The sequence below is a fragment of the Carya illinoinensis genome, chromosome 1, assembly GCF_018687715.1.
Source record: "Carya illinoinensis cultivar Pawnee chromosome 1, C.illinoinensisPawnee_v1, whole genome shotgun sequence".
Taxonomy (NCBI): Eukaryota; Viridiplantae; Streptophyta; class Magnoliopsida; order Fagales; family Juglandaceae; genus Carya; species Carya illinoinensis.
This window is the reverse complement of record NC_056752.1, coordinates 41,677,999-41,750,087: the sequence shown is the minus strand read 5'-3', so window position 1 is coordinate 41,750,087 and position 72,089 is coordinate 41,677,999. Positions and strand designations below refer to the sequence as shown.

Genomic DNA, 72,089 nt, shown 5'->3' with positions numbered 1-72,089 from the left:
TCTGGGAGGAAGAAAGGCAGAGGAAGAGAAAGGGTGAGAAAGAAACGGAATCACGGGCGAAAAGGAAAAGAGTAGTTGAAAGAAGTGATTTTGTAATAAAATAATGGGATAGATGGTAAACAGTGAGTCTTCAAAGATGAAGGTAAAACTAAATTTACTATAGCTCAAAGCTTGACTTTTAGTGTTTGCAGAATCCAATGCCAGCGTTTTATCCTTCAAACCATTCAAATTCTGAAGTTTCATTCATTTTACCGAGACCAATGCCAGTGCTATTAATGTTGATCGAAAAAGATGAACGGATTTATTTTTTCTTCTCGAGAAGACAATAAAAGATCTACAGTACAGTCTGACTGACCCTAGTTACATTCTATATATATATATATATATGTATGTATATACAGAGTTACAGATATCAACAATGAAAAAGGGGAATGAATGAGCATTCCCGATAAATTTCTTCACCTGGATATCGTGTGACGCCCCCAAATTCCATTTGGGATCGGACAGACGTTTGAAACATCGAGACATGCAACACAAGGTTACCTGCCCCCGTTCATGACATATAAGATGCAATATTTCTAACATGCATATAACATTATGCAATATTCGCAGCGGATAATTTTTTTTAGCAATACTATGCACCAAACTGAAAATATCCCAAATACTTAAAACATACTTCATATATAAAGATCCATTGAATAACTAAGATCACAGCACTAGTCTAAAATAGTTATGATTCAAAAGTACTGGAGATGCAACTTCATCGTACAAGTAGTAATTTAACTACTATATTAACATTAACAACGCACCGTCGTTCAGTCGACTGTGTCTAGTTAGTCAGCTCCTGATCCTGCTTCAGATCCTGTAATAAGATCTACCATTCGGGGGGAATGGTAGTTGGGACTACCACAGTGAGATTTGATTACAAATTTCAGTAAGTTAACAAAAAACTTCTACACAGGCTAATGATGCATGGATGACAGTAAAAGCATAAATGCATAATCAAATTCATAAATAATTAAAGCATAACTTAGCGTACAACATAGCATAATTGACATAACTTAAATTGAAATATGAACTGAACTTGACTTGACATGAACTTGATCTGACACTTGACTTAGCATGAACTTGCTCTGAAACTTGACTTAACATGAAAAATACATACTCCACAGTTGTTGTGGCCCCATGTATTCTACGCAAACTTGACTTAACATGAAAAATACATACTCCACAGTTGTTGTGGCCCCATGTATTCTACGTGTAAATACATACTCCACAATTGTTGTGGCCCCATGTATTCCACACATCACAATACAGTTAAATACATACTCCACAGTTGTTGTGGCCCCATGTATTCTACACAAACTGAATGTACTTAAGATGAAACGTGACTGGAATACGAAAGGACTGAAGCTCTGACGTAACATAACATGATTTGAACATAACTTGAAATACATGACCAACTTGAGATAGAAACATTTCATAACATGGCATAACATATAATAGACAATATATTTAACATGACATACTTGTAATGTACAGTAATACATGACAGAATATATTATGTAACAGATAAAAATTGATGACAGAATAAATTCGGTATAATAGACAATTACGTGATAACTTGACATGGCATGACATATATGATAACATACATACATACACTGTAGTTCCTTTACTTAGCACACATACACAGTAGACTGCTGGTAAGTTAAAAGCTAACTTACCTCGATTTCCGCGTTTCTTATAAAACCTTAAGCGCGATCACGAGAAACTGTAATTAGTGATTCTAAAAGTTAGCATTAAATCACTAATAAATTAAAATATGAAAAATACTAACTTAAAGAGTAAAATTTTCATTTTACTCTCTGCATGTAGGAAAATGACCGTTTTACCCATAACTTAAAGATTTTGCATACTAACTCCAGATTTCACCAAAATTTACATACCTCATGTAAATTTTATCCTCAATTCAAATATCAATTTAGAAAAATTTAAAACTAATCACAACTATTAAAACTCCATAGGGCCGAAATTCTTATATGCTATTTCCATTGATTTTTGTTTTCTAACTTGTTTTGATCAACCTTTTGATCTATGACTTATAAATATTTGATTTTCAAACCAAACCATCACATGGTTTAAAAAGATGTCTTAAAACATATATAAGCTTCTAATTCAAGATCACATGGTTAGAAATTAACCAAAACATAAATTTAGCCAAGAACATCCACACTTTGGCTTATCTGAATATCTCTTTGCATAAAATTTCATATCTTTGAAACTAACATCAAATATTTTTAAAATAATAATCTAACATGTATATAAGATGCTTAAGATCATCCAATAAAATTATAAAAGTCATTAGAATAGGTTTAGACCACCAAAGAGTTAAACTTTCTCAAAACAGAAACTATTTTTCTTCTTCCAGTTTCTAAGTTTCTAAATTTAAGAAAATCTTTCATCAAAACCTTTAATCATGCAAAAATCCTCAACCAATAGTCATATATACATGTTAACAATACTCCATAAAAATTTAGGACCAATATCTATCCATTATCTTGGTCAAAAACTCCAAACTATAACATATTCTCCAGTTTATCTCCCAGAATGACATTTTTATAGTTTATATAATATTTGACTGACCAAATGATCTTCAAATGGGACAAATAAGATATCCATGTAAACTAGACTAAAAAAGGAACAACTTATATGAAGGAAACTTTATGATAAAACACTTACAAAAGCTTTGAAATGGGCGTGCAAAAAAACTTCTAAAAGCTGTCTGAGAGAAAGTGTTTGATATTCTTTTAAAGGAACGTGTAAATGAAGATAAGTTCGTGGGTGATGGCTTGAGATACTTATAGACGAGATAAGGAAGATGATAAGGCTGGAGTTGAGAGTTGAGTGTAGTTTTCTCCTACCCAAAATATCTATAAAAGATTATCTCATAATATTCTATTCAATAATATCTATAAAAATCAGTTTAAGATATTTTTCAAATGTGGAGTAGATTTGGAAGAGCAGGGTGGCTAAAATCTTTCCATGTGTCCAAATAAAACTTCTAACTATCTCTAATAATCAAAAACACACTCCTGATACCACCGTGAGTAATAACATTAACTATACGATTAATAGATTCATAAAAACTTATAAGATCTTCACGAGATTCTTAAAATTAATAAAAATTTCACCGTTAAATTTTTAGCAGACTGTTACATGTCGTCTCAAAATTAGGTCACCGATCTTTTTGGGTCTGATCTCGACTAGTTCATGGAAGTTTGTATTGAATTATTGATGGTAGGAATTAACTGCTATTTCCATATTAATTCGATGGGTGTCGGTTTGCAGATGGTAGGTCTTAGCTAGCTAGGGCTGTAACTGGGTAATTCTGGGTACCCAAACATCACAACACAGAGAAAGTTGGCATGTCAAAAGCTGATCCTGGCCTCTCCGGCCTTCCCGTCCCCCACAATGACAACGATATCATTTGATCATAGGATTCTTTTCACCCTTTTTTTCCCTCTAGGTCACATAGATCACTTGATTTAATTCTCTCTTTCCGACCACACCCTATTTCATTCTCGCATTGAAGATACTCATCAAGTTGTAAGAGCTAGAAAATTAGGGACATGAATAGTAGTGTTATTATTTTTACAATGTTTATATGACTAATGCACGAACAATAATCTATATTTTCTCTCCATGTACGTATTGTTCACGAGTCTTTCACTATTTTTTTTTAATTTGTCAAGGAATATGAACAAAAACCTTTAGTCATATAATATATACACTAATCTATATTACATTCGAGCTTTTATTTGAGTAGTAGTATTCTCTTGTAAATTTTATTAAAACAAAAAGATTTGATAAAAATAAATTTAATAAATTTATATAATACGTTAAATATACTTTATAATAAAAAATTTCTAATCTAATATATTACATTAAATCAATTTATATGTTAACTTTTTATCAAATCTATTTATAAAAAACTGATTTGAAGTAATTAGTATGTTAGATTATAAATTTTTATTTTATTTTATGAAATTCATCTGTAAATAAAATATTCTTCTTTTTGTTATAAAATAACATTTTGTTTTTATTAATTAATGCATTGTTGTAAGAAAAATTAAAGAAAAAGGGTCTTTTATAATACACACCTATATATATATATATATAGTGTTGTGATAAATTACCCTCGACTGATGACAATCTATTTTAATTCACGTTCTTTCATTGTCTCAGATGGTCAAGAGCATGACGAGGAATTTATGGCCAAATCTTTTCAGTTTAAACATAAATATGAATAGTCTAGATCGAACAGTCAAGCAGGGTACATACAGAGAAGATATAAGCATGTAGGTCGTGATTAGAAATATGTTCAGAGTCAAAATAATTAATAATGCCTCATTTGAAAGGAACACTAAGAGGCATAGATAAAGTTATATAAAAAGGGTCTAAGTCTAATTTATTAACAGGGTTGAGCGCAATAACTTTACCTAGTGATGGAACTATAGTCTACGAGAATTAAGTGCAGAGCGACTGACGGACCCTTGTCTGCCATTTAGGTTGCATCCATCCATGCATTGGAGTTTTAACCAAAGAAAACGATGTAACGGACCACGACAGACACGGGTCAAAAAGGTTCTCTGTTGGGTTTGGACGAATAGAATGCTTCCAAAACAAATATATATATATATATATATATATAGTGGCTCTAATTAATTGGTATTTTTCTGTAGGAATGGTTGCTGCAATTAGCTAGCAAGCTAGGGTTCAAACCTCCACCCTCATCTTCCTCATTTCTATTTCCTTCTTCAAAAAGTCTACCTAATAATCTCTTAGCTCACGACGGGTTTGTAAAAGTTAGGCCACCAGTCTTCAACCTACTGCATGCGCGCGCGCGCGCGCTTAGTTCGTATATATCTTATCATGTAAACTGAGTTCCATGAATCCATGCTTACGAATAAAAAACTGCACATCTACATACATATGTGCATGAGAGAGACATGGCCGGAACGTCTCTTTTCTAAGTGAAAAAGTTTTGTTTTCTGTTTTTAATCTTAATCTTTAAGAATAATGATTAGAGAAGTTCTTAAGACCAAAGTAAAGTCATAAAAATAACGTCGTTTAATAAATATAATAATATATTAAATCTATTTTATTATATTGAATAAGATTTTAAGGAAAGGAATAAAATTCAAAAAAGAAAGCAAACAGAGAGGGAAATGCCAAAAAAAACAGAAAAAGGAAACCAACCAAGCCCACCCAAAGGAGGAAGAGAGCGTGTGAGCCTCTGGCTGGTCTGTTCAGTTTTAGGCAGTGGTGAACATGGCACCGGCCCCATTTCATTTTTACTAGTGCAATAGAGTCCCTTGGTTCCGGCGCTTTGAACGTAGAAATTCCTCGCTTTGACTTTTTTCAATTCCTCGTTTTTTTCTAATTCTTTTTACTTGTCAGTGATAATAAAAATGAAATAAAAAAAAAAAAGAAAAAGAAAAAAAGTAGCCTCCGTGTATGTGTACCACTTCAGTCACCAATTTATAATTTTATACCGCGCCTGCAATCAATCTATTGCACAAATCAAGCTAGCTAGCTACGTACGCACCCACTCTATCCTATTGCCATTTTGCTGCTATATATATTATACACAGATATTCTTTCCTTCTTTGCACCTTCACTCTGCCTGCCATATATTCCGGCCTACATATACTAGCAAATTGGTCAATTACAATGACATCTAGCCTTAAATCATGATTTTGATGCATACCAAATAAGGGACCCCAAAAGGGAAAAAAGGATCATAATTAGGACCCAACAACAACGTCTTGCTTGCTTCCAGATGGATTCCGTTTTTGTCCCAAAATATTTTTACTTTTTAATGGTGTAGTGGTTAAGTTATGGGACTTGATCTTATCCAAAATGTGCAATCCCATATCTTCTCAACCTTAAAAAAATAAAAATGATTAGTGCTTGATCTATATATCCAAACTAAAGGTCGTCTTTGGATAACTATCAATAAAGATGTATATATGAAGAGTGAGGCACATGAATGGAGCACCGCATGTATTTATGCTTTTCCATTAATATATGATAATTGCAAACAAAGAACAACCAAAGCTATCCAATCCAACAGCTAGCTAGCAAATATTATCGTGTGGATCGGACTGGTCCTTGTTTGACCACTTTGAAGCTAGCATGCATAACAGGGTACGTACGTGTATCGTGTATAAATAATATGTAAGTCTTCAACCCTGCCCGCTACATTATAATTCTTAGTCGACCTCCACCTTGTCGGCTTCCTACCCACCTCTCTCTCTCTCTCTCTCTCTCTCTACTAGTTTTCAGAATTACCTGGTGAGATCGATACTCCATCTTGAGAAAATCTAACTTTGCATTAAAAGATGGACGACCATCCTGTTTTGAGTTTCATAGGGAGGACAAGGTAGTTTCAAATGCAATAATTATAACGAAAAATAAAATACGAGACTAGCTAGACTGCAATTATTACGAAAATAACATTAAGACAGGGCATGGATCGTACGTAAGAATCCAGATAAAAAAAATAAAAACAACTGCCAGTCTTTGTTGCTTTATAATCCGTCAAATTTAATAAATATAGTACGGCCTATATACACAACAAGGTTCTTTTACTCGAGCAGCGACAAAATCAAGAAAAATAAACAAACCAAAAACCACTAGAAAAGGAAAAAGTAGATCACATGAGGGATGATAATTGATACCATTCTTGTTCAAGAGAGTTAATTGGCTTCTTTTATCAAAGTACAAAGAGAAATATTTTTTACAGTAGAGAGATGCACTCGGCGTGCAGTCGGTTGTAAAAAAAATTAATATGAGATTTATATGGAAAAAAAATTATTTTTATAACTTTTTATAATTTATGTAGGTCTCTTTAAATATAAAAATAAAAATTTATTTTTATTTATTTTATACAGCCGACTGCATGCTAACTACATATGGCGACTTTACGTAGCAAAGCTGAAGTAGAAATGATGATCTGTTTACATGGGCCGTATCTCTCTCAATATCCCAAAGCCACGTGAATAAACATACACTTCAGTAAAAGTCAAGATATGAACAGCTTATACTCGTCAGCTTTTCTATGATTTGTTTTCCCTCGACATTTATGAAAGTTTAAGTCAAGTACGTACTAATCGATCTGTAGGCAATGATCCTGCGGCGTACACAGCTCCGATCTGCCTTTCCAGTTGCAATATTTTAGTTCAATCTGATCAACTTTTAATTGTGTCAAACCTCTACATAATTCTTCAGTTTTATGACAGTTATATTCTACGTTAAGATCCATGTATTTTAAACAAGCAACTTGGGCTAGCTGCATCTCCATGTGTCGCATATTCATACAAGAATGGACAAAGTGGAACCACCCGTAAAGAAAAATTAGATCACTCCAACGCAAGTGGTAAGAGAGTCGAGAAAGTATTCATTTATTATTAATCAAGTAGATTTGTTGATAACACCAATAATTGTCGAGCATTCGTAAAACTCTAAAAAAAGGCAAGCGTCTGACAAATGGGGTTGGAATGATCTATACACATGTTGTGCAGTTCATGATCAGGGTGATCGAAGAAGTCTCGTCCAATGTCCTACCATTTTCAAACACCTATCGATTAGGGCTCAGCACCCACTCCGGCCCCCTCCTGAATCTAGAAAAGGAACGAAGACGATGTGCACTAAATGTCAAGCTAGTCTTGAAAAACCCATTGCTTTTGAGTCAAAATATTGCTATGAAATACCAATGATCCTGAAAACAGGACAAGTTGATCATATTAAAAAACTAAAAGAAAACCCAAGCACGTACAAGTTAAAGATATAGTGATCGATCCTATATATTAATATTCCATGCGAATTATAATAAAAAGAAATGTACCTGTGTGGTCGTTACAACTTACAGATGCAAGATTTTGTTTAAGACTATGTGACTAACTTGATAAGTTTAGATAAAATTATATGAATAAAATGATAACGTTTATCCTATTATTAAATCTGTAATTTTGAATGAATATAAATTATTTATTGACGTCATTTATAACAATATTAAATTTATCTAAAAATTATTATAGATTATTTTAGATAAATCTTAGTTGAGTCTCAAGGATTTTGCACTTATTCAGAAAAGAGGTTAAGCTGAAATTTGTTACCATAGAAAAGATTGAGCGCAGGTGTCAGCATTCCATCAGGAGACCTCTTCACGACAGACTTGCTCCTCCAGCAAAGTCCTATTGAAACTAAAACTGCATTCAAATTATTTATTCAAGGGTCTTACTTGTTAGGATTGATAGAGATTCAAATCTATTTTCTATAATATTTTTCATTGCATATTTTGGTGAGAAAAGTTTTTGGAGAATTTTCATTTTTTTCTTATCTATCTTTTAGTGTGATTGTTGCTCCATGTTGGAGAATTGTTTAGTCAAGTTTGAGCCACTGGAGTTTCAGGATAAAAGCCAATATTTGAATATCGTCAAATATTCTGACTGCTACTACAATAGAGACAAACAGATCGTTTGTCTAGTTAAATAAGAGAGTCAATTGACAAAAATTTTATAATTGAGAATTTACTATAATTTGATTTTAAAATAATAAAATAAACTTTTATGAGTTTGACTGCCCTAAAAGATTTTACCTTTAAAGAGTTTACATTCGTCACTAATTGTTGTGTCATGTAATTTATTTATTTATCTTATATATTAATTTGATTAAATAATTATAAGATTGAGATCTAATCAATTTATTCAGATGAATTGATAGATATTTACGTAAATACACAAAGATATTTGGATAATTTTACAACTCATTGCTAGCTACGGACCATTATAAATACGGAAATCTTAGCCATAGATTAGACGAACAAGATCTTTGGTGCAGATCGAGAAGATTATAAGTGAGATCAGGAAAAATCGTTCTTGTCAACTAGATGAAGGAAACTTGACAGAAAATAGAGAAAAGTCACACATGGAAAAGATGAAAGTAAAATAGATCATGGGGGACAGCTTGAAGTCGCACGTTAAGTTATTATATATATTTTTATTTTATTTTTATTTTTTTTTATTTTTTTATAACTTAAAAAGTATTACTATGGGATAATAAATTAAGCAATGGCTATACATGAAAATTTTAGGAAAAGGCTTTACATATAAAGTCTATTGGATCAGGGGTTGATCTGAATGATCTCTTTTGTGTGTTTTTTTTTTTTTAACTGAATTGATTTTAATCTGATCATGCATGCCAAACGGCCTCAATTCTAATATTACAAGCCGAGTTGGCGATTTTTCGGCATATATATCGAATTTAGTGGGAGCACTGTAATAAAATCAAATCCACTTTTGAAAGTTGTGTACAAGATATGGATGTAACATCAACTTCATCATGCGCTATATATATATATATAGCTAGGACATGCTTTTGGTTAAATAATTAGCCATTATATATAGGAAATGCCTAGCTATTTGAAAAATAAGAGATGCATGTCATGTGTATAATTGAAGTTCTTGGGATATTACTCAAGTGTTACTCCACTCGAGCAGACATCAGAGTCTGCAGGTACACTTAACGTGCAGCCGCCCACCATTAAAACCTAACACACTCAACTATATATCATAATGCAGCAACCCCACTTCAGAGCCTAACCTTATATATGGTACTGCTCGATTGTGGCGGCAGGAACCCTAGCTAGTCCTTTTTTTTTTTTTTTTGTTCCTCGATCGGGGAGGACATGGTGTTTCCATACCGTATAAAGTGCATGTTGATGTAGTTGATTTGGACGGTCAATGCATGCGCTTTCCACTGTTCCACCACTACTTCTCATGTAGCTTTGTGTGACATTTGTGTGTTGAGTATCTTACGTACTCTTATTTCACCGCATATTATTATTAGTATTAGAAAGAGCAATCAGCGGCTAGCCTATAGCTAGAAGTGAGTTGTAATTTGTAACTTTGTGTCACTTTTCAAACACATTGAACTTCAAGGCTGCCTAGTGCCTAGCTACGATTAGAGTTCTTGCAAAGACTTGGAGATCTTTCGGCAGCAAGAAATACATTATTGTCAAACGTTAATGTGCCTATCATGATTTATATATTTAGCCGCAAGGAAAAAGGGGGAGAGATGCACGTTAGAGCCCACATCACATGCATGCCGGCCAAGAAGATCTCACGAGAGTCACGTAGATGGGAAAAATAATAGTAGCCGTTTAGTTTATGATCTAGACTAAATCACCTACAATACAAAAAAAAAAAAAAAATAGCATATCCATTTAAAAAAATTAATGATAATTATAAAAAAAAAAATGGTGACATCAACAACATATAATTTTCCTTAGACAAAAAGGTACGTGAAAGATAATATTTTTAGGTGTATAACAGAATGGAGGCGTACCCAGTGATTTTTAGTAAGAATTGAAATGGTTATCAATACAATACGTGATGGTGAGAAAGATACCATATCGTTCCCCAGTGATTTTGTCATATATATTATATACACCTCATTTATGGTGTTTGGAATTTATACAAAGTGACAAATTGGGTAGGTTGATGGTAATGATCAGATCATTAAGAATATAATATATATTTATTTATTTACTCTTATTATATAAACCTGCAGTTATTTATCTTATTTGTTCTATGATATAGGGTTTTTAACTATATTGAAATATATGAAAATCTTCAAATAAAATTTTTACATTAAATAAATAGATTATATAAAAATAAATTCATAATAAGATATAACTTTATATCATTCATTACATATACTTTAAAACTAAAATAAATTTATAATTTAACGTATTACATTAAATTATAATATTTTATAAATTTATTTATCTGTAATTTCTTTCAAATTAAAATACTTTTTCTCTAAGTTTAGACGTTGTCTTCTATCTATTTATGAGTTGAGGGCACACTTTTCGCGCCATGGACCTACGCTGATATATATATATTAAAAGTTTAAATTTTTTAACCTAATATATGAGATGTAAATAGATTTTTTTTTTTCAAATTTGAATGAATATTTCATTTTTTATTTTAAAAAAAAATTTTTTTTTTTTGGACCTTTTATCTTTATCATTCCGGGGGAGTCGAGGAGAGATGAAACGAAACGGCGGTGGAACGTAGTCAAAAAACGTCAGCCTGCGAGCATAGAAGAACCAACTTCTTCCCACCGTTCGATGTTATCATGGGTGGTAGAGACGATTTGTTTTTAATCGTTCGATGGTATGGGAATCTAGGTCTTACGGTTTTCCTAGGCTAGTGCTAGCGGGCCGTACCGCTATTTTTTTTTTATTTCAATCATTTTTTAATATTTTTAATTATGAAAAGAATATCATAATTTTATTAATAATTATTTTCTTAATAAAAAATTTAAAATAATTAAGCCGTAACTTTAAGCGATAATTTGAGAGACTCCTCTTCCTTTTTACTTTCGCGGAATCATTACTTGTACTAATACTACTACCGCCAGAGTTTGTGGTCGATCGGAGTTAACGGCGTTATGTCTCCGTTAACGGTACAATTTGCGGGCCCAACCGACTGGATGGTATCGTTCTGGGCAGAGGAAACAAAAGACTGAGCCACTCCTACCCGCGCCTCGGCTATCGGACATTATTGGAACCATCAGCCAGTGCTCGAGTTGCTGATAAATTAAATATATTATTATTAAAACCCCATTTTTACTACAATCTTTAGAATCCTTTTAAATTTTTTTCCCATACATTTGGTTTTTATTATATTAATAATTGAATATTTGTAGGAATATTATTATAATTTCAAATTGCAGCCGAAAGTTTGGCCCTTTTTTTTTTTACAATGAATTAATTTTTGTTGAGAATTTTAATAAAATAACCTACTTGACACGTTCTTCTGTTTGCAACATCTTTTTTATTTGTTAAATTCATAATATTTTATTTGAATAAAATTTATAGTAAGTATTTTTTTATACAAAAATAGGGATTTAGACCTTATTTAGATAGTGAAAATATTTCATTTTATTATTATAATTTTTTTCAAATTTTTACATAAAATATAATAAATAATTTTACTTTTTTAAATACTTAAATGATAATAATATTAAAAAATAATATTTTATTCAAATTTTAACTTTTTTTCTTAACTTATTATAAGAAAAATGGTATGTGTAACGCTTTATTATATATTTTAAACCCATTTTGTTTTTCTCAAAAAATAAGAATGAAAAGCGAAAGATGGTAGCTATTTTTTCCCAGCGGTGAGTTTACAAAAGAAAGAGTTTTTACATGAATTTAAGATGGAATATAGGTAGAATTGTCTCATTGTATGCCAGCTAGTGAGAGTGGTAGTACAGTACAATGAGCAATGCTGCTCCCGTCTCATTATATTATGTGTTGGCGTTTCAAATTTCTGACAAGTTTTGCATGAATGTGCGTGTGTTTGTTTTCAGTTTACAGGACAATATTCTTCATATTCAACTCGTGAATAAAACGACACGGTATTCAACTTGTGCTACGAAAATCCCACTTATCATAATTTTTCCAATAAAATAATTATAATAATAAATGATAAATTGCATTATTATATATATGAAATAGAATGTTAAAACATCAAATTAACAACACTTGCGAAATAGCCATTATACATTAAATGATTTGTACATAGACAAATTTCATGTTTTAGTTATATATATGTGTGTGTGTATATGTAGCTTTGGAGATGTATATACTTTTGAGTTTGGTGCCATAAATTGAGAGAATTCTCACATGCGAAATAGGCTTTTCTAATGAACATCCTGCTGGCATTCCGGACATGTTACGAAACAAGCAACGATACTTCCGAAGATCTGAACTGGAATAGGATTCATAAAACCGCACATCAACACCAGACAAGACCCGGAATATCAATAGGGCCTGCGTAATCGCGTGTAGCGAATCCGGTTGGAAAAAGCTCAGGATACAATTGGATTCAATCCCCGGTCAAAAAAAATTAAGGCTCCCGAAAAAGAAAGGAAAAGTGAAAGAAAAGGACCAGTTTCTGTCCTCTTCCTCATGATTATCCCACCACCTTTCACTCTCTCTCTCTCTCTCTCTCTCTCTCTCTCTCTCTCAAAGCTCCACTTTCTCTCGGATTCCCTGGATTGTCTCCCCCATATATAGGGTTTCATGTCATGAGCAAAAGGTTTTAGCTGCTCAAAGATGATCTAACAAATAACAATACGGAAGAACATAAATTAAGAAAGCAAAAAACCAATATATAGTATAGTTAAAAGATTTTAATGATGAGTCATTGGTGGTGCAAGAAAGTGTTACGATTTTCTCCCTTGAAAACCTTGTTTGTTTTTCAAACATAGTCCACCAAACATGACACTGTCATTTACCTCAAAAGATGGTTTCTTTTTGTTTTGTTTTGGGTTTTGTTGAGCGTTAGAAAGAATTCCTGTGGCATCATTTTCAGGTACTAACTTATATAACCTTGCAGACTGTATTATTATTATTAGGTTTATGTGAGACTCTGTGCGCTCCGTATACCTCCAAACAAAGCCCACAACGCTCCAAAACCCTCATCCCCATGCAACCCCCATGTGATTCCTCGCCTGTCCGTCAAAGTCCTCATCCCATCTTCCTCCACGAGTCCACATGGCACCCGGCATGACCGAAAACTGGCGCATTCAGTTCTGTACGTAGATGTAGACTGTTTGGACGAAAGCCATACGAATCATTCTAGTGAAAGATGGGTATAGCTCGAAATCAGTACTGGCGAAGTATCATTGCACCTCAAGCAAAGCTATATTCATAACCAAACAAACACCCCTCAGCAAATTTTGGTTCTCGAGCAGCCAAGCATTAAATGTTTGTCTCAGGCTCGGCAACCCGTGCGAGTGCAACCACCTGGTTAAATCTTTTGGTATAGTATAACACTGGCGAAGGAGCCTGCAACAATCCCTGACTGATTAGACAGATGATGCAGTTTGATGACCCCGTTATATCATCTTGTGACGGATACATGATAGTGATGACAGTGGTGATGGGGGTCCTCTTTCTCACACTGCTCTCCAAAAATTTCTACTTCTTCGATGCCTTTCTGCTGATAAGACTAGACACTTAACCAAGAACTCGGGTCCCCAGTGTCAACGCCGTTAGATTTTCGTAAGGATAATGCTACGGCCAGACACCTAGAGCGTCCACGATAAATAGGAGAGTTGTTAGCTTGTCGTTGTCAACACGTTCTACGGCTACGGCTATGTTTTGGGCTTCTAATATACACATACATACGTACAAAGATATTTGGCATTTAGCATAATTATAGTCTGCCTATAGCTTTTTCCGACTTTATAACTGACCCGAGTCAGAGTATACAATAAAAAAAAGTACTGTATTGCAGCAAAATAAAAGACTAAAAAGAGAGTAATATACCCCCACACAACACATTTCAAGCCAATGAAAATTACGACAGGCCAATGAAAATTTCACATTGTGGGTGCGGTTTTTGTGCGCCGGCCAATGAACCAACACAATTCACATTGGTGTGATTCCACTCCAGTTAAACCCAACTCACGCCCCATCAACCCCACAACACAAACATCAATCGTAATTCCGGTGGCGATTTGATACATGGACCAGAATAGATGCAATCTAAGAAGATAACAGAACAGAGCACGAGCATTCTGGATCTCAGGATCGTAATGGCTCTTTAAGATGATTTTATATAAAGAAAGACAGAGAGAGAGAGAGAGAGAGAGAGAGAGAGAGAGAGCACACATGTATTTGGGGGAAGAAACGGGGAGAGAGATTGGCTTTTTCTGTTGCTGCCATTCTTCTCTACTTTTTTTCGATCTTATTTTTGTTTGCAAAATATAAACACATATAAACATTCCCATAAAAGAAAAGCCCAAAACTCACAAGATGCACCACCATCCCCCCAAGCTTAAATTTCATTCTTCTGCCCCTAAAAGCTTTTAATATATAACATATATGATCTATCTATAAATACTCCCTATGATGATTAGATAGAGCCCGAATTCAACTTGGGATTGAAGGAAATTAAAGGGGGTAAAATAGAAATGGAGATATTAAACTAAAAATCGAAGAAACCCATTTCCAAGTATATAATATTAGGCATAAAGAACTTGCACTGCTCGCAAACTATCATCTGATTCGCCATTGCCACCCACCGTCAGAAACCTGAGCAAATTAACCCACAGCAGCAACATCTACGGCCAGATTCACATGACATTACAACCCGATGTGTTCTCATCACTAAAAGCATCACTAAAAGCGTGGGCGTATGGATCGGGTGGAGGCGGGTAGGGGTTGTATGGAGGCATATAATTGACCGCCGGAGGGGGCCTGGCATACATCATGTGTTGGAACCTTTCGTTCGCCATTGCGGCGCGCTGTTGTTGTTGCTGATGCTGCAACATTGCCGCCAGGTATTGCTGGTGGTGGTATGGGTTGCCAGGCATCGCCTCAGGTCCAGCCCCCTGGAAATACCCGCCTCCACCGCCGTTCATGGCGGTCGCCGGAAGGCCTTGAACGGCCGGGATGTTACCCATTTGGCCCATCGGCATGTTGCCCATTTGGCCCAATGGCATGTTCATGCCGCCCATATGACCCGCGTTTCCTCCGACCAAACCATGAGGGCCACCCATGTGCATCCCATGAGGGTTCATGGGATGAACCCCATCATTCTTTTTGCCCCCATTGACATTACTGTTGTTTCCATTAGCACCATTGTGGCCACTCTTGTTACCTGCCCCACCACCGTCTGGATTTTTAGCATCCGAGGGTACGCCACCTCCATTTTTACCCCCATTTTTACCACCCCCACCGCCTTGATTTTGATTGTTACCTCCACCGCCACCGCCCTTCTTTCCTCCATTTCCATGTTTGCCATCATTGTTTCCACCATTTATCTGAACAGGCAAAGCTCCACCACCACCTTTTTTGCCATTACTGCCACCACCACCACCACCATTTCCTCCCTTCTGGGCATTCATGAGCTGTGGGTTATTTCTGTTCATCATAGCATTCATCTTATTAAGGGGATGGTGTGGATCGTCCATTTCATCCTCAAATTCGTCATCATCATAAACATCATCATCATCATATTCATCAAATTCATCATCATACTCGTCATCATCGTCTGGCAAGTCGAACCTCACTGCCTTTTGGTTTGCGTTCTGGTCCTTGGGCATTTTCATGTCCTTGAATTGGGGCAGCTTCAGACCTTGTAACTCTTTCATCTGCTGAAGTTGTTGCTGCAGCTGCTGGAGCTGTTGCAGTTGCTGCAGATGTTGCTGTTGCTGCAGATGTTGCTGTTGCTGCAGATGTTGCTGTTGCTGCAGATGTTGCAGCTGCTGCTGCTGCTGTGGGTTCGGTTGTCCACCTTTGGGCTGGTTGTTACCACCCTTCTGACCTTTGTTGTTGGCCTTTGGAGCACCCCAGAGCTCTGCATGTTTTCCTGACTTCACAAGCTTCTTGATGAGCACGGCTGGGTCTACATTTCCAGTGACTGTCACCTTCCCGTGCTCCGCATCTATTTCTGTGGTGTAAACGCCTGCAGGAAAAAGAACCGTCCCGTGAATTAAAAAGAAAAATCTATTCAAATTCATATCACAGAAGAAATGCAAAATGTTTTTTGGTACACATGCTAAAGATCAGCATGGAAAGAGAACAGAGCTAATAGTAGCAGAAGAGAGGGCGTCCGTATATGAAATGATACCATCAATTTTTTGCAAGATCTTCTTCACTTTCTGCTTACATCCATCACAGTGGATGTTCACTTTGAGGACAGATTTCTGCATGCACAAGCAACCCAAAGAACAAACATAGAGTAAAGAGAGACATCATTTTAAAGAGAAACATAAACCAAGCTTGTTATGAGAAATGACCACACATAATAGGACGAGTGTGCAATGAATTTTCTTTTTAAAAAAAAAAATTGAAGGAAAGATAAGAAAGTAAGTATTTTTCACAATGAAGCAATGATTTTTTGTAAGAAAAGAAATGTGAAGTAGAAGCGGTACAATGGCTGAGGGAGAGAGTACCTGGATCTTCAAAAAATCTTCTTTACTCATAGCTTCAACTCAAATGGTACAAACAGAAGGGTACAAGAATGGAGACAGAGCGTGTTGCTAGCAGATCTGGGAAACAGAGGCAGCTAAAACGTAGGTAGTGAATTACAAGAGCACTACAAAAGATTTCTGCTCTGTTCTTTCGTTTGGGTGTTTCCAAGCAAAACACGGAGACGTTGGGAGCAAACAAATGGTTCTGAGTCTCTGAGCAGAGGCAGTCGATGACCCTACAATAAGGTTCGGTCTTGAAAAAAGAGCGATGGAGAGAGAGAGAGAGATGTTTAGAGCCGGTGGGGGGACATTAAACTTCTCTGTAGTGACTCTGCGTCCTCTATTTCAGGGGCTGAGAGAGAGAGAGGTAAGCAAAATGGGCAAATGAAAATGGCAGAGAGACGGTGGTGGCTTAAAACACTTCGTTTAGGTACTTTATAAATTTGGTATTCTACAACATTTAGAGCTTGTATTTGGTGTTAGAAACTTTCAAAAAAAAAAAAAAAACTTGAACATAAAGCCAGAGTGGGTACATTTGGCTTGTTGGCTTGAAGCTCCTCTAACTGTCAGTGAGTGTGGCTACTGGCTTGGCTTCACCATTGGTGGGGTTGCGGAGGTGGAGAGGTAAAAAGGTTCAGAATTTTTTTTTTAATTTTTTAAATAAAGGGGAATAAATGGTGTCATGGGTGAGAGTTTCTTATTTTTGGGTGGCTTAAATATTATCAGCAGATGCGGATGAATTGTGTCAGACTTCTCTACGCAGTTTGGATGCCATAATAAACACTGCCATTTAATGGTGCCATAGGTGGTGGCCTCTTATATTTACTCATTTATTTATAATTTTCTTTTTAAATCCCAATATCTTTTTATTTTTTTCAAAAGGAATGTGGTTGTTGAGATCGAGTAAGTAGGGTATGTTTCTTTTTGGAGTAGTCTTCCTTTTCTTTTCCTTTAAGAGCGGCTTTTTTTTTTGGGGGGAAGCTGAGGCTAATTATAGACAGTAGACATTGGTGCGTGATCAAGGGCCATAAAATGGAGTAACTGTGGGTGCGTGACTGAGGATGTGCTCTCTCTCGCTGGCTATAAAACATCAACACCATCCGTGACTGAAACAGTGCATATGGCCCTCTTATGCTTCTTTACAAAGTAAGTCATCAATTCAAACGTGCTTTGATTCCATTAACTAGTCTTACATGTGTCTAGCAAGTTATCACGGACCAAAGTATTTTGGTTAGGATCACCATTATTGTCTAAGCTAAACTGATTATGCTCTTCTATATATTATCAAACATTCAGATCCCATTTAACCCAACTTCAAAAATTTAGACTGAGAGACAAATACACGAAGTAGACTCTATAATTTATATAGTTGTTTACGACACTAAACCCCAAAATTCCCTAAAAAAATTTATATCCGTGTTTCCAAAACCTTTAGCACATAAATTGTCTTCACTTCCTCACTTTTAATTCATTCAGTTTCTAGTTCTAGATTTTAATTGGCATCAAATTAGAGGAAAATCTCTTTGGAAAAGGTGGAGTTGAGAAATGGGATACAAAGTTAGGTCGAATGAAGAGCATTATTGATGCTTACTTGGGAAAGCAGTGATAAACTGGAAGATGAATGAGACTCTTAAAAAACTAGTTGTCCTTTTGGTGGAGTACGTAGTATTAGTTTTTATGTAAGTAGGGATATAGGGTGATGTTACGCAGCAAATAAAGGTACATTGTGGTTAAATCATGTCCAACTTTAATGGCAATTAGGGGAAGGGAAAGCCGCTGCCAAAGCTAGGCCCTTGGGTGCAGACGAATTACATTTAAGTAGGGCTATAGTATTATTGTCTGTATGTTAGGACCGGCCTGTTCTTATCTATAACCCAAGTTATTATTGTCTTTCTTAAAAGCCTAAACCGCGATGAACCCCCTTTTGTGGCTTTTTCCCCTGCTTTAGTTTTTTCTTTTATCCCTTTGAACTGGTCACTTTTTTCTGCAAAGAGACATTTGAATGTTGACAAAGGAGCTAGACAAGATGGCTTTCCAGCCCTGATTTTAACAAAAAGACGACACGGTTTCAATACATGCCCATAGGTTTTCATTTGCGTATGGGTTTTCTCGAACCCATATGAAGCTTCTTCGATAAAATTAATTTACAAGTAGCAAAGCAAGTTATTTTGTATGAATTGCAGAGACCTAGCCATATTGGGGATCTGATTTTACGGGTCTTTTGTCTCTTCACGTTCTTTAAGGAATGACTTGTGCAGCTACTCTTCTAAGCCATTGCTATTTATGTCGAAGGTCTCACACAAGCACCCACATGGCCTCTGCTATTTCTCCTCCTAGCTCTTAGATTCTGAAAGGTTCGGACAACCAAAGAAAGCCTTGACAGTTGTATTTTCTATTTACTCTTTCCCTCATAAGAAGTCGCGTATAAATTTAGGGCCCACTTAGACTGAAATGCAATCTACCTAATTTTAAATTGAATCTAACATGCAAACACCCAACTCTTAAATTACTAAACTCATATCAATTCAAAACTTCTTTCCACGTGAAATCCATAACATTTTTCTACTTTCCATAAACACATCTAAAATCATTTTAACATCTAAACATATCTAAACTCATTTTAAGTGAGCTCCATAAAAACTCATTCCACATTCTCAACTCACTACTATTTATAAAAAAACTCTCAACATCCAAACCTGACCTTATACATTCAAAACAATACACTCCATTTCAGCGAGTTCATATATCAGAATGTCCTCGCAGCTTTAAAGCCAGATGCGGCTGTGTAGAGAATGAACCCAAAAGCTGTGTGGAAGAATTCTTCAAGCACAAACTTTAAACCACAGTCAAAAGTTCAAACTTGAGCAATGCTTTTCGGGTAGACAACTAGCAAGCACGTCAATTTGGAGTGTTCGCACGCATTCATACATGAGATAATGGCAAACCCAAAAGAAAAACAGAGACAAAAGGATAGTTTGGGGTTTCATATATGTTTGGAAAAGATATGCTTTGGATATACCATTTACTTTGGTCATATACACCTTAGTTTGGTAATAGAGTTTGTTCAATGCCCAAAGAAATATGATTGTGCCGATTTAACAAACTTGTGCTAACACAAGTGCAAGCAGAAAGTACTGAGATGAACCTCTGCCCCTATCAGTCAAAAACTTCACCTTCTGTTTCAAATAAGTAACAATACACGTGCACCAAAACAGTCAAGTTCGAACCTCACTCATAACTTTGTCCATGGTGAATTTGTAATGTGGTGGGGAACCATAAAAGTGCCTTGCACAACAACCAGTAGTGAGATGCAACGAGGAATTCCCCAAACCCTACAACACTGGAGACCGAATAGACTGTACAGCAAATACTAAAAGAACCAAACAATAATCAACTAGTGTCATTCTAAGGGAAACCATTTCTGTGATGCCGACTGGCACAAAAGAGATCAGAGAGGCTATGAAAAGATGCTCCATAAAATGAAATGACTGAATAAAAGGGCCAGATTCTTAGTTTGTCCCACTTATTCCTACCTTCTATGCCAAATATTCCTTATAAGGCTCGCCTGGCACAAGACCTAGAATGTTCGTGCAGATAGCCTCAAATTGTCAAGCTTCCTCCCTTTCTGACTCTCTAGATCGCTCACTATCACATATATATATGAATATAAAATAAAATAAAATTTCAATCGAGAGGCAGGGCCATTTTTTTTTTCCCTTGCTTTCCCAAAAGGGGTAGAGTACAAGGAAATTTATTCTTCACAAAGATATCATATAGAACTCAAAACTTTCGTTTGTTTTCACAAAACTTCTCAATTCATCTTATATAATTATTACAACTTTCTCAAATTCTCACACAAAATAAAATAAACAACTGAACATTTTCAAATCCAAAAACAATAATAATAATAAAATATATTTTAATAATAGTTTATTTAATTTTCAACTTTCATCTCATCTCATCCCATTTCATTTGTGAAAACAAATGAGACTAAGTAGTGCATGCGCATGATAATTTAACTTAATTTTTTGGGAGAGATGTTAAAAGATTAACCAACACCTAGTGAGACGTTATTTTTCACGAAAATGTTGTTCCAACTGATTCAATAGTCCATTCAGTTCAAAAACCACGTTTTTTTTTTTTTTGTACTTTTCAATGCCCGAGACAAATGGCCTCTCTTGCTGACGCTTGAACACTACAGATTCACAACTCAGTGCTTGTTAATAAAATATCAGATTTTGTTTGATATAATAAAATATCAGATGATCACTAAGTCCTGATACTTCTTTTACAATATACAGAAGGAAAAAAAAATCAAATTAGAGAGAGATAAAAAAGTTGATGACACATGAAAACAAAAAGTAGTTGAAAGTCGTACCATGCAATCCATCTTTAGTATGAAGAAAAGAATCTCACTGATTACCATTATTTATCTTGATCTCTATAAGTTCCTTGATAGGTTGGCGGCATATAGGGCACTTATTAGATTGAAGCGTCAATGCTTTTGCACACTCGCTGCACATACACTGAAAAATACCAAATATAAAACTTGAGAACAAAGTAACTGAGATTTAAAACGTGAAACTAGAGGAAAAGACGTATTTTACCAGCTTGCAGTACATAAACAGTCACAAATGTTTCTAAGAAACTCAGTAGTTGTGCAAGTAAATTTTTTACCCTCATGGAAAACGACATAAAAATATTGCCATAAATAACATCATGGATGTTGGTGTTTAATTTTGTACATTTTCATCTATATATTGCTAGTTGAAAATTCTCCTCAGATGGTGTGTTTGTATGTGGGCGGTTGTTGTGTTCTAAGTTCTAACCCATGAGCTGGAAAATAAGAAAACATGGAATGCCAGGGCATCATATAAATCACCCAACCATCTAATGTTTTCACTCTCTTCATATGCATATAGATTAAATGGACATATATATCAGAAACAAAATATATCAGAAGCAAAATGAGCTTGGATGGTTTTGCAGCAGTCCCGCATGGGATCCAATAAAGGGTAGATAGGTGATTAGATGACTCCAACCCGTGCTTGGAATTAAATCAACCATGTTAGTTGTTCTGGCATCCTATCTCATTATCCATAATGAGTGAAGGAAAACCAGGATGGAGTTTATCTCGTGCAATTGATTATCATCTTTTGAAATGAAAAATACAGATGAACTCTCACCATATGTCGACAAGGTAATACAGCCGTGTCCTTAGGTTCAGTCATGCATATAACGCACTCCTTCCCCGGGTCGTTGTCATCGAACCCTTCTGCTACTGAGGTTCCTATTCCATATATGTCATGGAGCTCATAGCAAACTCCATCAATCCAGAGTATTTGCCTAATAACTCTCACTTGAAAAGGTCCATCACCATTCTTCTCTAGAATAGCTTGTGTAATCTGCATATGAGGGTTTGTGGTGGGCACAGGCTCACCTAGATGCTCGTCTGTTGAATGAGGTGGCGAGCTTGTTTCAGCAGATATTACAATAGGAAACACATCTTCTTTAGGTGATGGTTTTGAGAGATAATCCAACTCAAAGAAGCCTAAGTCAACACCTGTTCCCGAAGGCTGACAGAATGTCTGTCCAGATCCTTTCTGAAAGGGGATTCGCACAGGCATAAAGGCTTCAGGAAATTGCGGAACAAATTTACAGTTCTGCTCTTCCTTAGCGAAGAAAAAAATAGTGATGCTGTCAATCAGAAGACACAGATCAGATCAAATTAGATATACCACAAGAATATTCCAAGGTGTTTCCAACACAGTTCAAAATACATTAGATAAATGCATTACTATAATTGATCAATTAGATGAAAGCAGTTCTACAGTGCATTTATATAATCAATCAATTAGATAAAGCAGCTCTACATTCATATATAGTTGCTCTTGTGATATTTATAATTACATGTTTTCTTTCAATTCCAAGTATTAAGATTCCTCATATATCGGAGCTTGAAATTGTCTGAACAGACCAAGGCCCATCATCAAACTGTGTCCAATTATGAACTCCACATAGTAACTTTCACAACCTAATTTTACCAGGACTTTTTTTGGGACACAAGAAGCCTTTTACAGTTTATATTCAGAGGCAATTTTGGGACAAAATGAGAACTGGCCCTTGTTTGCAAGATGTTAAGTGAGAGAACACCTGAGCCTGCTTCTCTTGACAGAAACTAATGTCGTTGGGAATCTTTCTTTAAAAGGAAAAGAGAAGGTTAAATATAACTCATCCTCGTGAATGCGTTAAAACTTGTAACGACGCTCTCCACCCCTCATTTATGGGAGAAGTAGTAGCTATTTGGTCCAAGAACCATTGTCAGTTTTCCAAGTTTTTCCTTCTGGGCTACTTATCAAAAAAAAAAGTTTTTCCTTCTGGGCTTTTATTTCTGCTTTTAGAGAGAGAGAATTCTCTCCGTACACCTAAAGTTTTCTCAGGAGGAACTTTTCCTCCTGGTGAAGCTTGAGGTTGCTAAATCTTGAGTGGGATGGGGCTTTCGAAATTTGTGGTTATAGAAGCTAAGGAATTTGAGGTTTTTAGAGATGGGGTGCAAGTGTTCATTATTGAGAGAGGGAGAAGAGTGATAACATAGATGTGTTTGGGTCTGAACTCAGTTAGATGGTTCATTAAAGCCATGGAGGATTGTCTGAAAAGTGGGAGGAAGGTGTTCTATTCTGCACATAGAGAAAGAGGAAGAGGTTATACTGCACAGAGATGCTCCAACTTTTGGGGTGGATACATGGAGGTGGTGGCATATGGAGGAGGTGGGCACAGAAACTCTGTTTGTATACCAGAGGATAAAGATGGTAGGGGATGGAGGAGGTTGATGGAGGTAATGAGGGAGGTGGGAGGAAGCCCTGCTGTCTTACCACCACCAGAGAAGGCTGTGCAGTTTGCCTCTCAGTCGTATAGGGAGGCTCTCCAACAGAAGCCTAGTAACCAGCTTTCCAATATCAGAATAGGGGACAAGCCGAGAGATAGGGTAGGTCTGCCGAGAGGTGTTTTTCCAGCTGCTAACCAGAGTGTAGTAGGAAATGGCAGAGAAAATGATGGCCTTAATATGGAAAGGGAGGAAGGCGTGTTATAGGAGCTAATGGCACAAGTCAAAGATATGCAGGAAAAAATTGAATGGCTTATCAAAAGGGCAGAAGAAAAAAACATGGGCTTGGGCTTAGACATGGGCCACGAATCAGAAATGCAGTTGGGCCGACATACAGAAGTGCAGGTGCAGATGGGTCAGGACTTGTTGGTTGGGCTGAAGGGTAAAGGGCTGGATCTCGACCCAAGCCCGAGAAAGAAGTGGGTGGATACGGGGAGGAGGTATCCAGCTGCATCCGATATTTCGGCCAAGCCGAAATCTTCAGTATCGGAGCCGATACTTGAGCAAAGGGTGACAAAGTCGACCCAGACTTTTTCGGTGGTCTCGGAGGAGGCAGATGGTGGTCCGGTGGAGGCCAACTTAGCAGTGGTTATGGAAGAGGGAGAAATTTTGGGTAGCGATGGAGACTCTGCATGTAACCTGACGTCTGTGGATGAGGAGCTAACCTCGCCGATGGGACAGAAAATGCCGACAACCTCGAATATGACTCTGTGCAACCCGACGTCACTGCAGGAGATCCAGAGCACGCCAATGAGTGAGCCGAGAATTGCTGGAAGGTTGATGAGTGCGATGGGGAGCTTGGGTCAGACACTGACCATGTCGTTGGAGGAAGAGGAACCCATAGCAAGTGAAGAATGTCCTACGCCTGGGGAAGAAGATGAAATTCCAGATGTAGAAGGGGTTAGAGCCTCTCGGGTGAAGGAAAATGTGGAAGAAAATGAGAGAAGGGAGGTGGAGGGGGAAGGTTCAATGGTTCTGTTTGAGGGTGAGGATTTCTCAGAGGATCCTTCGCCTATAAGTATGATAACTCCCCTACCCCATAATTGGGTCCTGAACAAGGTGATAGAGATGCAAAGTGTGGTGGGGATCTCATGTGTGGGCTATGAAGACCAATTCAAGGCGCTATTAACAGCCATTGAGGCCAGTCACTATCAACATGGTGCTGTATAAAAAAAAAGTAGGGAGTTGAGAAGGCTTACTTGGTCTATTAATTATGATGGCAAGGATGGAAAGGAGGGGAGTACAAGTCGTAGTAGAAATACGGGAAGGGCTGTGTTAGTCGTTAAATGAAGCCAAAAATTCTGAGCTGGAATGTAAGGGGGTTGAATGAGGTTAACAAACGCCTCCGGGTACGATCTTTGTTGAGACAATGGAAGCTGGACATTATTTGCTTGCAGGAAACAAAATTGAAGATTATTACAAGAAGAGTCATAAGGAGTTTATGGAACTGCCAATTTGCAGGATGGTCCTATTTACCTTCGCAAGGGGCCTCGGGGGAGTATTAGTTATGTGAGATAAAAGGGTGGTGGAAAATATTGATGAGTTTGTGGGAGAATATTCGGTGGGGTGCTTGTTCAAAAACTTTGAAGATGGGTTTGCGTGGGCTTTCGCTGGTGTGTATGGTCCTAATTTGGATTGTAAGCGGCGGATGCTTTGGGATGAACTTGCAGGTATGGCTTCATGGTGGGAGGTGCCATGGTGTATTGGAGGAGATTTTAATGTGACTAGATTTCCTAGCGAAAGATCAAGGGAGGGTCGACAAACTCTTGCTATGAGGGAATTTTCAGAATTTATTTATGAGCTAGAATTAATGGATGTACCACTTATGGGGGGTGATTATACTTGGTCCTCAAATCAAGCCTGGTCAAGAATAGATAGATTCTTAATATCTCCATCTTGGGAGGAACATTATCCAGATCTCTCTCAAAAAAGGCTTTCTAGGATTTGTTCGGACCACTTTCCCATTGTGCTGGATTGTGGAGGGATCCCAGGGGGTAGAAGGCCTTTTAAATTTGAGAATATGTGGTTAAAACGTGAGGGGTTTGTGGAGTTGGTGGGACAATGGTGGAGCTCATATCATTTGCAGGGCGACCCGAGTAATGTATTGGCTGGAAAGTTGAAGTCGTTGAAAAATGATTTGAAGTTATGGAATGAGCAAATATTTGGTGATGTTACGCTACAAAAAAAAAAAATCTGTTTCAAGAGCTACAAAACTTGGAGGGAGGTGGAGATGAGAGCAATCGCAAAGGGCAAGTTGTTGCTGATTTGGAAAGAGTGATTCTTATGGAGGAAATTTCGTGGCGACAAAAGTCAAGGGCTTTGTGGCTTAGGAAGGGAGATAGGTGCATGAAGTTTTTTCATCGCATTGCAAACTCTCATAGGAGGTTCAATACCATTGAGTCTCTAAACGTGGATGGTGGTGCACTTACAAACCAAGCTGAAATTAAGAATCATGTGGCTGGACACTTTGAACACTTATTATCAGAACCTCATGATTGGAGACCTACTTTAGATGGATTAGATTTTGAGCACATCGACCAAAGGAGTATGGCGTGGTTGGAGAGACCATTTGAAGAGGAAGAGGTACACATAGTAGTCAGGAAAATGAATAAAGACAAAGCACGGGGCCCGGATGGCTTTACTATGGCTTTCTTTCAGAAGTGCTGGGAGGTGGTGAGGGAAGATGTAATGCAGGTTTTCCAGGAATTTTTCACATATGGCAAATTCGAGAAGAGTTTGAATGCTACTTTCATCGCACTAGTCCCAAAAAAAAAGGGTGCTATAGAGGTACAAGATTTCAGGCCTATTAGTCTGGTGGGGAGCATTTACAAGATAATCTCTAAAGTCCTGGCTAATAGAATGAGCACAGTCATGGATAAAATTATCTCCAAGACTCAAAAGACTCAAAATGCTTTTGTGAGAGGGCGCCAAATACTGGATTCGGTCCTTATAGCAAATGAGTGTTTGGACTACAGGATCAAGGCGAGAGAACCAGGTATTTTATGCAAATTAGACATGGAAAAGGCCTATGATCATGTCAACTGGGACTTCTTGTTATACATGTTGAGTAGATGTGGTTTTGGGACAAGATGGAGAAAGTGGATGAGACATTGTGTGTCAACGGCTCGTTTCTCAGTGTTAGTAAATGGAGATTCGGTGGGATTCTTTAATAGCTCGCGGGGATTACGACAAGGTGATCCATTATCACCCCTTTTATTTGTCATCGTAATGGAGGCCCTAAGTCGAATGCTGTCAGCTGTGGTGGAGGGGGGTTTCCTGGCTGGTTTTGTAATGGGGAACATTAACATTTCACATTTCTTGTTTGCGGACGACACCTTGCTGTTTTGTGAGGCAAATGCAGGACATGTACAAGCCTTGAAGGCCATTTTATTGTGTTTTGAAGCGGTATCGGGGTTAAAAATTAATCTTGCAAAGACGGAGATGGTTGCGGTTGGTGAGGTGAGGAACATTAGAGGGTTAGCCAACATTTTGGGATGTGGAGTCTCCTCTTTGCCATTGAAGTATCTTGGCCTCCTCTTGGGGGCTACTTTCAAAGCCAAGGTAATTTGGGAGGAGGTGTTGAAGAAATTAGAGAATAAATTGGCCGGGTGGAAAAGGTTGTATTTAACTAAAGGGGGGCGGACCACTCTTATCAAGAGCACACTATCCAACCTTCCTACATACTACTTGTCTCTATTTCCTCTCCCTGCTAGCATAGCAACAAAAATGGAGAAACTTCAACGTGATTTTCTGTGGAGTGGCTTAGGCGAGGAGCTCAAGTTCCATCTAGTAGGATGGCATAAGGTGTGTACTCCGTTGAGAGATGGGGGCTTGGGGATCCGGAATGTGAGGGCTTTTAATGAGGCATTATTAGGAAAATGGTTATGGCGGTATAACAAGGAAAGGGGAGCCTTATGGAAAGAAGTGATTGATATGAAGTATGGAAGTGAACGAGGGGGTTGGTGCTCTAAGGAAAGTAGGGGGACTTATGGGGTGGGGTTATGGAAGTACATAAGGAAAGGTTGGTGTACCTTTGCTAGTAACACTCGTCTTTGGGTGGGAAATGGTAGGAGGGTCAGCTTTTGGAATGAGGTGTGGGTGGGAGACACGGTTTTAAAGGAGGTCTATCCTAATATTTTCAGAATTGCTCGGGACAAAGAAGCAATGGTGGCTGATTTGAGGGTAATAAGCAATGGTGCACAGGAGTGGAATATAAGTCTTATCCGGGATGCACATGATTGGGAAGTTACTGGGATGGTGGAGTTTCTCAGCTTGCTGTATAACACAGTTATCAATGCTACAAGCGAGGACAAGATAGTATGGAAACCTTCGAGGAAAGGGAAGTTTTCTGTGTGCTCCTTTTATGATACAATTACTATGCAGCGAAGATACAATTTTGCTTGGAAGAATGTTTGGAGGAGCAAAGCACCTAAAAAGGTCGCTTTCTTTGTATGGACAGCAGCATTAAGGAAGATTCTTACTATGGACAATCTAAGAAGAAGAGGCATAATCATAACCGAATGGTGCTGTATGTGCAAAAAGAATGGTGAAACAGTAGACCATTTACTTTTACATAGTGAATTTGCTCGGGAAATCTGGAATTTTTTCTTCAGCAGAATGGATATAGCATGGGTCATGCCGGGAAGAGTGATAGAATTATTTGCAAGCTGGAGAGGAATTGCGGGGACACCACAGATTGCGGCTGTATGGAAGATGGCTCCTCTTTGTATTCTTTGGTGTATTTGGTGTGAAAGAAATGATAGACTTTATGAAGATCAAGAACGTTCCATAGAAGACTTTAGGAGGTTTTTTTGAAAGACTTTATTTATGTGGGCCATCGCTCTAGAGCTGAATGGTCTCAGTTTCCAAGATTTCCTTGTATCAGTTGCTAGATCCTAAATAGGTGTATTCACATGTATACCTCCAGTGTACCTGGAATATGCTTATTAATAAAATTTCTTATTACTTATCAAAAAAAAGAACCATTGTCATCATGATGATTGGAACTCCCTAATGATAACTTTATGTGTACAAAGAGGATTCATTTCCAATCAAAATTTAAACATGAGTATTCAGGTTCACATGATTTCAGATTTGCCACTAAAAAGGACTAATATGAAGTGTAAGAAAAATGAAGGTGGCACCGTGCCAGATACATCTTGGTTCAAAAAGTCTACGTCATAACATAAAACTGAGATCAAAGGTCTTACAGATGGGCGATGGCAACCCTCCCATTCCAAGGTTTGTATACCAAAGTGGGGCGTTAACTACCCAACTACTCTAGAGTGAGGTCCACCGCCAAGGTTGGAGGTAAATAACCTTGCCTGGCCTGACATGAGATATTGAATCTGTGCATCAATATGTTCATTTCACCATCAACATTAACGCTAGACATTATCTCATCTGCGTTCACTAGTCCACTGAATGGAGAAGTCATAATTGATGCATATCACTTAATGGGAACAAATATCTTTGTATTCATCTGTGTTCACTAGTCCACTGAATGGAGAAGTCATAATTGATGCATATCACTTAATGGGAACAAATATCTTTGTATTCACTTTATTTGCCAAAAAAAAACCTCTTTGTAACCACACAACCACTCCAATGAGTCCAATCCCAACTGGGACTTAAGCCATGCTGCCTATGATGGAACAGCCCGATGACAATGTCAGGAATTTAAAGATGAGAGATTGTAATACCCTGGATTATACATAGAAAGTACTTTCATAATAATTCTAAGGGACTCCAATTGTAACTTTGACTAGTATTTTTGGAGTATAGCCCAAACAACGTAGCATGGGCCTTCCTTGGGTTCGTTGCATTAGTGCTATAGCCCCAATTGAAAAACAAGCTTCAGTCTCCAACTGGCAACAGGCTGAGGGATAATAAAAGTTCCATAACCTGACAATGGTAATTCAACTGGTAACCTCTCACTTATATACCCATACATAAACTTCAACCGGTAACCTCTCACCGATAACCCATCTTTTGAACTAGGAATTGGTTCATTCCTTTCAGAGGTGAGGGGCCCTCCAGTAAATGCCACTTCACAATTATAATTCAACTTTTGTCACTGCAAACCCCATATAAACTTCAACTGCTAAACAGTTACTTGTGAGCCAACCTTTGAACTGAAACTGCATCACTTAATATTATAGCCCCAATTGAAAAACAAGCTTCAGCCTCTACATGGTGACAAGCTGAGAGAATAATAAAAATTTTATAGCCTGAAAATGGTTTTGGTCATGTCCAGTAATTCTAAAATCCTTGTGCTTCTCTCCATTAGGCAGACCAAGAAGTAGATTGCAATCAAGAAGTATACGAAAAGGCTATTCAGAAATAGAAAACGGAAGTGAAAAATAACATAAGATCCGGTTCTCACTTCTCCTCATATCCCATATGCCAGTATTTGGGACAGAATAGCTTGTAAGAAGGTTTCCTTATGATCCACTAAATTCATTAACTTTTTTTTTTTTTTTGATATTTTCTTTTTTCTGGTTTGCGTGTCCTGGAACTGCATCTCTTTGTTTTTTGATTGGTAAATAAGATTTTATTGATCATAATGCTAGGCAAGAGCTCAAGTATACAGGACATATACAAGAGCAAGGCCTAGGAGTGGTGTGCTAGTAATACAATTACAATCAATTACAATCGACCAATGGAACAAAGTATTAGAAAAGAAAGTTCCAAGTTCATCCATTGACCGCTCAAGATCTTCAAAACGTCTCTCAATCCTCTCCCTCCAAAGACACCAACATAACCACCACAGGCAGCTCAGAACCGTCATCCAAATTGTGGCAATCTCTTTTTTCTCATTACTTTTGTTTTTTCTCTCATAGTTAACATCCCTAATTAAAACAAATCCCACCTATATGGTAGCTTAGAGTATTAGACGACAAGATTTTTTTTTCTTTTTTTACCTTTTGAAAAAGGAAAGCCCTTGTGAAGTTTTCAATTTTTTTTTTCTTTTGCTTCTGTCTCTTTCAAGTGATATCTTCAACCCAGCGAAACCCAAGTTGTTCAAGTAATCTTAATTAACTGGACTCTTATTGTTCTCCGCTCCGCTCCAAATACTGATAGTTGAAAGATTTCAAAATTCCACTTCCATTTTCTTATTTCCTCGTAACTTTCAGCAGAAAGATGAAGTCTAGAGTCAGTAACCTAAGATCGCAATGAGAAAACCCAACTCAAGAAATAATCTAATGCACTCGCATGAATCAGAACCCACTACCTTGACACACGCGCATACTAACAGGAAACAGACAGTAGTAAATAAAAGAGAGAGATCAGTACAATCCATGACTTCGGCATAATTAATTTAAAAGAGAGAGAATTCCCTCACCTCCCATCATACAAGGCGTCGAAAACGAAAGAAACCAAGTGGTGATCGGGGTTGTGCTTATCGACCTCGACCCGCAAGGTGTCCTTATGCACATTCACATCATTCCTCACCTTCTTCGCGTTCTTATGCTCAACATAACGCGGACGATCCACCGCCGGGCCCACAGGCGGGCGGGCTGAGGGCCACCCATTGGCCTGATTGGCATGATAAGGGTGGTAGTTGAAACGAACGGTCATGGGATTGGCATAACTGGAGGAACTGTAGCCACCAGAATAATAGTAAGAGTCAGCTGGAGTTGGAAGAGGAGGAGGAGGGGGAGGGTACGCAGGATAAGGATGATGCGGTCGTGAAGGATAGGGGAGACAGTTATGTAAAGGTGGAGGAGGAGGAGGAGGAGGCGGTGGGGGTGGAGGTTCTGAGGGGTAATAGTAAGAAGAGGAAGACGGGTAGTTGGGAGGTGGCTGCTGGGGATAGGGGTTGTTTCTTCTTCTATTGCTGCTAAATGAAATTCCCATCTGGATTTAGATAGACAGAGACAGAGACGGGGAGCGTGAGATTTTGGGGGAGGGACGAAGGGAAGGGAAGGGAAGGGAAAGGGAGTTGCGTGTGTTATCAATTAGTTTCTCTGCGTGGAAGGAAAATATTCTGAACACGGCAGAGTTGCTGAAGGCCAAAGTCTATAACTCCCCTTTGACATTTTCCGATAACGTGTGCGTGAGTGCGCGCGCGCGCTGAGAATAGACCATAGAAAATTGGCTTCTCGCTGATTGCTCTGTTATTACCCATTTTTCACATTAGATAAAACGAGAAAAAATTAAAAATTAAATAAAATATTTTTAAAATATATCTTTTTTAATATTATTTTTATTTTAAAATATAAAATTAAATTTTTTATATATTTTTATATATAAATTTAAAAAAATTATAATAATTAAATAAGATGATATGAAAATAATTGTGAAAACAAACTATGCCTAAAGCCCAAGATTCGTGTAGAAAAAAAAAAAAAAAACCCAAGTTCTCCCGATTCAAGAGGGATTGACCTGTAAAATTGTCTTATATATGTTGTTATTCATATAAATATTTCGAATAATATTAAATGATTGATAAAAATGCTGCATGAAACCACTTCTTCGGGTGCTTATCTTCATTAATTACTATGTACGATCGAGACATGAAGTGAAAAATAAAATGGGTGAGCAACGCAACGCAACACCATTATGAGTGGAAAAAATATAGTTGCAAGTATAATTGTGTATTAATCTGTGTACTAATATGATGTGATTGGTTAAAAAGTAAATTTTATTAAAAATAGTGTTAATTTAAATTTTAAATATAAATAAATAAGTATTGATACACAGATTAATATACAATTATGTTTGTATATAGTAAAACTCTTATGAGAGAAGATCAATTCAGCCATCGCTAGTCTTATTCACAGAAGCCATTCCATATCCCACCATTATGGCCCAATCCAACTACCTTAATAGTCACGCTCATAACGCATGATTACGATTTATTACCTAAATGGGGTGTGCTTATTGTTTTAATTTAAAGAACTCTAAAATCATTTACAAAAAATTAAATTATTTCTAATCTTAAAATATACAAGTCTCATATACTCTCTATATTTTAATAAGAAATGCTGATGTGCTACTTTATGTGTACCGCTATTTTTTTATTTTTTACTTAGTGATTAAGAAAGTGATTTTAAATGTATTGGTATATTTTTTTTACTTAGTGATTAAAAAATTAATTAAAAAAATTAAAAAAAAAAAAAACCACTGAGCAGTATGCCCAGCAATATGGTAGAGGTGGCATAGTAGCCGCTCCCTTTTTAAATAATACATTTTATTATTTTTCAAATAAAATGAATGTATGAAACTTACATATCCTAAAACATATTTAATATTACTCTTAAAAAATCTATGATATATAGGGAGAAGCACTTAGTTTTTGGAGCAGAACCTACCTACTACCAACTTTATCTTCTATTCTTGAAACTTTCGGAGTAATAAATTATTAGGTACGAGTGAAAATCACAATGCATCGAATACAATTCATTCGTTGAATATAAGCTCTGAAGACAGACTTTGATAGATTTTGGTTACAAACAGATATGAACATATTCATCTCAACATGCCACACAGACATCTCAGCTTCCCAGTGAATTTACAAATATTTGGTTGCAACATTAATATTTTTTCCACCGCAACATGCAATATCTGATCACATGACGTACTATTAGTTAATGTCTTGATTCAATTTGCAAGTTCCTATTTTATGATGGTAGTTTCTCCATTTTCTCAACCATCAAGAGACAGAGAGACAGAGAGACAGAGGAGGAAAACATCTATACCTTTCGAGATTAAACTGGTAAGAAAACCAGATCCAACAGCTACACTAATATTTCATTAATTCAGAGAACTACGTACTTTGGTACATGCTATGGTATGACTGTAGCATCTCAGTTCCTCAAATACATTCATATTTCATAAAACAAGCAAGCCAAAGAAGATACAAACAAGAGAGAGAGAGAGAGAGAGAGAGAGAGAGAGAGAGAGAGAGAGAGAATACAACGAAAACAAACTTTGCTGTCAATACCAACACAAATATTCAAACTAAGATCAGTTGAATGTAGAATATTTAGCAAAAATCAGGCCTAGGTTTCTTGCGAACTGATATGCAGCCTCTCTGATGGTCCCTAAAGATTCTGATCTCAGAGTAGTTCCTCAGGTCATCAAGACTAAGGTACTGTTGCTTGACCATTCTCAAGGAATCACCCCCACTGTCATGAACCCAAACATATGGGTGGCATGTCTCATCATAGTAATACAGCAAACTCTTCATTCCTCCATCTCCATTGCCACTCTTACAAGGCATATGAGCCTTGTATATGCTCTTGCAGTTCAGTCTCTTTGAAGACCCTGGCTTTAAAGTATGAACCTTTTTCAATATTGATCCCACCCTTATCTGCAACTCCACTGGTCTGTCACTTAGATTCCAGATCCTTGTGCCAAATCCTGAGCCTTGAGTGTGGTCGCGGCATCCATCGAAGCACCCGCCGAGTGGAAAAATACAGAATCCTGGCATTTTTCCTCCGAGGGCCTTGAGGTTTCTGGCTAGCTTCAGCTTTGGAGCAACATGCATTTCTGTGTTACATTCGTTGATTGCATTCTATATATATAAGGTCTGCGCTCACAAAGTTCTGCGTTTAGTTTGTAACATAACCAATGGCTAAGATTTTAAGGTTGTGGTCCATCCAAGAGGCAGTCAAAGTGTTTGTGAGTCTGATGGCGTTAGGCTAGATATAAATGAAACATGGAGTTATACCATAGAAACTTTGGAATCTTGCTAGCCCTCTGCTCTAAGATATTGGTAGGGTCCTCGAACCTCCAAAATTGGACACAGGGAGACAGTGAGAATGGTAACATGTGCTGCCAAGAATTTATAAAGAAAATGCCTGGGAATGACTTTTCTGCTGTTTCTTTGGGAAGGAAAAAGCAATATCAGTAACCAATAGTAACCACTCCGCAATTCAAATGTTCATAATGATGAGGCACCATATAATGTTGCTTCAACTTTCATCATTAGGATTACACTTTTGATATACTCCTGTGCAAGTTTCAAAGCAAACCACTTTTCCTACCCAGAAGCATTGCTCCCAAGCATTTAAGTGCTTATAAATTGGACCGCACCATCCACTTCCCAGTCGGTGTCACCAGGTTCACAATTAATTAGGGCCTACCCGGATGGTGGTTGAGGGTTGGTTGATAACAGATATATAGCAGATATCTTGACCTAGGCATGCAATCTTGTGACAGAGAAAACGGGGAATAAAGTTTACTAAAAGGTATCGGGTCAGAAAAATGTCCACCAGTTTGTGCTTTTTGTTAGCCCTACCTCCAATATCATGGCTACTTTCAAATATATTCATTGCCTCCTATTGTTTGTCAAAAGTAATAGTCAAGCACTACCAAAAAAATAACGACTTCTATGGTCCAAATATTACATTTTCCTGCTGTAGACCCTGCAATCCTCCTCCTTGACCACAGCTAAGCTCATATCCAAACAATCCGAACAGTCCCATTGATTCATAACGAATTTTTGATCTAATTATGCAGAAGACTCCGTATTCGTCTAACATTTGATGGAAAAGACTTTAACAGATGAGTATCGTATTGTCCGGACTACATCTAGAACACAGCCATGATATAAAACAGAAACTTGCTGTAATTTAAAGGTTTAAGCTGCAGATTCAAGTTCATGCTTACCTGTTAATGGTCCGGACCAGTCAAAGTCTGTACTAATAATGTGACGCAAAATCACATGGGCACCCTATATTCAACATTGATAATGTCTAGCCTCTCCGATTAAGGACAACCATCTTGTTGTTTGCTCGATCTTACTATGTTTTTAATGAGAATTTTAACTTCTATCCTGTACATTTATACATAACAAATGATAGCTGCTTGCTCCTTTCTTTCAAGTGGGCCGATCAGTCTGTGCTGAATTTACAAATGCACAGTTTTGCTAATGTTATAAGAGTACTTTGAAAAGTAGAGAAAGAAAATTAGAAAGTTTGTCAAAACAGAGCCAACACCAAATTACAACAATGTGAGAAGCAATAATTTATTCATCCTTTACTCTTTATTTTTCCAGTTATTTTTTTTTCTTTCTAATTTTGGTTTTTTACTTGCTTTCCAGTTCAAGACATGAGCTACAATTTCTTTCTAAAACCAGCCATTCCTGTCCAAAACTTTAGTGCTAAAATAAGGGACTGTACAGATCAAACAGCATCACAAGAATCAAATGCTGAAAATCTTATAATTGAAAATGGCCGTTAAAGGAAGGTAAGGGAAGAATTTACATAGACCATTTATTTCATTTTTCATGGTTGTCTTCAGAAGGGTCTATCTTGATTATGAGAGGTTGGTTGAGATCCACAGCTGGTTCAGCCACAACGGGCAGCTGAGGGGATGCTAAAATGCCATCAAGATCCTCATATTCAGCCAAAGCTTTTTCCAAAGCAGCCTTGGCAACTTTGGTAACACAAATAAGCAAAACCGCTGCAGACAAGCAAAAAGATAAGACAATGCAAGAAATGGTCAAATTTGAGATTCTTTTTTCCTTTTGAAAACATATATAGCAAAATGGCCTATGATATACTGTCATGTATGCGTGGCACTAGTATTTCAGTTCGTATTTCTCAGCTTAGGCTCTTGAAACCCTCTTTCCTCAAGTGTCATCATCGGTAGAAAAACATGCTGATGATTTTCTTTCAAATTGTTACATGTACTACTTGACAAGTATGAAGGGGAAGCTTTTTTAGTCTTTTTTTCTTTTTCATGATCAGGCTTTTTCATCGACAAGATGCAAGCAAGAAGGCAAACAACATTTTCAAGTGACAAATGCCCAGTAAAAAGGGTGCCTCTGGCATGTGCAGAGGCATGTGTTTTAATGATTGCAACTTACCAGATACCGATAGGCCCAATATGACAAATGCCTGCATCCATAGTATAAAAGATGAACATCAATTAGAGGAGGTGATCAAAAAGGAGATAAAGCAACACAATAGGGTCCTAAACCTCATTTAGGGGTTTGTCTGGGAAGTTAGATGAGATGATCTCAAAACTTCTCATAATTTCCTTCCCAAACATCACTCAAACACAAAACACTTTTTAATTTCAAACTTTCAACTTTTTCATCTAATCATTACAACTTTCCCAAACTTCCAAACAAGACAACCTTTTCAAATTTCAAACAATGTTTGAACTTCATAATATTTTTATTTAACACTTTCTCTCTCCTTTCCCAAAACCTAATAAAACATCTTAACTCAAACAACTTCACTACTATTCACAAAATTTTCATCTCATCTCATTACCCAAGCATGCCTTAATCTATCTAGAATCTGCGTTCCAATACCTTCCAAAATCCAAAGCCCATTATGAACATGTACCTTAGGTCATCCGTAGAGCACCAAACGGTTCATATTCTAGTGTACACAACCATGTGATGGGTTGACTGATTTGAAAAGAAAAGAAAAGAAAATCTTAAACAAAGAAAAATATGGCAAGGCTCTTACCCAACGGGTCTTTGAAAACTCATTCCATCCATGTGTCACATCAGAAAGATCCTTGAGAGTTGTTCCAACATAAACTAATGTAAGCGTTATTGGCTGTAACAGAAACCATCTTAAAAACATCAAAAAACCATTTACACTCAAAATACACTTCAATATCAGGACATTCAAAGAGTCCCCACTCTCTCTCCTTCACGTGTTTAAATACACCTGTCTCATTTTTTTAATCTGTCTAACTGCTTATATTTTCATTAATGTACGGACCTGCCAAAAACTATGATTTGAGAACAAAATCTTCATTGATGCAGATGACGGTATACATGAACAAAACGTATGCTTTTTTTTTTTTTTTTTTCAAAAGTCAATTTCTTCATTTTAAATAGCTAGGTCAAATACTATATAACTAAGCATAAGAAAGTAATAGCCGTTTAAGACGTACAAAATTTGCTCATCATGATCACTTAGTTGATTAACACAGGTTGAGTCCATGAACCCGTGAAACATATTCATGCATGTGCATGCGCCCCACTTCCAGTACACATTCATTAATCATCCCTTCATTGTGATAAATAGTTTCTTAATATTTAAAGTAAATGTTAGAATGATAAGTCAGACAACATATCATAATAAGAAAAGAAACAAATAGGGTGCCTTTTTATCACTCTCTTAAGTCTTAATTGGCGTTTCGGACATGTATTGAGAAAAAGGATGACAACGCGTTTCTCTACTTATCACTACAGATTTATTTTTATATATTCCAATTAATTTGATTTTAAATTCGTTTTATTCCCATGAGTGGTTTGGTGAATTGGATTGGTTATGTTTTTTTATGGCACTAGGTGTCCAATAATAGCGTCTCAACTAATCCCAGGGGTGCATAACCCTTGGTAAAGAGCTTCCCACAAATGCACCTCGTTAAAGGGAAAAATCCTCCAGTCCGATGGCCCCTAGAGATTGTTTACACCCAAGAGGATTCAAACCCAAACCTTAGACCTTGGAGAGAGCATACCAACAAGACCAAGGCCTTTACCACTTGAGCCAACCCACCCAACCCCTAGGGGTTGGAACTTGGAATGGTTATGTGAAAATCTGAAGGCATAAGTTTACTATGAGTACACATGGGTAATTTGATCATTGTATGTTAGACTAAAAAAACGACAAACAGTAAAAGGATACACATGATTTCTGATAACCATAAAGCAATGTTAATGCATAAAGACCATGGGTATTTAGTTCGAGTGCAAAGTAGATACCATCATTCCTAACCAGGAAGCCAGCATGTATTCCCCTAATGAAACAGGAGTCACAGACAGGAGGTAGTTCAACATGTTAAATGGCAGCAAGGGAACAAGCCGAAGCAACAAAACAATCTGTGGAGTGAGAAAAGAAGATTAAGAACACACAGCGAGCATTTATAATAAGGCGCAAAACAAGGGTAGCAACTCTGGAAATGAGTTATCTAGGGGGGAAAAATACTCTGCAAGTGAATTAAGCCAAAGTTTCGTATAAATATCACTCTCCAAGCAAAGAGTGCAATGTTAGTCTTCAAATTATATACCATACCCTCACAGTAACAATGAGGTTTGACGGATCCTTTTCAATTTGAAAGGGTCTTCCCAACTCCAAAATTGTATTATTTAAATAAGGATAGTATGAATGTATAGCAACAAAAAGATAAAGTACAGATTTGAGTTATATGATTTCAATTAGTGAAAGTGTTCCAGACAAAGGCTCGATTTTAATAAAGGAGAGATGAATTGATTCATAATTTTATAATGTAAAAGAATTTATGCACACATGCGCACAGACAAAGTAAAAGTTGACACACTTACCAATAGGCATTAAAGTCGTTTATCATAGACACCCACAGCTAGAGTGAGAAGAAGGAGAAGGAAACAGAGAAACCACCACCCAATAAATGTAAAAGACGCATGCACACAACAAAGAATGATTCCATTAAATTTTTCACTGGCAGCCTCCATGTTGATGCTAAGGTATCTCAGATCATTCGAGAATAGCTATGAATGGTAGTGAGTTAAGATGTTTTGTGTAAGAGTGTGGGTCCCATTGAGATGTGTTTAAATGTATGAAATAAGTTGAGATATGTTTAACTTCTACAAGAAATTGAAAAAGTGGTGGGTCTCATCAATGACTGGTTTGTTTTTGTAGTGATGGAATAATTATTTTATTTAATGTTTTGTTAATAAATAACAAATATTTTTTTTGATAGTTAATAAAAATAAATAAATATTATTTCAAAGATTATGAGATACTTTTCAGATGACAGTGATGAGTCCCACAGGGAATTTTCGTTTAGAAAACAATATGGGTCCCACGGTTACTTTTCATATGGATGGGTCCTGCAACCTTACACGCTCCAACATACGGATTACTTTTCATACAGATTGTTTCCGTACGGATGGGTCCCGCAGTTACTTTTCATAAATAACAAATATTATGAGATACTTTTATTTATATGGATCCCATTGGGAATTGTTGTTTAGCTGAACAGTAATGAGTTAAGATGAAAAAAGTGAAATTATTTCATATGAAATAAGTTGTGTTTGGATGGAGTGTATATTCATCTGTACAAAACTATCTGAGATAATCTCTTATAGTCTTTGCATCCAAATGCAACCTAATTGTTTCTTGATAGGTAACGCTGGAAGTAACAGATTTGGGTGAGCAACGATTGAATCGTTAATAGAAGGAAAGTGAGAAAAACCACCATTCAAGCGAGCAGTCAGTGCCCCTTAAAAAAATTTGTTTTTACTCATACAAATGAGTACATTATAAACGAGCTTGTAGGAACTAGTAGGGCTGCTGGGCAGGGCCCACCCAATGGAAATGCCAAGGGGCGGGTGCCGGGCTGGGCCTGCCCGGGTTTCACTTCTCGGCCTGGTCCATTATATATATAATATATATTATTTTTTTATAGGTAATGCAATGGATAATCTCTCTTATATATTATATTAAATATATAAGATATATTAAGAAAAAACAAAATTGTTTTAATAAAATGATATCGTTTTGGCTTAGTTTAGATTTTAAACTTAACCTCCCCCTCCCTCCCTCCCCCAGCCCCAGGTATCCCTCCCTACTAGGGGGGCTGCCTGCACGGGAGGTGCGGGTAGCACCCCTAGTGGGAAGGTATTAGTTGCGGTACAGTTGAAACGTATAATCATCTGTCTAAACAATCAGCATTCAGAATTTGAATAGCATGCCTCTAAAACCAGCAGATTCCTTTGGAACAAGTAACATGCTTATAATGTAGCAATCTCTATCAATGTGCAGGTAAACAATATAATTGCATAGTTCTAGGTGATTTCACTCTATCTAATCTTATCATCTTGTACAAATATTCAACCATGAGATCTACTGAGGCAAGTGGGGTTCCACGTTAACAAGTACGAAATGCAGTGATGAATGATCTGTAAGATTAAAATTAAATTAAGATCCACTAATCAAAACATGAGGAAGAATAGAATGAGTAAAAATAAACTTTTTTTATATCGGTAAACAAGATTTTATTGAAGATAATAATAGGCACACCCCAAGTTCATGGGATATACAAAAGAGCATCACCTATGCATAATTATCTGGTGAATCAAGAAAGAAGTAAATAAATTTTACAAACCTTAAATCCAGATCTGTGAATTGCAATCCCAACTGACTGGAAGCGTGGATAATCCTTCAATTTGGAAACCACAAATGATTTCCCAATCTGCACAGGAATCAAGATAAACTTAAATAACGCTAAATACCAACCCAAACAAGGAATAAAACACCACAAGAGTAAATTTTTAGATTAGAGGAAAGAAACATGCGAAAACAGTTGACAAGATTTTTTAACAGTTTAACTTGAATTGTAGTCCTTTTTGTTTCTGGGCACCAAAATTAGATATCACATATGGGAAATACCGTTGAGAAACAAAGTCAGTGGAACTGAAATATCAGGAGGTATACAACACCATAACAGTTCAGAAACTTACTGTTCTGCCAAGAATGAATGCAGCCCCAGCACCAACAGTAGCACCAATAGAGTCGGCAACAAAGCCTACAGGCAGCCCAAAAAGATAACCACCACCGAGCTAGAACATGGAGAACAATGTCAGATAAGGCTGCACTTGAATTTCTTTTCCTTTTATTTTTGTTGGGGAGAGGGAGGGAGAGAAGGAAGAGAGGGAAGGGGGATGTTATCTCAAATAATGCATTTCAGCATAAGTACCCATAAAAAATGAACAGAAAAGAACACAGTACTGAAAATGGAAATTATTACGAGAGACATCAGTATTGTATATCTCCAAATTGCAATCGTACAAAGGGGATGAACGGGTTTACTAAAGCATTGCAATTGCACATGATACTTACAGTTAATACAGATGCTGGAACTGCCAAGATTGTAAGAGGAATGTAGGCAACAGCCCTGCAGATTAGATCACCAAGTTACTGCTTAAGTAAGAAATTGATCACGCCTATATATTTTCCTGGTCGACAAAAAGTCAAGAGAAATAAAGAATGATCTGCATACAAGTACACATTTCACCCTTTCAAAATATCAATATCATACAGGGAACTCATCAATATGATTCTTTTACTTCCTGCCCTTTACAGTAAATAATTCAAATAACAGATTCAAAGCTATTGCATTGAGTCTTGAGAAATCAAGAAGAAAACTCCAATGATCAAAGAAATAAATGAGAAACTACTTATATCCAGTCAATATAAGCCATCAATTCCCAAAGCTATTGAACTAAGAACGAAGCTTGTTTGCACTCAGACTTGCCCCATGAGATTGACACATGAGCTTAGTACCATTCTCCAAAGATCCAGTGAATCAAGAAAAAATTGGGTAAAGGAAATAGGAGTGATTCAAGACGTAAAATTCTTGCAACTGGTTACTCACAAAATTCTGATTAAGAGAAGCAAAGAGTAATTAGGTTTTCTTCACAAGTTAATCTCAAGTCCTTTGAAGTTTGAACATGCCTAACCAAATGGATAAATGAAGATTAAATTCAAGAAAGTTCAAAATCTGGAAAGATTTTGAGGGTAGCATAAATTTCTACATTTCCAACATAACAAAATTAGCACATTGGCTCTCAAGTTAGGCCCATTCAAAAATCTAATTGTGAAATTTTAAATTATAGGTGGTTGGCTTCAGTTTGGAAGTTTTTGTCCCATGATAGTATATGTGACCTAGCAAGTAGAATTCAAAATGCATTACTATCAATTATGCATTTGCAAACAGGCCTATGGATTGTAGGAGAGCCTTTCCAGAGTTTCGTAAGGGTAAGTGGGTTGTATTAAGCACATCAACCATCTTTTGGCTACCAAAATTAAACTGCCAAACTGTCCACGCAAATAAACTCCAGCCCATCATTAAATGAATTTCTTAAACCACCCTTCTTAAGTTCTAACACACACCATCTATGACAGGGATTTTGGCTTAATGCATTACCACCAAAGCGATGATTGCAATAAAAATTTTAGTTGCAGTTATATCACAGGTAAAAATCTTATTCCTGAACACAGGAGTTAAAAATCAAGACTACACTTGTTTGACCAGAGATAAATTGTAAATCAGTACCAACAAGAAAGTAGCGATTGACTTACAGCACAAGGGGACCCCAAGGTCCAAGATCCTGCTCAACCCATAATAAAAAGTCCTTCAGAATCTGCACAAAGCATATGCTATGATAAATACAAAAGACAGAGCTTTTAAAGTAAACTTCATATAATGTTTTCCAAGGACGACATCTGCAACATAACGCTCTTGTGGAGGCTACAAACTAGAATAAGTAGTTAAAATTGAATGCTGCGGTTGCGGGAGAAAAATGGTTAAATAATAGCTAAGCACCCTATATCTTGGGAAGCTAAGTAATAATAAAGTTAGGAACTGAAACTAATACTAGAATATGAACCAGGCTTCTGGAGTGGCTCAAGCTGGTATATTACTATTTCTCGTTTTAATAATGGGAGAGTGAACTATTTCCAATTAAAAAGATCGAACTGTGTTCGGCATTACATTTAAATTTTAAAGAGCAAATTATGCACCATAAAATGTGGTTCTCTTTTCCTTCTACCTGTTCTAAATTTGCTACGCAGTGACCATTAAAAAAAAAAAGAAAAAGAAAAAAGACTGGTGCCATAAATGCGTTAGCGGCAGAAACATAAGCTCAAATTACAAACCAATTCTGGAAAACTGCTAATAAAACCAGATTCCCGTAATTGATCTGAAACTCGAACATAATCTAACCCAGTCCAAAAATAATAACAATAATAAACGCATACATATTTATAGAATGAAAACGAGAGAACATACAACCAGCTCAAACATCCCTCACAGATGTCACGCTCAACAAAATTAAACGAAAGAGACCAATCAGCAATTCACCATATTTGACACAAACATACAAGAAAAAACTCAAAAAACCCAGGAAGCATCCAAAAAAGCAGATAACCAACCAAAAAGCGAAAACAACACCAACCCAGATGAAAAAAAACCTGACCTTCTCGACGGGGAGAGTGAAGCAAGCGGTAACGACGGCGGCAAGAAGGAGGAGGAGGAGAGTGATCCTAAGGGCGGAGCCCCACGTAAAGGCCATGAAAATCCTGCGACGCCAAGGCCTGCACTCCTCCTCGTCGTCGTAGTCGGAGATAGGTTGCTTCAAGGACAAGCGAGCCCTCAATCCCCCAAAATTTGCCAGATTGGTTTTGTAGTATTCTTTGGGGTATTGGAGTATAGGCACCAAACACATTAAAATGCACGGTCGTTGATTTTGCTAGAGTACAAATAACTACCCTTCCTGCCAATCTCCCACTCCTTGCGTATCAGTCTATCCATGCGTACGCGTCCGCGAGCGTGTGCGGGTTAGACCCACTTTACTAATTATATGAAAACTTTTGCCATTGAACATCACAGTTTTTTTTTTTTTTTTTCTTTAGATTTTATAATATTTTATAATATTTTATATTTTTTTTAAAATTATCTTAAAAGTGTATAATATTAATATTGTTATAAACTAACTTGTATTGTATGACCACATTTAGTCATTATAGACTAGGCTTTAACCGTTAATTAAGATCTTTGTACTCCTATATATGTGAGTATATTTTTAGGTTCATATCAGAAAATAACAAGCACATCTCTCTTATTCTCTCTCTTTTCATTGGTTTACAACATATTATCAGTACAATCGAAAAAATTCTTCCACCTCCCAACTCCCATTTCTCTCTCTGTATGGGTTTCTCTAATCCTCATCAAAATTGGGTTCTGGGTTTCTAGTGAGAGATTTGAGAAGTAGAGTGAGTACGAGCTGTCGCCCCCATCAGAACATGGATCTGGATATGGGCGGAAGAGTGAGTAAGAGACATCAGGTTGTGGAGGAAGTTCAGGCTGCCATGCTTGAACATCGACTCCTGTTACCCCGAGGAGCACTACTTTCTGACCCTTTTGTCCATGGAGAACCCGAAAGGTTGTACCCACTACACGCTTACGCGAGTGAATTGGACGGACAGTTTTGACGAACACCCCAATTTGTACATGTTGGAGGAAGTTTCGGCAGAACTTGTGTACAAGTTGAGGGATTGCTAAATTCCTTGCCACCTGTGTTTAGCTGGAAACCCAATTTTCTTCGTCGACGAGAACCGGATCTTCTACTGTGGTTTGGATCTCATAGATTTCTTGGAGCGGGAATCTCTCTTTCGGAGCTCCGAGGCCGATCCTCAGGTTCTCAAAAGACAAAGATCCGTGAGCGAGAAATCGGCCGAGTCGTCCTCGAATTTCTCAAGAAGGAGCCTGGACACAGGCCTTGCATCAGCCGGAGCGAGAACGCCACGATGGGTAGAGTTCTGGAGCGACACAGATGTCGATCATCGTCGTCAGAACTCATCTTCGTCGTCGTCCTCATCTCCGAAACAGTTCTTTCAGGAGTAGAGCATCCAGAACTGCTTGATTATCTAATAAAACCATCTCTCCTCCTTTGAAGAATTCGGAGGCTGATACTTGTGCAATTTCGAATATATCTTATTCGCTCCAGAAATCCGGGTGGAGCTCCGAGGAGATGTCAGATGTGTTGGGTTTCGACTTTCGACCGGAGAAGGAGAGGAAACCGGTTAAGAAGCTGTCCCTAGAGCTAGTGGAAAGAATAGGGAAACTGACTAAATCAATATTCCGATCATGAGATGATTCATACGATAATGAGGAGTGAGAGGCCTGAGTACGAGAGTACTGAGCATGAGAGGCAGAGTTGTGGGGACGAGCCGCCTCGAAGGCAGAGTTATGGGCGGTCTGAGGAGGAGAGCTATGAGAGGCGTGATGATGATGATGGTGGCAAGAGGCGCAAGTATGGATACGGTGAAGAGGATGAAGAGGGCTATGGGCACAAGAAATAACACCAGGTTCTATTGATTCTGAAGCTAATAGTCTTCTACTTCAAGTAAGTTTTCAATATATTATTTGCAATCCCCAATGTGAGTATTAAAGATTATATTCATTATTATTACTTAATAAAATTCTATATTTATTCACATAGTTTACATCTCAGTTATATCTATGGTAAATGTTTATTTACATAGTTTATATACAAGTTTTATTTACTTTTTATACTTGTTATAAATTATTGATGATAAAATTCATCTTGGAATAGAAATGGAGCAGGATCGCTCTAAACCGATAATTTGATTGAGTATCTCATATTAAGATTCATCTTGCAATAGAAATTGAGCATCCCTGAAGGATCGCTCTAAATCAATAATTTTATTAAGTATCTCATAATAAAAGATCTATTGATTCTGTAAGATAATTTAAACGAGTGATACGTGTACCAAAAGCTCATTATGATTAATGCACCTGAAGTTGTATAATTGAAATTGTGCAGAGAAAAGTCATTAAAAAATATATGTTTAAAATGAATGTCTCGAAAGTGCTCATGAAGTAGCAATATCGAGTGCGATAGTTTATAAGATATTCTAAACTTATATCTTGTCTTCTAGTGGTTGAGAAAAATAATGAATTTTTGTTAAGAAATCATTAGACACATTTTACTAGTTCCACATCACTCATTGAAGTGAATGGTATTAGATTTATATCATTCTCAGAAAAGAATTGTACATTTTTTCAAAGAAATCAAGAGCTTGGACGTCGTAATGAATATCTGTATAGTACTTCTATGATTTCGGGTCAGAAGATCGTATTGGAAAAACTACCAAATTTTTTTTTAGATAATATTATACAACTATTGAATCAAATATTATGATATATCAAAAGTGATATGATTCAAAATATTTGTATATTTTTCATGATTATCTTCATCATCCGAAATCAATTACGATAAGTCAAATAATTTTCATGTGGACGTCTATAAAAGAACCAGAAGATTCTTTTACTATAAAGTCTTCTCACCAGAAGCGGAAAGAAAAATTTGCTAGAAATAAATAAAATGAAATAATTTGACGTTATCTTAATTATCATAAGTGAACTGAAAATTCAGATGATAATTAATTTATGGATGCAATAAGATAAAAATGTCTCATATTTTAACTGCTAAAATCCCAGCGAGGATTGAAGTCCCCGTAAAATAATTAAGAAATTTAGCAGTATAATGAACATAAGACATGTCTAAAAGCATGTGAGACCTATTGATACAAAGATAAAGCATCCCAAAAGAGAAAAGCACAAATAAAATAAATTGGTACTTCTAAAGAGGCCGTACCCACAAAACAAGCAACAAGATTCATTCAAACTTTCTGTATAAAATTCTCCTATAAAAATTCTTGAAGAGTATAATCCTTCTAAAGAGTACCTCCTAAAAAGGTTTTTCATGAAATATTTTCCCTTGAAGAGGGACGAGTACTTGAAAATAAAAAGATTTCGATACATTTCTTGAGTATTGGAGAAATTCTGGATAGAAATAAAACTGTTGTCGATAACGTATTTTCATATAAGATAGCACTTGACATTATCAGAAATAATAAAGAAAGTGAGCCAAGAACCGTCGAAAAATACTGACGTAAAAATATTGGCCAAAATAGAAAGAAACAAATCTTGCATAATTGATATCACTAGTAAAATGTGATACATATGGACTTCTAGTCCAAATACCTAAGAGGTGATGCTTGTTAAATATCAGTGGGTATTTATATAAAAGAAATGAAAATATGATATATAAATCACGAGTCGGTTTCTCGCAGAAATAATATTAATATGCTTTTAAAGTAGATGAAATTATATTAAGGTTTTTATTAGCTTGAAAGTTACCAAGAGTTTGGATATGCATGATTAACTGCATATTTATATGGATTACTAGATATGAAATATATGAAGTATATAGTCCTGAAGTACTTATTTTATCAAGTTTTAAAAATCCTTATATGATCTAAAACAATCCAAACGAAATGCATGAAGCATATAGTCCTGAAGTACTTATTTGATCAAGTTTAAAAAATCCTGATATGATCTAAAACAATCTAAACGAAATACATGAAGCATATTGTCCTGAAATACTTATTCTATCAAATTTCAAAAATCCTTATATGATCTAAAATAATCCAAACGTACGTAGAACAAGCTATTTTCCATATATTTTCAGTATCTATATTAACTTATTGTAGTTTATATAGATGATTTAAATGTCATTGAGGCTCCAGAAGAGCTCATGAAAACTGCTCCAGAAGAGCTCATGAAAACTGCACATATTTGAAATATAAATCTCAAACCCCTTCAGTTTCAAGGGGGAGATGAATGAAATTATTAGTTCTGAAATACCATCTCTTAAATGCAATTAGTATTTCAGATTCATATTACGGTTTTATAAGAAGTGTGTATTATTAAATGAGAAATAAAATGGAGCACACAGAATATCTACCATAAGATATAAACACAATATGAATATTTGTGAAATATTATTTTATTATCTCGAAACAAAATTACAGAAATTTGAAACTTTTCACCTCATTCTTTAAACGAATTTACTCTTCAAAAATCTGCATGACATCCCTATCTAAAGGAGTAGGCAATCGAAAAGAAGATTTAAGTAAGGATTTTAAATTCCTATTCTCTTACTTTATTGCTCGTATCTTCAAGTTGGATTTCAGAAGAAGTCGCTGAATGATAGAAATTTTTTCGTTGAGATAATCAACCCCACAAGTTTTTTATTGTAGTTCCTGAGAAAATACAATAATAGATGATGAGTATCGGGTACCGAGACTCAAAAGTTCGTAGATAACTTCATTATCTGACTTATTAGTCAGATCATTATTATATTGCATTATAGCATCTACGGTAAAAGCAGAAACAACTGGTGAACGAGGTGTAGAATACCTCATATATTGGTCATGAGAAGATTACTGAGCCATTGCAGAGTAAGGATGCAGAAAGAGATTGCAAAGTAAGAATGCAGACTAATTACAGAAAAATGAAGAAGATGAGATGCGAATGAAGATAAGCTGAATATTTCTTTTATAGAGAAAATTATGACAAAACATCTCTATTGCTTCACAGCATCTTTCGTGAAACATCTCTCTACAAGAGATGTAGCATCATAGCCCTGCGGCGCCTGATAGCTACAGAAAAGTTGTAAAATCCTGCGGTGCTTGTCTGGTAAATAAAGATGGCCACCGTTTTTGTTAAATATGGAGGTTAGCGGCTTAATTTTGATGACTTCTCTATTAACTATATTATTTACAAGAACTCCAGAAGAGTACAACTCCAGAAGAGTAGTGAATTTAATGTTAAAATGATTTTGAATCAATATGGTGAATTTATTTACCAAAACATTATCAACTGCATCATTTAAAGAGTTGGTACACAATATTGAGATGCATCAACTTAAAGACCTTTCACTATAAAGTTTTGAAGCACTTTTATATAGACAAAACTCATTCCCTGAGTACTCCAATGGTTGCTCGATTATTTGATGAGCAGAAATATCCATTTCGTCCTTGTGAAGACGATGAAAAAATTATTGGTCCTGAAATACCTTATCTCAGTGCAATTGAAGCCCTAAATATGTGATTATTTTATCAACATGGATCAAGTCCACAATTAGTTGAATATACGGATGTAGGTTATCTTTCAGATTCACACAAGAAGATCATTGTAATTCATGAGGAAAAATGTGAAATTGATATCAAGTAGATACGGTCAAGTGATAATTTGGAAAATTTATTCACTAAAACATTACCAATTGCAACATTTAAGAAGATTATGTAGAACATGGGAATGCAGAGACTTGAAGACCTATTATCATGCACTTTTCAGGGAGAGTAATGTCTTGAAGACTTGTTCTGATTATATTATTTTTCCTTCATTAAGGTTTTATCTCACTGAGTTTTCCTTTGTAAGGTTTTAATGAGGCAATCCTAGAGCACTTGACGGTACACATGAATACTGTACTCTTTTTTCCTTCGCCATTAGTTTTTTCCCACAAGGTTTTTTCTTGGCAAGATTTTAACAAGATATATTCTTTAAATATGGTTATCCAAATGGGGAATGTTATAAAACAACTTATATTGGATGACCACATTTAGCCGTCATAATTGACTAGGCCTTAATCGTCAATTAAAACCTTTATACTACTATATATATGGGTATATTTATAGGTTCATATAAAAAAATAACAAGCACCTCTCTCTTATTATCTCTCTTGTCATTAGTTTACAACAAATATTATCTTTATATATCTTAAATTTTATAGAGTCAAATAGGGTTAATGTGTTTTACAAGTTGCAACTATATTATAAATCTTGATTTTTCATTTTTTTAGCAAGTCTACTCTTTTACAAAGAGTCATCTATAATTAAAGATTGTGTTTAATCACATTATAAATAGGGATGGGTAGTGGATATAGGGGGCGGGTTAACCCCAGTGGGACCTTGCCCTGCCCCCACTCCGTACCACCATATATAATTTTTTTTTTAATAAATAAATATATTGTATATATCTATATACAATTTGTTCAAGACTTGAAGTTGATTAAATTCTACATTATTTAAGTATGATTATTGTATTGCCTTGATTTTTTATATAAAAGGTAGTTTATAAAATCAAGGCAATCTAAAATAAAACTCTTATGGATTTAAATTCTTTTTATATTTATAAATAATTTGGATAAAAAAATATTTTTGAATTCAAAAAATAATTTTTAAACCTAAAGGAGTGTGCCTAGGCGAGGGGCAGGTTAAAAAACCCTTCCCCCACATGATTTAGGATGGGGGACCGTACTACACGATGCAGGTAACACCCCTAATTATGAATGTGTTTATTCATAGATGTTTTTGGTATTTACCCATGTCAATGGAGCATATATTTATTGATTAAAGGAAAATCATTCATAAATCTTGACATAATAATTAGTATAAATTAGTTTGTTTAAATCGATATATATTATATTATTAAATTATCATAGATATCATAAATGCCATCCTTGTTAATAAATAAATAAATAAATAATTTTTTTAAAAATAATCATAGACATATAATCACTTTTTAAAAATATTAAAAATTTACATGTCATTTTTATAAATGTTTAATTTATAAACTAATAAATTAATTTTTTTTATTAACAACGTGACTCAACGTGACCAATGCATATGTCTACACATAAAATGAAAATGTTTTAAAAAGATAATAATTAAAAAATAATCATGAAAGGTGGCCAACCCCATTCTTCTCATTCACTTGTGAGTTCAATTATCAACTATTTAAAACTTATCGTTAAGATTCGGGGTTTAAAAAAAGGAAAATGGCTACCATGCCGCCTCCACCATACAGCTGGTGTACCGCTCAGAAGTTTTTTTTCTTAATTTTTTTTTACATTTTTTTAATTATTAAGTAAAAAAAAAATACAAATATACTTAAAATAACTTTTTAATTGCTAAGTTTAAAATAAATAAAAAAGTACACTGTAGCTATACACATGGGTGGCACAGTAGCATTTCTCTTTAAAAAAAAAAAAAAGAAAAAAAAAACCATATTCGTACGTACAATACATGTGGGTATACTGTTTGAGAATTACAAGAATATCTTCGTTTCATAAAAAATTGGCAAGTGGCAACTTGGTTGACTCAGGGCAAGCCAGCTATATAACTAAAAACGACAAGGGGTTTGGAGCCCACTCCTCCATGAATGCGCACGCTACTGCACCTCAAAAATGATACCTGCCGTCCTCCTTGTCAATTGCTCAACCGGAGACGACAATCTTTTCTGGTGCATACGGCATTCTCCTATCCAATGGTAGCCAAACAGATCTAGTACGAACCTAACGGCATCTTTCGTTGCCGTCTAGGGTGCAAAACAACAAGATTTATATTTCTACGAAGAATGGCATCCCTTGCCGTTGATAAATTTGAAAATGACATAATAGTCTTTTTTATTTGTGCCGTTTACAGCCTGTGCAAAATGACTTTACTTCGGTTCTTTTCATGCAATATTTTTGTCACTTCTTTGTCTGGTTACTGTTCAATTAATGTCCTGTTCTAGTATATCTCTACATGAATCCAGCTAGCATCCAAACCCAAGATCAAAGTTATGATTTTGCTTGCGTACTGAGTCTCTGACAAGAAGATCACGAGAATTGGCATAGCTAACACCAGAAAAATGCATCAGTTCTGAATCTGATACCTGATGATGTTAACAAAAACTCTACCTGATGATGTTAACAAAAACTCTACGAGCGAGCCAAACATATCTATTTATCTTTACCATATATTGAAAGTTTATAAACAAACAAAGAATGCCATTGGATGATCTAGTGAACAATATGATTGATTCTATAGAACTCCCTACCTACCTCAAACTTTTTCCTCCAACCAAGACAGCTGAGTTATTTTATCTGCACTCTTGCAATCGTACCCAGTCCATTTTTCTTTGGCTGGCATGTATATGAATGGCCTGTAATTTGCGTTCCATCTATAGTGTCATAACACCGCAATCTGGGTGCTCCACCTTCTGAGGTAGGGTGCAGAAAATTCACCTGCTGCACCTGTAAACACAAACATTTTTAACTCGCTACCTTGCGCACAGTGCATTGAGTAGCACATGAACTAACATGAGGTCTACAAAATACTGGTGCCCAATTTGGCCATCTCTCCATTTCATCTTCACTGGAGCCCGGCCATAATGCACACCGTCATTGCACCGGTTATCAAAATGCCAAGGGAAAGTCATATCAAAGTTATCAATCACGGCCGAAACTACCCCAGCTCGCTTCAATTTGTCCAGCAATACCCCATTATATGCCTCCATTTTATTGGGATTGAATGCCATTGACCGAGCATATCCACCAGTCGCCACCGTGGTCCTGTAAAATACCTTTGGCAACGCCATCCCCCTCTGCTTCACTGACTCCATAACCTCGGTCCAGAATGACGCTGCATAATCTGCGCCTGCAGAGAATTGTCTCAAATTTTTCCACTTGACACCATCGTGTAATCCAGAGTTCATGATCAGCGTGTCTGGAATTGCGCCTTCTGAAAAGTAATTTTTTAACAAATTTCTAAATCCTTCATTTTGCAGCGAATTCAAACCTTCATAATTCCCGGTCTCATTCCAATGGCCATTGAAAATGCTAGTGATCCTAACTGACTGAGACGGGTCTTTGGGGTTTGAGAAGTTCATATCAAACCGCCTAGGAACTGATGGAATATCAGGTAAATCTAAAACAAAATTGAGCATGTTTCGTATTGTATCAACGTGATTTGAATCACCCCAGAAGAAAATCCACCGATTCTTCAAGCAATTCCAAGCAGAATCAGCTAGAAACAATCTAAATGCACAATGTGCAGAGTAGACCCAACCGTTACTCTCTAACAACCCCAGTGGACCAATACACCATGGACTCTGGCATGGAAAGTCGGGTGCTAGGCAACGGTACCGACCATCGTTACCGATTTGGCAATCATCATTTTTACCATGCCGAGTCCACCTCCCAGACCAAATGTCCAGGTTAAAATCAGATTCTTTACAAGTTTTTATCTCATGCAACTGACATGAGGCTTTGTGAAACCTGATTGGAATCTTGCGAAGCTCTCGATCAAACACGAAGCGCCAAGGCGAGAATTTAAGGCCCTCAAAATGCCTATAGAGCAGAATTACCGTCAGATTGTAATCCCCGAAAAAATCCGGATGAACCTGAAGCGAAACAGAATAAGACCCATTACCAAAATCTTTGACTAATGGCCTGGATTTCCAAGAATCCCCTGAAAGATCAGTCTCAAAGTAATCCCCACCTAAACAGCGAGGATTTCCAGACTCATCCAGTGCTTGAAAACCAAATTCATGGATTTCGCCAGCTGACAGATCAACCAAGTTCCCACCATCCAAACCAGGAATCGCAATCTGCACCGTCTTGGAATCCTTACAAGGCTCACCTCCAGGAGCTAACCACCTGGTGAGAAGATTGGACGTCAAGTTGGGCTCCAATTCCGCAGAAACCCAGCTCAATTCCGGCGAAGCTATAATCTGCATTGGATTCTGGGATGGTTCTGGAGGCACTACAGTTGAATTCTGAACAGAAACCGGTTCGAGAATGTGGGAATCGAAGTGGGTAGGGATATTGGTTTGGTTCTGGGTCGGATCATTAGCTAGGATGATGGAGGTGTTAAGAGGCAGACTTGGATGGGTTCGGGTGAGATTGGCTGGGAGAGTGCTGAACTTCACGGTTTTGTAATCTTGCCTGAGCCTCCAAGCTTCAAGAAAGCTCTTTATGGTGCACCCATCTATGCTCCAAACGACGACCATCCCAACAAATACCAAAGCCGTCAGCACCCCAAAACGCCAATGAAGCAAGGGACTCGACCTTGGTATCAATGGATTCAAAGATAGCGAATTCACTGCCTTCTCCGGCATTTCCAACCACCGCAACTACCACAACAGCAACAAACTGAACAAATCTAGAAAAAGAAAGAAAAAAACACCGGCCACTTAAAAGTCCTCTCGGGTAAATAGAAAAGGTTCTTTCCGCCAGAAGATTCAAGATATTCACATTCCCAGAAACAAAAAATAAAAGGAAAAATAGAAATCCTTTTCTTTTTCCTGGGTTAAAGCACAAGTTTAACCAAAAGAAAAGGAAGCAATATAAAGAGATGAACTTTAACTTACAAGGTATGGTTCAAGCCTTCAAGATCAGAGATTTTCGTCTCTTTAAGGCCACTGCAATAGCCAAAATCGCTTTGAGAAAGTAAAGGAAGCTGGGACAATACGGCTCTCAAATCTTGACTTCTTGTCGCCCTTCTTGGTTCCAACTAGTTTCCACAAGAATGAAGAAAGAGTATTTTTTATGCCTCGGTTTTCTTTCTGATTACAGAATACAGTAGTTAGTTTTATGACTAAACTTGCTTCCGAAAAACGATGGTAAGTAATTTAGTTTTCTAAAAGTAAAGAAAGGTTACGGAGGGAGTATGGGAATTCAAGTTCTATTTTGGGAACACAGGCCCAGAGGAGCTGGCAGAAAACGGAGCTGGGAGGACGACAATTATTATGCATGGACGACGGTACCCTCTTATTACCGAGGCAATTGCGTCGAGGTATTTATCAAGTTGATGCTACGTAGGGACCGAGGCCACCCTAAGTTTGATATATATATATATGGATTGGATGCGCGTCGGTGAAGGGCGGTGGGGGGCATTTACGTCCTTCGGCTTAGGAAATTATTGGGCAATGTGCATATGCATGGGTGCATCGTCAGGTGGCAAAGTTCAATCGATGGTGTAAAGAAAAGGCGAAGCCGTCCCATCCCATGAACGGTGCTTTTTATTATTCAAAATTAAAAACAAAATTCTGAATATATTGTTTATTTTGAAGCCGAGCGGCGGAAATGAGACAAAGATAATGCCGACCGAAACGTGGGGGGATACCGAGGCTATCATTCTTCTTTTTAATAAATATTCTTTTGAATATATTAATATTAAATAAATCCGAATTATAAATCTATGTAACTAAAAGTTGAAATAATTTTATTGTTATAATATATTTAAAATATATATTATAAAAATATTTAAAATATATAATTATGAGATGTTGAGCCGGGTAAAGATAAGAAGTGTTGCGGATGTTTTTACTTTTCTTGCAACTCATAATTCGAGTATGATATTGTAACCCTTTAATTAATATAGAAACCATAAAAAAAATTATATATATATATATATATGATAAAAAAAGTTTTCAACTCATAAAGTTTTCAAAATTAGTAATTGAATTTAGGGGTGACAATATGTTACACAAGCCGTTAACTTAATACGAACACGATATGATAATAGCGAGTTAGGATTTAGACTTGACGAATTTGGGTCAAAACGTGTTAACTCGTTAAGACACGATTACTTAACGGGTTGATAACGAGTCAACTTATTTTAACCCGTTAAAATCCTTTATAACACAATAAGAAAGTAAAATTACAATTCTACTCTTATACTTAAAAGTAAAACTGTTAAAATTTCAATTTTGATATTTTTATCGTTTGGATTGTAATTTTAGACTTATAGTTAGTTTTATAATTTTTATAGATGTGATTTTAATATTTATATAAAATTATACTAAATTTAATCAGGTTAAAAGGGTTAATTTCAGATATATTCAATCCATTTACATAAATAGTTTGAAACGGGTTGTATTGTGTCATATTAATCTATTTCGTAGTATTTACTAATGAGTCAAAACGGATTAATACGACACGGCCTATTATATTAATTGGTCGTATTAGGATTTGAGATTTTGACACAATAAGCTTAACGGGTCGAGTTAGAGTTGATCTATATAGTATAATATACATGCTTTGACACGATATAAATACAACTCGTTAACACGATTTGACACCTCTAATTGAATTATCATGATTAAAAAAAAATTAACCCTTTAATTAATATAGAAACCATCTAAGAGAACCTATGATATTGGCCAACGCATTTCATTGATTTTTTTTTTTTTTAATTCAATTTTTTTTATAAAAACAAAAACAAAAGCATAAACAAAAGAGGTAAAGCACCCAAAAATATTTACAGAGAAAGGACAAAAGAAAACGGGAAGAAGAAAGCATTACACTTGTAATCGGAGGGATTTTTTTATTGTATTATAATTACAAATAATTAATTTAAATTTTTCTTTAAACTTTAATTTGTATTGAGTCATCTCCACTTGTTACATGACGGAATTTTTTAAAATATGTGAAAATTTTAAAAATTTGTTTGAGATTATATATTGGAAAAGGAAAAATAAAATTCTGAATAAAACTAATTTTTAAAATAATTATTGTATTAGAGTTTGTGAAAATTGATAGATAAAATTAAAAAATTATTTAATATAATAATTTCTTAAAATTATTATTATTATTTTTTGTTTTTAAATTAAAAAAAGTCATATTGATTTTTATATTTAAATAATATTTAGATAAAAAATTAAAAATATGAAATAAAAAAATTATATTTAAATAATATTTGATAATGAAATAAATGTCAACAAATTTTAATCATTGTCTTTACTTTTTAAACCCACACTTTTTTTCCTAATCTGTGAATAAGAATATCCAAAATGGAAAAATCTATTTATTGTTACCGCCATCCTTTCAACATTTCTTGATACGGCGATAAATGATAAATCCAAAACCAAACATAAGAAATAATTTCTAATAATTTAATATCACATTATAGGATAATTAGAAGATTATGATGAAAAAAAGATTAGTATTACAATATTGTAAAAAAAAAAAAAAAAAAAGTCATTTTCTTGTATGTCAATCTAAACTGTGTTAGATGCAATAAAGGAAAGGTAGAGATGGGTTATGAAGGATAAGCTACTTAATTCATTCTGGGTAGGTTGTAGTTTTAGGATATCAAGTTTGAGCTGAACAAATGGAACAGAGTTTTCCTAGGTTGCCTACTTACCTTGCATGTATAATAAACACATTTGGTTTAGGGTTCACCTGCACTAACAACCAACCATAAAATTCTGTTTTTTATTTGTCTGTTTGTGTGTTAGATTGTTCGATATGGAACCAAGTAAATATTCCATCCAACTCTTCAGACGCCATCCATACGAGATTTCCAGTTACTGTTTTTGGATTGGAGTATCCAATCTACCTAAAAAACAGTAAAGACGTCCCGGGGATGAGAACAAATTTCCCAAGACCATCATGCCCCCCAACCGATGGTTCAATTCCAACTAAAGCCAAAAAAAAACCCAACAATGAATGCAACCGAACAAATCAACAACCGGGGGTTGAGATTTTTATTTTATTTAATTACTTTGATGCTGCAAAAATCTGTCAAGGAAAGCAGCAGTGCCATGCTGCGCATTAGTTATGAAAAGGACATGGTAGAAAATTACGGATGGCCTTTGGACAAGACAGCAACATCATCGCAAAAGCAATATTGAAGTGTGTATGAAGGTCTAAAGGGTCTATTGATTAGAGTACAGCTGTTTCCTTTGAAAATTCAATAAATTTGGTTCTCATTATGACATTCTTTCTCTTTTCTCTATAAAGTAATAAACATAGCTGAAAGTTGGGGAAGTGGAAATGTATAATTTGGCTTCTCTAGAGATGGAAGATTTCGTACGTTATTGGGTTGACACAAAGTACCAACTCCATCAACCCAAAAACTAAACACGCACTTCCTTCTGTTACTCTTTTACCTCAGATTTCCACAAGTTGAGAGAAAAAGTTTCATAGATCAAAAATATCAAATGTCAAAATGACGCTGCATGTTTCTTTACCCAAAGCACTTAACCAAATGGTGATAGGAGATGCTTCAAAGAAAGTCTAGGACAGTTCCAAAGGAGGAAATGACAGATCAAAAAGGCTAAGCACCACTCATGGCAAGCAATAACTTAATCTTATTGTCCTAGTCTGGAGAGGTTTCTACCTCTCTATTCTAAGGTTCCATCAAGGGCAGTTCAGAGAAAGAAGGCATAGAATGATGCAGGACAATAATTTAAGATGCTTTTTCGTCCAAGCCTTTGATACTTAGTGTTTAGTTGAGAGAAAAGTCAGTTTACTTACTTTTCAGAATAATTGATGTTCTCTCTCTGTTCTCTTCCAAGGTTTCATCAAGGGCAGTTCAGAGAAAGCAGGTACATAACGATGCAGGACAATAATTTAATATGCTTTCGTCCAGGCCGAGAATACTTGGTATTTAGTTGAGAGGAAATGATGGGAATTCTGTTCATTTGTCCTGCTCATATATTTTTTTTTTAAATTTTTTTATAAAAAAATTAAGAAAATGTTGTTTAATTATATTGTGAATGTTATTTATTTTTTCAAAATATTTAAAAATGTTAAAAAAATATTTGAAAAAAATATTTACAAGTGTTTTTTTAAAATTTTTTTCATATCATTTTTAAATATTTTGAAAAAATAAATAAAATTCACAATATAATTAAATATAATTTTCTTAATCTTTCTGTAAAAATAATTTAAAAAAAAAAATACAGCGGGACAAGTGAATGGGATCCTCCAACGGGATCCCTAGCATAGTTGAGAAAGAAGTCAGTTTACTTACTTTTCAAAATAATTGATGTGGTCGGCCTTTCTGAGAACGGAAGTTCTATAGACAGTTGTCGAGTATAAATGCTATGCAATTGACTGACATCCATGCCATGTCAGCCGCTACTTATTAAAAAAAAAAGGAAAATGTAAAATGGTTGAAAGCCATTTCACTGCTCTACCTTCATTTAAGCTTAAAAACTTGTTCTGCATTTTCCTAACATAAAAACCTGCTTTGCCTTCGAATGAGCGTTCCTGCTTCTGCTTTGAGGATGCGAGATAGATCTAAGAAACTCTAACGCTTGTCGATTCTTCTCACGGATTGGAGTGAGAAATACCAAAAAGAGAGTTTTGGAGTGAGAAATACCAGCGAGAGTGAGAGAAAAATGGTAGGTTCTAGAGAGAGAAACTATCGATATATAATCACAGTGAAACTTGCAAATGCAGTTAGCACTTGTAAACAGTTCACATATTAGGGATTAAAAGAAGGGTGAGAAAGAGATTGACTTTTATGAATAACCCGAAATTGCGTGAAGCAGCATTAATCTTTGATGAGTTCAACAACATCGTTATCTGCAGTAAGAAGAAGAAATCGGAGGTTGACAAGCTAGGTAGAGAAACTCAGAAACCATCTCAACTAGTTGACGTAGGCCGTAGCCGATACCAAACCGCTACGCGGAGGGTGACGCCAACCACCTTGACGACCTCGCCTGCCTTGATTGCTAGTGTGGCGTCCAATTCCGCATCCGAAGTCAAGAAGGCCCTCCCGAACGGCGATCTCTACATGCAGAGCTTCGCCAAGAGCACACCACATGAATCTAGAAAGTACCTATGGTCTAATGGGTGCATGTACGAGGGGGAGTGGTGGAGAGGGAAGGCCTCGGAAAAAGTCAAATTCTCGGCCCTCCAAGGCCATCTATGAAGGCAATTTCAAGTATGATCCCATAGAGGGTTTTGGGACCTTCATTGAATTTAACGGCGACACCTTCATCGGGGATGGGGACTGAAAATGGGAGAGGGAAGAAGGAAAAGAATCGAAGTGTAAAATACGAGACCTACAACTAAAAAAAATCTAAGGAAGAAAGATTGAAATTGGGATGACTTACGATTGAATGAAACGAATCGTTTCATTAAAATGCTTTCAGTTAATAGAAACAGACCGTTTCATTTATGCCATGTTGGAGCCGACTGCACCTCCACTCCCCAACCCTGACTGCAAAAAACATTTTCCTTTTGAGAATGGCTTCCTCTCCTAAGCCCCTTCGACTGAAAATTTCGATAATACTAGCATTTTTTGAAGACCTTACTTTTATTTCCTTTGCCACATACTAGCATTTGACACTATTTGCATGTGTGTACTGGAACTCATAAATCAAATGGACTGATTTGATTTTAGTGAGACTCTGTGTTTGTGTGTGTTGTAAAGCAAAGCAGCCAAAAAATATGACCACAGTTTCATAAAAGAACAAATAATGACAGTTATTTTAAATCCATTCTCAATAATTTACATTTACAGTTGGTTTGAGCTCACAAGCCTTTAAAGTTGGTATTACAGACAACTCCTTGGGTATACAAACAAGAGGCAAGTTCCAGAAAGCAAAAAAGGTCAACAAATGGTGAAAAGGACGCAAAAATGTTCTCTCATGAATTAATGCCGAAACCAAAGTTCCCTTCATTCACAAACGCCCACTGATGCAAACTAAAATCATACCTCCAATAAATAGAATAAGAATAAGATTTCCCCACCCTCAAATATATAGAAGAAAGAAATTGAAATAGCTGACAGCAACACAGAGAGCAAATACATGAGAATAACAAAAAAAGATGAAATCATGGAGATGACAAAAAAAAAAAAAAACCTACACTACTTCCATGGATCATCCCAACCTTTAGGTCCCTCCCTTTTAATAAAATCAATTATGGCCTGGACAGCTTCATCAACTCTGTTAGAGAGGGAGTGATTCCCATGTTTGATTTCAGCTTTCTCGGCACCACCCATTGCTCTGCACAATCTGCATGATTTAAAAAATGTAATGAAAAGTTTATTTGATCACACCAAAGATCTCTGTCTCAGCCTCTCTCTCCTCACAACACACACACACACTCCATAGAAATTATAATTGTTTTGTTTCAAACAAGTAGATCATCAACCAGGACCAGTCATCAAAATCTCTACCATTGTATGTCAAAATTTACAACCAAAGCAAAAAAGGAAAAGATATAATAAAATAGCATGAGCATGAGTATTAAGAGATTAACGTATTTTGAGCTACTGGGATCATTGCCTAAAGGGTAAAAGTATGAAGAGATTAATCTAACCTTTCAACCAATGCTTTGTTATCCACATAATCTGGCACATACTCATCTGCCATAGAAAAGATTACCTGCCAAAAAAGGATGACATAACTTTATTGTATGTATTGCCACCTACCATAAACTTAACAAGGGAAAGAAATCCTTCTGGTGTTAAGGCACAAAAACACATTGTTAGATGTAAGGACAGCAGAGGTAATAATTACTGACTTGATTGCTTAAGATACATTCCTATAAACTTATTTGTTATGATGTAGATTAAATAATTGCAAAGACAAGTTCTATGCCAATTATAACAGAAAGTTGGCTCTTTAATTCATGAAAACATTGGATGAAGTTTCTCTTCATGTTGAAATACACTATACACATCTGCTGCACCCACACAAGAGAATTCAAACAGGCATATCTGTACCTGGCAAGGTGTGTTAGACATGTGGCCAAGTCTCATTCTCAGCTGGTCATCACTAAGGTCAGAACTGAACATGTCATCATCTCCCATATATGCACAGAGGGAGTGATACCTACACAGTAATTAACTTTTTAGGAAAGGGAGCAGTGGCATTCTATCAAACTCTTGTATATGGTAACATTGGTTGTGCCAATTTCCTGGTGACCACGGGCAGATAGTGTGTAAGCATCACAAATTTTTTTTATGATTTTCAAAATATCTGATGTTTTACCATTCTTGTCACCTCCCATAGGACTCGGGGTTTTTTTTTTTTAAATATATGAGGTAAATCCAGACTAGAATCCTCCACAACTTATAACAGCATTTGTTGAGTCTGGAAAAACTGATCAGATTGTGCAAAGGAAATTAATTGAAAGAAAAGAGCTTATAAGGATAATATCTCGTATAAGTGTGAATCGTTCCAGGAACAGGTCCAGCAATATACAACTAGCTTAACTCAGCTCATTTGATAACATTGCAAGTGAGAACAGATTAAAACAGTGAAAATGAAGAAGACAACCAAAAAGATGAAGAAATAGACACACTATGGGATGACTCATGCTAAAATCTTTCTTTGATATGTAAAGATGTTTAAATGAGAACCAGCTAGCATGACAACTCGTACTAAATTTCAATTAGATGGACCAACATTTTTTACCGAAAATGCTACTAGAGGAAAAGAAAATATTATGAAGATAAGCATTAGCCCTGAACCGCCAATACCCAGTTCTGATTGAGTCTTGTTCGTATGGATGGCAACAATATGGTTGTATACCAACCTATAAGCAGTTATGGGTGAAGTTGGATCTGCATCCCTTGGCATTAATTCTGACCCACGGCCTTCGCTTATCATGGTAGAAGCCAAGTCAATCATAGCAGCTGTTTCTGGAAGAGTTGCTCTATATTCCCGATCACTGACAGGAGCCTGGACATTATAATTGCCATGATGACAAGGGCTGCACTTAAATGCCCGATTGTAGGCAGCACAAGGAATAAATGTTGCCACTAGGAAGAATAAGAAATTTTACATGGTAACCGCATACATGAAAAGTGAAGTAGCTTTAAAAGCATAAGCGTATTAATTTTTTGTCTCCACCAACTAGAACCAAGAAATCCCTCAATATGTATGCCAAAATGAAAAGTCCAAAAAAAAAAAGAAAGGAAAGAACTGCAATACTTGTTGGATAATATCATGATAATTCACAAGAATTCATGTTTTGGAATGCTTCAAGGGCTAACTACTGAAGTATTTTCTTCCCATCTCTTTTTATTCACAATATAATTGGACACAAATATCAATCTTATAAATATTCCTCAAAATAAACAAATGGGCTGTTCTCAGCTCCTTTTTGCACTTGCACTAGACAGTAAACTGTCATTCTTAGTAGCTTTAAGTACTAGCCCCAAGGTAATTGTTCTTCTCAGTCCATATATAAGAACCATGTCTTATGTATCCAGCCGGCTACAGAGGGAGAATATGTTCTTTTCTCCACCTATAAAAAAAGAACCTATTTTTCCAAAGCACTAGACAGGATAATAGAAAAAGGTCATCCTCATCCCATCTTTTCATCATCCACAATGGACATGGCACCCACTACGAACTAACGCAAAAGTGGATCCTGATATCAAAGATCATGGAAAAGATAAGTTTTGCTTCCAAGAGCATATAGCATCTCCAAAAACTTTTTTATGTAAAAAAATAAAGCAGGTGAATGACCATACTCCAATTCTCAAAGATCACAAGTTAATCAGTTCATCCCTACTATTTGATTTTGCTACATGAAGTCATTACTAATCTCGTGGGTGCACAGGCCCATTGCAAGGAGTTTCCTGCAAGTCCACCTTCAGTAATTCAAGGGAAAATCCTCCTAGTTTGATGGCTCCCAGAGTGTGAATCGAGTTTCAAACCCAGGACGTTTGGTTCATATGGCTCACCCCAAGATCACTACGCCACTCATTGGGGTTTGCTACATCAATTCCAATTCCATATTACCACTGGAACGTCAAGTCTCAACTATTCAAGTTGGATACTTACAGATTATAATGCCATTGCATTCGAGGAAATACTGTTTAAGTAGTGGAACATAATATATTATGGAAAAATATAGTTGCAAGCACAATTGTGCACTAATCTGTACACCAATGTGATGTGATTGGTCAAAAAGTAAATTTTATTAAAAACAGTGTTAATTTAAATTTTAAGTATGAATAAATCAGTATTCGTACACAGATTAGTACGCGACTATGCTTGTATATAGCAAAACTCATAAATTATTTTGAGTACCTCAGTTAACGCCTATTTGCAACTATTCTACTTTAGTCCATTAACTTGGACAACATTGACACTGCAAGGAGGCCAACAGGGTTTAGATCAGAATTATCATTCCCCTCAATAAAAGTATTTCCTTGAAACTGTCCAATAAGCATCTCTTATTTTTAATAAGTAAAAGGCCAAAGAGCATAAGACGTGAGCAGCAGGATTCAAACCTACAAACATCTCTTATTTTATATACAATATCTTTACACACATAAATAAATTTTAATTTATGCTGGGTTCAGGTGACTTGCAGAAAACTCCTTACTGAGAGCCTGTGTAGGGTTAGCAAGACTTTGTTCTCGGACACAAGGTGCCAATCAAAAGAAATTTACACTGGATTCTGAGATGGAGTTCATTATTAGTACAGAAGAAAACGCTGGAAGCCAGACTTAGACTTAAATGAAAAGACAGACTCCCATTTTTTAATTTCAAACCGGGCATTTCACTTCAAGCAACTCACTTTTTATAACCTTCAATAGATGTTTCATCTGATGTGTAAAATTTCATTTTATTGTTGGTTTGAGTTATATATGGGGGTTATAATCCCACTGTTTTGAGCAAATTTTCTCTATAGCTGAGATATCTAGCAAGCACTGACATACTAGTACTTCAAAACAGTAAATGTCACCAAGATGGACTGAAGTAAGATTCAGATGCAAAAATTAAACAAGGACCAGAATAAGCCTTTATCATTGGCTAAGAGCTGCTTATTCACTGCAGGCACTTGTATAAATGCCAAAATGCAACAACCAATGGTTTATCCTGAGGGAAAGCAATGTAGATCTTAGAAGCTTTTACATTATGAGAAATAGAGCAAGGTATGAATGAGTGAGCACCTGCAATATGGCAGCACGGACAGCTCTAGAGCAAGCAGCATTTGTACGCATATAATGCACAATATCCTAGACTCATAAGCAAATAGTTTGTCATAAAAAAAGTTCTACCGGTGAGTATTCAAATGAAATTCAGATCTGGTTTAGTTTATAATGCAACCAGTACTAACCTGACAACCAGTACTATGCCCCAGTAGTACCACACCTTCAGAATCTTCTTTGTTTATTAAATGACTGATCAGCTGATCAAGCTCCTTTGCATCCTTCAAGGTACATGGTACAATGTCATCATAATATAGCAAATGGGTAGCAAGGGGGCAGAAACAAGTTCATACATTAATATCTGACTCAATAACGCCTGAAATTAAAACTCAGCCGAAAATATAAATAATCCATAATCTAATATTCTGAATAATATATCTCCAGTTATATCCACATCAAAGGTCTATGCTAACTATAAATGTAAATTCATATATATTCTGGGTTTTGCACAATTACAATGCATCAGATAATTTGATTGAGAGAGAGAGTATTTTTCATTTCATTTATAGTTAATGTAAAAATCCCATTTACCTAGATTTTAACCATCAAACATGGATTTTAAAGGAATTAGCTCTAAGAATTCTTTTGAAGAATATTATCCTGGAGATATTTAGAACTGAGAGGTCGGTGACTTGGATAGAACAAACCGGTTCAACCATCCAAAGAAACGGTTGCAACACCAACAGCACATCAAAACACAGGTAATATACCAAAAAGCACTACCAACTTTTTTTTTTAATCGGTAAACAGAAAAAGAACTACCAACTATGAACCAATTGACCAGACATCATTTGCATTGAATAGCATAAGTTACTTGTTGCAAGCTGGAGGTGCCAAATCCACTATATGAGGACGAGAGAAGTGGTTGAACAAGTGCCCACTTCTCATTCTCCAGGGCAATTGCAAGAGGTTCCAAGTATCTGTCAATCAGATGAAAAAAAGATATCAGAAATTACAAGGTTTCAAAAATGTTTTCTGCATTCAGAATCATGTCCAAAGAAAGACAGAGAGATATCAGTTCTTAAGTTGTTGGCAACATGTCACCTCAATCAAAGCAGTTATGCAAATTGATTAAACCAGCAATATAAAACATACTCTGTTGCCAGAAAACCATCAGTTAATCCACCAATAAAAATTACTTGTTGTTTATGATCACCTGTTTTAAATGCAACCTGCACATTAAGGAAAACTATCAGAAATTCATTATGTTGAAAAATAAATGTAACAGCATAGAAGTTTAATCTCCCCTGAGTAGCACAATCACGGTAATTGGGCCACAGTGGAAACACAGAACCGATTATACCATGCAAATCAGGAAATTGGTGAGCAATGCCTAGTACCTTCACATGTGTGCACACATGCACATGCATGCGCATATGTTGGTCATGCACATGAGTTGGGGAGCCGTGAGATGTGCCATTACACGATCTTTCAGTCAATTGATGCAAATGAACTATTTCTAAGTTCTTCATGATCATGATAGGTGTGATCATCAGGAATGGAAAACTGACCAGATTGGCAGTAACAACCAGACAATGATTGACGCTCAATATTGTTGGAAGGTTCAGCAATTATATGTAGCAGCACTAATGAGAGTTGATTCAGCTGTCGGTTATAAAGCATGAATGACATAACAAGACCAACCCGACCGATTGTCATATACATATATATAACACTTCTATATATTACAGTTAGATTTTTTATTTATTTTTTGATAAGTAAGCGGTAAAATATATATTATGGTTAGATAATACATGGCTCTCTGCCCTTCTCTGCCTCAAACCGTTTGCCTCTCATGCCAATAAAATCACAAAGAGCTTCGTCCAGAAATTCTGGGGCAAAACCATTGTGGCCAAGGCCAACCTCATCTCAAGCTCTTTAGTCCTTCATTGTTAACGACCTCATCTTCCTTTCCTACATAACCCTCTGCCCCATCCTAGTCCACTGCAGCAGGCCCAGCCTCTAGCTCAAGTGCCTCAGCATTGAGGCCATCTTCTACAATGGCCTCTAGACCATGGACTCAAAAACCATGGAGATTGTCTTCATGCATTGGTCAAGAAAGTCGACAAAGCACTAGGTGTCTGATCAAAAGGGCCGGCACCACCAATGAAGGGGCTAAATAATGATTACTGTGTAAAAAGGTTCGTTTGAGTGTTTTTAATTTGTGTTTTGTTGCTGAGAAATTAAGGCCCAAACAGGCCAATAGAGGGACCGCCCCATGTGAGGGGTACAAGAGGGTAAAGCAAAACTACGAAAACTCAACCCAAACTGCCAAGCGGACAACAAGTGGTGTGAAAAGCAATTCAGTTGTCGCACACTAATTGGTTGGTTCAGAGGGTGGTTTTGAAGGCCGACATCTGCCAGCTTGGCACCTCAGGAAACCCGGAGGGGAGGGGAGGGGGGTCAGTGGTCAGCCAGAGTGGGGAATAAGGTGACCCATTAAATGGCCTTTTTCCCTTGGTAGATGCAAATGAATCCTCCTTAAGTTTTCCATGATCCCAAAGGTTATTTGAAGACAACCGAAATTAAACTTTCCACCCCAAATTGCCGGCATTCACTTCAATTTCCATGGTGAGTAGCAGGCAAGACTATGCTGTATTAAGACATAACTACATCGTGGAAAAAAGTAACTTTTCCAAAGTTTTTTCAAATGCTTTAATTGCAGAATCCTAACATTTCTATCTCTCCATCTGGCCAACTATTGATGTTAACATCAAATACAATCGTCATAACAGCAACCCCACTAAAAAGATAATAAATGCGATATATAATCTGCACTAACCACGTACTATATTTCCTTGTGAATTTGAAAATTTTTAACTTCTATCACTATAGTAGAGTTCCACAAAAAGAAGCGTTTCTCTTCAGCTTGAAAATGATTAGCATGAAAAAGAACGGTAAAAATATACTTCTCACTTCCCAAATGACACAAATAACAGCAAATCCAAAAATTGCCAAATTTAAGACTGGATCGAGTTCTAAAACCAAATTAAACCCATCGCCACCACGCAACCCAGAGTAAAATAAAGTTGATAAACTCAAAATCCATCAGTTTCATTAATAAAATGAAATATTTTCAATGACCTGAATAGGCTTAGGCCCGTACTTGAAGAGCACACCACGCCACTGGTTCTTCCGCACAACCGGACCGGTAATGTCAGCACCATCACCGACGGTGGGGTTTCTGCCCATCTTGACGGTCCCAGGCCGTTCTGACCGGAGTCGCACAATGCTGGAGAGCCAAGAACTCGTTGTTGAGGATGACGAAGACGAAGACGATAAGGAGGACAAAGAAGTCGCCGAAGAGTTCGAGAGATTCATATCAACATCCCTGATCCACCCACCATAATCTTCAGATGGTTTGGGATTTGCAAAGCTTAAGGTTGATGTTTGTCTAGAGAGCGAGAGAGAGAGACAGAGAGAGAGAGAGAGAGCAGCTTTGAAGTTTGAAGTAGTTTTGTCTGTGTTTCTATGCTGACGAAGTTGGAAATGCAAGTGGGCTTTGATTTCTACGCGCCGCAGCTACAAGAGGAATATTCTAGGCCCAGTCCATGATACTCTTTATAATTGGGCTAAATGCCCAATAAACAGCCTAGTCCGTTTCCTCAGGGGCTTAAGTCCACCTAATTTGGGCTTTGAGTGTGATTAAAAATAAATGAAGGTCTTGAGGGCCTGACGCTAATATTTACTCAATTCTCTGCTAAATAGGTAAATTTAAATCGAAAACTCTTCGATTTAAAGTGAGAGAATAAAAAAAAAAAAAATTATTTTAATAGTAAGACGAGATGAAAAATTTTTAGATAAAATTTTAGAATTGGATAAAATATTATTAGAATATTATTTTTTAACATTATTATTATTTTAGAATTTGAAAAAGTTTAATTATTTATTATATTTTATGTAAAAATTTAAAAAAATTATAATTATAAGATGAGTTGAAATGAGTTTTCAATACAAAAGGCCTTTTAGAGTATTCATTGTCTTCCGAACTAATCTCTTGGACTATACTCAGTACCCAATATTAATATTATAAAACTTATTTTATATATTTATCTCTCTTACATTTTAAACCCTAAAATTCATGCAAAAATATTAAGAATATTATTCCCAACTAAACCACATTTATGCGAATGACTGTTTATATCTAAACGGTTCAAACTTTGTCACGGTATCACTTACCACGCTGAGGTGACCAAATCTAGATCATTTAAGTTTAAAATAATAAATATAATTTTTAAAAAATATATAGAGGATTATGGTCATGTTTGAATCCTGAAAATTCTGACAATTGAATCGCTTTTTGTAGTTATACTAATTATTTAAAAGAAAAATTATATTAAGTAGTCCTGTACCACACATATGCTTTTATTTTTTATTTTATTTTTTCCTTTCAACAGGTATTTAGCATAGAATTATTGAGTAGAAGAACTCCATCTAAAATGGGCCAATCCATATCTACATTTAGATGTATAGGGGACATGTGGATTTTGGAGCCCCAAATAGGGAAACTTGGACAAATATTGTTAAAGCATCTTCAATGGATTAGTCAAGGCTAAGTCTATCCCACATTTAGCTATTAGATCTCAAAATATCATCAAAATGGATTAGTTAAAGTCTAAATATAGTGGTTTCCAAAATATTTTGCAAATTTAAAGGTTACTGTAGATCAACTAAAATATATATTTTATGATTTATTTCTCTCTTCATCATTTCATTTAATTCCAACCACTGTTTCCATGGAAAATCCACTTCATGCAACTCAAATAAAATAAATTATAAAATGGTAAAAAATTATAAAATAAAACAATATAATATAATTAAAAAATATTTAAAAAATTTATAATTTATAATTATTTTATTACTATATAATGAATAAATGAAGAATCCAATGTGGAGATTTGATGCGAATAGTCAAAATAAAATTCATCTTATATTATTTTATTGTTATATAATGAAAAAATAAATATTCCAATATGAGGATTTATGTGAATAGAATAGCCAAAATTTAAAATTCATTTCACATTCATAAAAAGTGTCATTTAGCTTTAGCTAATCCATTGATGATGAAGTTAAAGGACATTTTTTATGAATGTAAGAGAAATTTGACTTTTGACTACTCCATTCACATAAGTCTCTATATTGGAATAGCTATTTTTTCATTATATAACAATAAAATAACATAAGATGAATTTGGCTTTGACTATTCACATCAAATCTCTACATTAGATTATCCATTTATTCATTATATAGTAATGAGTAATTAATAATTTCAAAAATATTTATTTTTTAATTATTAATTTAATTTATTTTTTCATATTTTACTATTTTACCTAATTCAAATTAATATATCAAAAATATTTTACTATTTCAAAAATATTTTATCATTTTTCTTACATATATCACTAACTCAAATTAATATATCAATGCATGAACCCTGCCCCCCAACACATAAGCCCATCCATTGTTATAAAATATGTGACTGAAAGAAAGGGAGAGAGAAATAATTAATAAAATATGCATTTGGTGTATGTACAGTAACTTTCAAATTTGGAAATTCTTTTGAAAGTAACTGTAGCTAAATTCCAATTATTTGGAATTTGGCTAATCCATTGTGATCATATTTTGTGCTCTAATAGCTAAATACTCAATACATTTAGCTTTTAGCTAATTCATTGAGAGTGTAGATAAATGCTAAATCTATCCTTTACTTAGTTATTAGATTCCAAAATACCATCAAAATAGATTAATCAAAATCTAAATATTTGGATTTTAGTTACAGTGAACACCAAATCTATTTCCAAATTTGCTTGTCATTGTAGTTTCATCAAATGTTTATTTTATCTATTATTTGTCTCTCTTCATCATTCCTTTCATCATTCCACTCAACTCTAACTACTATTTCCATGAAAAATCCACGGCCTACAACTCAATTAAAATAAAAAATAATATGGTAAAAAGTGATAAAATAAAATAAATTAATAATATTTTTTTAATTATTAATTATTTTATTATTATATAATGAATAAATTGATAATTTAATATGGATATTTAATGTGAATAATCAAAGTAAAATTCATCTTATATTATTTTATTATTATATAATAAAAATATAGTTATTCCAACGTGAGACTTATGTGAATGGAATAGCTAAAAGTCAAAATTCATCTAATATTTATAAAAAGTATCATTTAACTTAGGTTAATCCATTAAAGATGCTCAATAGCTGGTTTTGCATGAGTACTTGTGTAAGTATATATAGTGGATAACATCCTGCATATGCATGATCCATGCATTATGGGAATTATAAATATAAAAAGAAGTGGGGAATTTTAATTCGGAATCAATACATATATATATATATATATATATATGATTATATAAGGGTGGGCTTGACAAAGAGCTGCCGGCCCTTCAATAAATTAACATGAAGTTGATGATCACTGATCAGTACGCGCACGCGCAGCCTCCGTACAAATATAAAATGGAAAACTTTAAATAGAAGTGTTATACTGTACATATCTACCTAATTAATTAACGCGTGATTTATTATTTTTATACTTTTATCTTAATGTTTAAATATGTATATATTTAAATATAATTTTAAATATGGCATATCACATATTGATAATTAGGTATATATAAATGTGTGGTGTAACGCTTTCTTAAATAAAATACTATCATATATTAATCAATATTGAGGTTTGAAGGTCGTTATTTAATGTTGTTGTGATCACTGTGAGCATTATATCATGATATATATATATATATATATATTCATGAAGTATATTTCATGCGAACCCACTGTATTGAAATATTGCTCATTAATTCATGATTAATGCCTTTGATTGGGTTCTTTTGTTTTCGGCGTTTGATTCCTGATCAGAAGAACAAAACTTATCATGATATTCTCAAAGTTTTAATCAAAATAATATTGATGCGGTACGTTTTTTATTTTTAATCCTTTCTTTCTTTTTGGATGTCGGTGCAGGCTAATATCTACAATTAGAAAAGCTAGGGATCCCGTTGGGAGCTCTGCTCAACTTTTTTTAAGAATTTTTTTATTTAATAATTAAGAAATATTATTTAATAATATTATGAATAAGAATATGAAAAATAAATAAAATAAAATTACCTAGCAAGAGCCTCTAGCTGTGGGTGTCGACCCACGTAGCCATATCTATATTGTGGCCTGGTACTATATATGTGATGTGAAGAACGAGCCAAATTGTCATTTAATTAATATAAGCATCTAATTAAAGGAAATGCTAATGAGAATTGTGGCATGC

General features: G+C 35.8%; 6 protein-coding genes across 7 annotated transcripts; all 6 read right to left on the bottom strand.

Annotated features, from left to right (window-relative positions):
• Window positions 1–14,763: 14,763 nt before the first annotated feature.
• LOC122274606 (heavy metal-associated isoprenylated plant protein 33) lies at window positions 14,764–17,759 on the bottom strand. Its single transcript, XM_043083632.1, has 3 exons — window positions 17,047–17,759; window positions 16,722–16,797; window positions 14,764–16,556 (listed from the first exon to the last, which is right to left on the bottom strand). The coding sequence occupies exons 1-3, from the start codon at window positions 17,074–17,076 to the stop codon at window positions 15,223–15,225; spliced, it is 1,440 nt and encodes a 479-aa protein (XP_042939566.1). The 5' UTR covers window positions 17,077–17,759; the 3' UTR covers window positions 14,764–15,222.
• A 3,522-nt stretch (window positions 17,760–21,281) lies between these two features.
• LOC122274611 (probable E3 ubiquitin-protein ligase LUL4) lies at window positions 21,282–31,999 on the bottom strand. The gene is made up of 3 exons (XM_043083636.1): window positions 31,293–31,999; window positions 22,251–22,761; window positions 21,282–21,590 (listed from the first exon to the last, which is right to left on the bottom strand). The coding sequence occupies exons 1-3, from the start codon at window positions 31,805–31,807 to the stop codon at window positions 21,477–21,479; spliced, it is 1,140 nt and encodes a 379-aa protein (XP_042939570.1). The 5' UTR covers window positions 31,808–31,999; the 3' UTR covers window positions 21,282–21,476.
• A 1,653-nt stretch (window positions 32,000–33,652) lies between these two features.
• LOC122274624 lies at window positions 33,653–35,755 on the bottom strand. Its single transcript, XM_043083649.1, has 2 exons — window positions 34,626–35,755; window positions 33,653–34,484 (listed from the first exon to the last, which is right to left on the bottom strand). Exon 2 carries the CDS (start codon window positions 34,440–34,442, stop codon window positions 33,939–33,941), a length of 504 nt encoding a protein of 167 aa, XP_042939583.1. The 5' UTR covers window positions 34,443–34,484; window positions 34,626–35,755; the 3' UTR covers window positions 33,653–33,938.
• A 144-nt stretch (window positions 35,756–35,899) lies between these two features.
• Window positions 35,900–44,232, bottom strand: LOC122274615 (TVP38/TMEM64 family membrane protein slr0305-like). Its single transcript, XM_043083641.1, has 9 exons — window positions 43,887–44,232; window positions 42,991–43,052; window positions 41,749–41,803; window positions 41,370–41,468; window positions 41,015–41,101; window positions 38,631–38,747; window positions 37,381–37,473; window positions 36,768–36,798; window positions 35,900–36,361 (listed from the first exon to the last, which is right to left on the bottom strand). The coding sequence occupies exons 1-9, from the start codon at window positions 44,133–44,135 to the stop codon at window positions 36,177–36,179; spliced, it is 978 nt and encodes a 325-aa protein (XP_042939575.1). The 5' UTR covers window positions 44,136–44,232; the 3' UTR covers window positions 35,900–36,176.
• Window positions 44,233–52,031: 7,799 nt separating this feature from the next.
• Window positions 52,032–54,926, bottom strand: LOC122274597. The gene is made up of 2 exons (XM_043083626.1): window positions 54,476–54,926; window positions 52,032–54,267 (listed from the first exon to the last, which is right to left on the bottom strand). The coding sequence occupies exon 2, from the start codon at window positions 54,221–54,223 to the stop codon at window positions 52,385–52,387; it is 1,839 nt and encodes a 612-aa protein (XP_042939560.1). The 5' UTR covers window positions 54,224–54,267; window positions 54,476–54,926; the 3' UTR covers window positions 52,032–52,384.
• A 5,397-nt stretch (window positions 54,927–60,323) lies between these two features.
• On the bottom strand, window positions 60,324–68,265 carry LOC122274589 (UPF0613 protein PB24D3.06c-like). 2 transcript variants are annotated; one of them, XM_043083619.1, is made up of 9 exons: window positions 67,888–68,265; window positions 65,899–65,975; window positions 65,618–65,723; window positions 64,932–65,024; window positions 64,765–64,830; window positions 62,391–62,536; window positions 61,576–61,684; window positions 61,170–61,234; window positions 60,324–60,862 (listed from the first exon to the last, which is right to left on the bottom strand). In XM_043083619.1, the coding sequence occupies exons 1-9, from the start codon at window positions 68,122–68,124 to the stop codon at window positions 60,715–60,717; spliced, it is 1,047 nt and encodes a 348-aa protein (XP_042939553.1). In that variant the 5' UTR covers window positions 68,125–68,265; the 3' UTR covers window positions 60,324–60,714. The 2 variants fall into 2 exon arrangements, with proteins under 2 accessions (XP_042939553.1, XP_042939550.1); XM_043083616.1 differs by lacking the exon at window positions 64,765–64,830 and having other exon boundaries at window positions 67,888–68,263.
• Window positions 68,266–72,089: the final 3,824 nt, after the last annotated feature.

Coding starts and splice junctions, on each gene's coding strand:
- LOC122274597 (XM_043083626.1), bottom strand. CDS start 54,223: ATGCCGGAGAAGGCAGTGAATTCGCTATCTTTGAATCCATTGATACCA.
- LOC122274615 (XM_043083641.1), bottom strand. CDS start 44,135: ATGTGTTTGGTGCCTATACTCCAATACCCCAAAGAATACTACAAAACC. Junction 41,469..41,748: donor TTCCAGCATCTGTATTAACT/GTAAGTATCATG, acceptor TCCATGTTCTAG/CTCGGTGGTGGTTATCTTTT. Junction 38,748..41,014: donor TTCACAGATCTGGATTTAAG/GTTTGTAAAATT, acceptor CTCACTCCACAG/ATTGTTTTGTTGCTTCGGCT.
- LOC122274624 (XM_043083649.1), bottom strand. CDS start 34,442: ATGCATGTTGCTCCAAAGCTGAAGCTAGCCAGAAACCTCAAGGCCCTC.
- LOC122274611 (XM_043083636.1), bottom strand. CDS start 31,807: ATGGGAATTTCATTTAGCAGCAATAGAAGAAGAAACAACCCCTATCCC. Junction 22,762..31,292: donor GACGCCTTGTATGATGGGAG/GTGAGGGAATTC, acceptor TCTGATTGACAG/CATCACTATTTTTTTCTTCG. Junction 21,591..22,250: donor TATTACCTTGTCGACATATG/GTGAGAGTTCAT, acceptor GGTATTTTTCAG/TGTATGTGCAGCGAGTGTGC.
- LOC122274606 (XM_043083632.1), bottom strand. CDS start 17,076: ATGAGTAAAGAAGATTTTTTGAAGATCCAG. Junction 16,798..17,046: donor AAGATTTTTTGAAGATCCAG/GTACTCTCTCCC, acceptor TTGTGCATGCAG/AAATCTGTCCTCAAAGTGAA. Junction 16,557..16,721: donor GATCTTGCAAAAAATTGATG/GTATCATTTCAT, acceptor TTTTTCCTGCAG/GCGTTTACACCACAGAAATA.
- LOC122274589 (XM_043083619.1), bottom strand. CDS start 68,124: ATGAATCTCTCGAACTCTTCGGCGACTTCTTTGTCCTCCTTATCGTCT. Junction 65,724..65,898: donor GATGGTTTTCTGGCAACAGA/GTATGTTTTATA, acceptor TCTGATTGACAG/ATACTTGGAACCTCTTGCAA. Junction 64,831..64,931: donor GGCATAGTACTGGTTGTCAG/GTTAGTACTGGT, acceptor TTATGAGTCTAG/GATATTGTGCATTATATGCG.